Source organism: Cibotium barometz, chromosome 46 (assembly GCF_041138505.1).
Source record: "Cibotium barometz isolate CiBa-2024 chromosome 46, ASM4113850v1, whole genome shotgun sequence".
NCBI lineage: Eukaryota > Viridiplantae > Streptophyta > Polypodiopsida > Cyatheales > Cibotiaceae > Cibotium > Cibotium barometz.
Genome location: NC_141091.1, coordinates 14,041,588 through 14,113,676, shown reverse-complemented (window position 1 = coordinate 14,113,676; position 72,089 = coordinate 14,041,588).

Genomic DNA, 72,089 nt, shown 5'->3' with positions numbered 1-72,089 from the left:
GATATAAAAATCCTCCTAGTGTTTAAAATGATTTTTCTTGAAACAGAAATTCAAAATGTGCAATTGGAATTAATTGAAAATAGGTAAAAAGAACCTTATCCCTGTGAGGGTTCAGATTTTTAAAAATTTTGGATTAAGGTTCCTAAGATTAATCCAAATTTAGGGAGGAGATAAATTGAAGAATCAAAGAAAATCCCCCAAAAATGAGTAAAGACTCACATAAGATGAAGAGTTGACTAAAGACAAGGTTTATTAGTTAAAAAAGAAGAGATATTTAGAGGAAATGATGCATTTTTGACACCTCAGTGTGGGGAATTCCCCTCATGAAGGAGGTGCCTATTTCACATGTGTGGATGAGTTTTAAACTCACAAATAATGAGATATTTTTATCTCTCCTCTCTCTTGTTTCAACTAGATCCAAAAAGTAAGCTAAACTGACCTAAAAATGGTCAAAAAGTGACTAAACTCATCTAGAAAATTCTAGAATTAGTTTGCTTGGTTAGAGGCTCACTTTTTCCTATAAATAGAAGCCTCCCCCTTTGTAAAAACTTAATGGTGTTTATGCACTGTTACTCTGCTTCTGTCCTGAGCCATTTAACATTGAATTTCTTGATAATTCGATTGTTTTTTGGCCTAATACTCTCCAAGTGAATTTGGTGGCCACTCTTGCTGCAAACAAGCGTAGAACCCCCAATCCCTCAAGCCAAATGAAATCTTACAAGCTCCATGTAAGCTTATAGATGTGATGAGATAAGATGTGAATCAAATAGATGATGACTGGATGGATGGATGTGATGTGAATTAGATAGATGTGAATGAATAGATGGATGGGTGTGATGTGAATAGAGGTGATGAGATGAGAGGTAAATAGATGTGATGAGATGTGATGTGAATTAGATAGATGTGAATGGATGGATGGATGTGATGTGAATAGAGATGATGAGAATGTGAGGTGAATAGATGTGATGAGATGAATGTGAGGTGAATAGATGTGATGAGATGTGATGTGAATCAGATAGATGGGAATGAATGGATGGATGGATGTGATGTAAATCAGATAGATGGGAATGAATGGATGGATGGATGTGATGTGAATCAGATAGATGGGAGAATGAATGGATGGATGGATGTGATGTGAATAGAGGTGATGAGATGTGAGGTGAATAGATGTGATATGAATCAGATAAATGTGAATGAATGGATGAGATATCATGTCATGTGAATCAGAATGTAAATGAATGATATGAGATGTGAGTGAACGTGTATGTGAAGAATGGATGTGAATGAGTATGTGAAAGAATGGATAAGGATGTGTATGTGAAGAATGGATGTGAATGTGTATGAGAATAATGGATGTGAATGAGTATGTGAAAGAATGGATATGGATGTATGTGAAAGAATGGATATAGATGTGTATGTGAAAGAATGTGATGTGATGTAAAGAGATGAGATGTGACATGAATATATGTGGATGTGAAGTGATAGATATGAATGTATGGATAGATGTAAGTAGTCGTACATGTGAACGATTGGATGGATGTGGATGAATGAGATGAGATGTGTATGAATGAGATATGATGTGGATAGAAGTGATGTGATATAATGGTGATGAAAGTGAATGTGATGGATATGAATGAATGTGATGTGATGGGATGTGAATCGGGATAGATGTGAATGAATGAGATGTGAGATAAAATGAATGAGATGTGATGTGAGTGAGTGTGATGTGGCATGAATGGATGAGATGTGAGTGAATGTGATGTGATCTGATGAATGGATGAGATGTGAATGAATGTGATGTGATGAGATGTGGATATGGGTAGATGCGAGTGGATGAGATCTGATGAGGATAAATTGAGGAAAGATGTGATGAGATGAAAATGATGTGATTGGATGAGAATAGGAATACTTATAAAATGGTTGTGGAATTAATTAATGTGGTTTGATGTGGAGCAATGTGGAAAGACGAGAGTTCGTTATAGAAAGCCACCCAACCGTCCCCGAGCCCAAGGGATACACACATGAATTACAATGAAGTACCTCACCTTGATGTCCCATACCACCAAGAGGTATGACTCCAATCCCAACAGCGTGTAGCTGTAGTGTGAAATGGCATGAGAGTAGATACAGTCCTCTATACAAGAGAACATCATATCATCACCTAGTCTCAAGATAACCTCCCTTGAGTGTGCCCCATGTCCCTATTATATAGGAGGGCCCTCAAGTGACTCTTGACTCTGCATTTCCCATGTGTGATCTTGGATGCGTGACCCCAACCTCAACCCTTAAGGTTAGTCCTAATCCATGCTCCACTAGAGCTTGTTCCATGCTCACAAGCCTGATGTGGGTTAGCCTCCTAGTATATACACATATAATGTGCACATAACACATTCTTCCATGGGTATTACTGCTGCCTCAATTCTGTAAGCAAGCTAAAATGGAGTTTGTCCTGTGGCTACAAGAGGACCTATAGGCCCACATTGCAGCTATTAGCTTGTGTTCCCAGTCATTTTGGCTAGCTTCCATATTCTTAGTCAGGATACCACAAAGGACTTTATTTGTACTTTCTACCTGCCCGCTGGCTTGAGGGTAGTAGGGTTACTTACAATGTATCACCATAAATCTTGTCAATAGGTGCTCAATGCCCTCATTGATAAAGCCTTTATCACTAATGATAGCTAGGGGACACCCAAATCTTGATATGATGTGCTTATATAAAAATTTATCAGTTATATGAGAGTGTCTGCTTTTCGTGTCACTTTTGCTTCTGCCCATTTCATGAAATAGTATGTAGCCACAATTATGTATCTTGCTTACGTTTGTCACACAGCTAGGCTTATGGGTCCAACAAACTCTATTCCCCATTTTTCAAAGGGTTGTTTCACAATGATCGCAATGGAATTTTGTCTTTCCCATGGGGAATGTGGACGTGTTGACATTCATCATAGTGTTTGATGAATTCCATGGCATCAAGAAACATTTTTAGCCACTATAATCAAGCTTGTAAAATTTTCCTTGCTATTACTTTGCCTGCAAAGTGTCCTTGACGATTCCACTATGGGCTTCTTTCAACATCATCTCAACACATGATCTTTGCCTAATGTATACAATTGACTAGCAATTAATTGATAAGGTGCAACTAACTTAATAAATCATCGCATCCTATCCTTGTTTAATGATTTATCCTATGGGAATCCATAGGCAAGGTACTGAAAAATTTCTTCATTCCATTCCGGTACCCAAATCTAATTTGAATAGAACCACATCTGGTAACTCATCAATCAACACTAGTGGGCAACTTCGCCATTAGGTGTTCATGACATGTGGTCTTCTAGTACATGTTGTTGTCCTTTCCTTACTGTGACTATAAAGCTTAACTTCATCAAAAGTAACAACTAACGTGTAAATTTTGTCCCTTCATATACAAGGCTTGTTGACAACATACAATAAAGCTTCATGATCCACAAAGAAGATGAACTTATTAGCCAACCAGTAGTGTCGATACTTATTCATTGCATGCACCATGGCTAGCCCCTCTCTTTTAGCTCTAGTATAATTCATCTCACTTGTGAAGCAAATAGTGTAATCCACTTTATGTTCCCTTGGTTGTGCTAAAACACACCCAATAGCAACGTTTGATATATCGATATGCACATGAAACATAAGTTCCCAATTTGGTGGTCTCAATATGGGTGCATTGGCTAATGCCCTCTTTAGTTTATCATACGCTTGCTGACACTCTTAAGTCCTCTTAAGCACAATCAAAAGTGTAAACAATGGCCTGGCAATATCAATATATAGCATGATAAACCTCCAATAATAACCAACATGCCCCATGAACCATTGTAACCCCTTGTAATTCATGGGTGGTGGTAGCTATAAGATTCCCCACCATAAACCATTATTACCCCTTGTAATTTGTGGGGGTGGTGGTAGCTCTAAGAAGAGTTCTACTTTACTATCATGAGCAAAGATCCCATTTTTGGACACAATGTGCCCCAGTATCACTTGGTGCTTTACACAAAATTGTCACTTTAGAGGATTCAAGATTATGAGATAAATAGACACCTCTTAAACACTTTTTTTAGGCAAGCTAGATGGTCCAACCACTTTGAATGTACATAGAGATCATCAATAAATACCTCCAACCATTTTTTAGGTAATCCTTGAAAGTTGTACTCATTAGCTTGGCCTCATTGCTTTAAGGTGGGAATCTAAGGGTTCATTTAACCCTTGGCAGAAACGAGCCACTTGCTGGGAAGTAGTCATAGCTGGGGCATACATTCGGAGAGTGATAAATTTGGAATAGTAGTCCTCAAGAGTTAAGCTGCACTGCCTAAGACTAAAAAACTCATTCATCTTTATGGATTCATGGGATGGGGGAAGATATCTTTCCTTCACGGCCTGCTTGATGTCTTCTCATGTTTGAGAATGGTCGGTGACTCCCTTGTCACAGCACCACTGTTTCCACCAGAGTTTAGCATCTTCGATGAGGCAAAACCGTGCAAGCATAGACTGATTTGCTACTCCAGTACCGGCAGCAGAGAAATGATCATCCATCGCTTCAATCTAGACTTCAGCATACTTCTCAATCTTTGAACCTTAAAGGAGGGAGGTTGCATTTGTTGCTTGAGCAAGAGCTTCTTCTCCTGGATATTAGTGTAAAGCACATTAGAAAGTGGAGGGTGATCGTCTTGGCCATCATTGTAAAAACAATTTTAAGATTACAAGATTCATGTTTGCACAACGCTTATTTTGGAGAGTAAAACATTGAAATCATTTTATTTCCAAATATTTACAAGGACGAGTTTTATTACAAAGATCTGAGACTAATATAATTAGTCTTATTTGCCATCAAGGGAAATTCCTAGGCTTGACTATGACATAAGGGTAGAGCAGTGCACATAGGTGAAATATGGGGGTTCCGCTATAGTTTCTAAGACTCTAAAAACTGATGGTAAGGGTGGTAGACTATGGATTGGGGTAGGTCCCAACACAACTACTCTGTCAGCAGGTAAGACCTGCATCACTTGGTCATACACCCAGCGATCTTGAGGTATGCAAATCCCATCTATAGTCACAGAGGTGTCGGCCCTGGGGGTACCGGACGAACCAAAATAAATGGATCATCTAAAACTTTTCAGTCCAACAAATCCGCTTTAGATCGGTGGTAAGGTTCCCAATTCGATCTGCTCGGATGAAGAAATATCTCAGCCCACGACTCTAGAAATCTCTACCCCATCCTCTTTCAATATGAGAGAAATGAGGGAGGGACATCTTCTCTAGTATCTGCACCATGGTGTCACGGAACTTGAAATTTGAGGAGTGACTACTAGCAGTCTCGAAAATGCATTGGAAAACTAGAAACTTCGAGTAGGCATCTTCCTCTTCCTACAATCATTCAAACATCAATTCAACTTGTTTTTTTAGTAGGATGTTTTTATTAATTAGCATTATGTTAGGTAAAACATTCATTGCAAAACAGTCCTTAAATGGCAATTCCTAGGAGCTAAGATGAGCTCTGATACCAATTGTAAGGTTCCCCCCTTCTGAAATAGGGAAAACACTTAAGATAGTCCACTAAGTCTTAACTTGGAGAAAAATTTCCTATTCGACACCTTGACCACGTAGAGATTCAAGGATACAATTCATAGGTAAGACCTAGTCCTATCCCACAGGGGGAGGCTCGCCTGTCGCCCTCAGGCTCCATAGCTCGATCCTCCTGCCCCTCAGAGGGATGTCTACACACTAGGGTGGGCTTATTCACAGCACTAGCCTAGGCCCTCAGAACTAGGCAGCATCATAATCTCTCGCCTCAATCGACAAACCTTATTCTCCCAATGATATGAGGGATACCTTGGGCCATTCTTGGGCTTGCTAACGATGCCACATGGCTACACAAGCATGGAACGGAGTTAGCGTCGAAGCCAAGAAAAACTTGCACTCTTTAAAGATAACAATTTCAATGCAATTTATTGAATACAACATCACACAATTCGTAACTTTATACAATTTTATGTCATTATTTTAAAAGGAAAAGATACACATTTATTAACACTAATATATATAAAAAACTCTTCTTTAAAAGATAACCAAGCTAACTTGGCCACCATTTCCTTGAGGAGCTTGTAAAGGGAGGGTTGGAGCCGCATCGGGATCATCTTCTCTAATCTCATTATTGCGCGCTCCTCCCGAGGCAATATTCTAACGTTTTCGAGAAGGGGCCATCTTGGATGTCGTCTTGTAGGGCTCGTTGACAAGGCTGAAACGCTCTAGTCGGATCTTAATTCTGAGATCGTTTGAGAAAAAGACCACAGTGCATGAACCCTCTCTTAAGGCTAAAACCTCTTACTAAAGTCCACGCAAATGGGGGGGGGATCGCGAGATGTCCTTAACACAAACGTTTTGCTAAAGGGGAGAAGGGTTGAGGGCTGCTGTAAGTCTCTTCACACGGGGGGGTAAGAAGAGTTAAGGACACTGCCTCTCCTAGCAAGAGGGGGATAGAGGAAAATTGCCTTATCTAAAAAGTGGCAAATGAGGGAGTGTGAGAGGGATGGCTGCAAGGGTGGGCTGTACTACACAGCAAGTACAGGGTGGGCAAGTACTACACAGCAAGTACACTGCACAGGGATGGACGGCGGCACAACAGAGCATAAACTACGTAGAAAATGCGTGTTTCCCATGGAGAACCTTGGGAGTTTATATAACTGTGTGGTACGGGTGCGAGCGCTGCGCAAAGCAAGGACAAAAAGATGGTGTAGCAGCAAAGGGTGTAGATCAGTGGCCTGCATGGGTCTGGGGGGGAAGGGTACGGTTGGTGTCGATTAATAGGGAAAGGAATGGTATGCATGTACCTTATCTGGTTAGGGGTAGCATGGGTGTCCATGTAGCAGTACGTGTAGCAGCAAAGGGTGTAGATCAGTGGCCGCTGCATGGGTCTGGGGGGGAAGGGTACGGTTGGTGTCGGTTAATAGGGAAAGGAATGGTATGCATGTACCTTAGTATGGGCACCGTGGTAAGTGTGTACGGTCCAAATTTTGGGACGGGGTCCCCAAATTTAGGGCACCGACCTCGATTTGTGTGCCGAACCGCCCCGAGGGGTGAATTTTTTTTTTGTCCAAGAGGTTCTCCTAGTCATTGGGGTGCAGACCGTTCGTTAATTGGACGCCCGGTCGTGCATTTATTAAGGTTTAAAGGTCATCACTTTTTAACTAAAAATGAATGAAATTTGCGTATAAACTTGATCCGGTGTCTGTTTTGGATGCTGTAAAATCCTATATTAGGGTAAAATTGCATGCAGATTCCAAATTTGGGCCCAAAATTTGAAGATTCTAAGTATAAATGACTCATTTAATAAAATCATTGATTTTTATATCATAAAAACTCATAAATTTATCTATTACATGGACATTTCTTTATTAGTGAAGATGGGTATGTTACAATAATACACCTTGTGCTACATAGCATTCAAGATGTCTCACCAAGGGGAGACAACTGCTATATAGATGTAGTGAAGCCTCCACCTAAGGACCACTTTATGCTGTATAACACACCTTGTGCTACATAGCATTCAAGATGTCTCATAAAGGAGAGAGAACTGCTATATAGCTGTAGTGAAGCCTCCACCTAAGGATCACCTTGTGCTATATAGCACAAATTGTGCTACATAGCATTCAAGATGTCTCATAAAGAAGAGAGAACTACTATATAGCTGTAGTGAAGCCTCTACCTAAGGACCACCATATAGTTGTGCAGGATGTGGATCCCCCTTTGATGCAGTGGCCCTTGATGCCTTTTGCTTGCCTTGCTCTACCATGTTTATCACATGATGTGCTTTTTACACGTGTGCATATCCCAAGATGTATGTGCATACCTTGGCTGGCAGAGTTGTGTTTGAGAGGGCAAAGCACATGGTAGGTCAGGCTATTGCAAGTGTTAAGATAAAGCCCTATTTTGGTAAGTTGCTGACTTGGTATACAAAGCAAGTACTCCATGTTGATGGTTTTGGAGTAATAAATACGTTGAATTTGCATTTTCAGGTAGTGACAAGCAAACATCTGGTTGTTTTGTGGCAGAGGAGACCATGCAAGTACCCGAGAACATGTCAATGCATGCGACTGGTAAATTTATTTTATGTATTTGTAATAAAAACCTCTATCTTTCAAGTTTATTTGGGGATCTTCTAATGTCTCTACATGTATACATGTAGAACAATGCTCTCATGCTAGTTTGGACAAGGTGGGGGATTCTCAATTTGAAGAAAGCCCAACCCCAGAGGTGTGACGCAAGAGTGAGGCAAAGTCAACATTTGATGATCAATATGTCGAGTCACTTAGGGAGATAAGCTGAGTGGCAAAGAATCTTGGAGGAATCCCCTCCCCAAAACCTATGAAACCATCCCCAAAGTGCCTACGATCCACCCCAAAACAACTAGGTAATGAAGAATTTGATGTCCCCTTAATCCATGACAGGAAAAAGAAAAAGCTTGCTCTACAAAGCAAAAGTTGTATGCTTAATGATGGCATTGTGCATTGTCACATTCCATGCATTTATTAAAAGACTAAGGTTATGTAAAAGGGGAGGGGAAGGGTGTATGTGTGAATGGACTTAAGGTCCACTAGCTCACCTATTTAAAGGTGGAGCTAAAGGCATTTTATGAGCATGAAGCTTAGTTGTATTTTTTGAGCAACTTAATAAGCAAGAGTCATTCTTGTATTTTGGGTCTCTTTCCTCCACATCTTTTTGATCTAGTATAAGCACCACGAATTCTATCATGGTATCAGAGCTAGGCAACTTGCAAGGTGTAGAACAGGTCAAAAAAGTGGTTTTCAGAGTGCATCTCATCTACCCCCAACCAGTGGAGGATTTCCAGTAGCTTGAGGAGGATGAATCTCGGCGTGCTTTCAAATAGGAAGTTGAAGAAGACTCCTGGGTGCTCAGTTTCATACCATCAATTGCTAGGTTTACTCTTAGGAGGCCGCAGAATTGAGCTCTAAGTAGGCCGGCACCGTTTCTTCTGTGTTGCTTTGTCGTACACCAATACGCCATCTGTGGGCACCATAGGCCTGAGGTAAGTTAGGGATTTTGAAGCCCATGACCTAAGGGCTTAGGATCTCAAATCTCAGCCCTAATGGCGGGCTGAATCGATCGTGGGAGTCAGAAAACCAGGCGCCTACTATTTTTTTCTCCATGAAAGCTTACTCAAGTTTGTTAATAGTGTTCATAAACACTAATAGTGTTGAATAACACTAATGAGGCTACTAATCTAGCAAAGGGGAGCCATTCCAAAGTGTTTCTAAACACTAAGTGTGTTATTAGACACTAATGGTGAATCTAATCACCAATACAAGTGCAAATTGATATCAAAAATATGCTCTTAAGCACTAATCATGTTTCTAAACACTAATGGTGATCTTAATCACCAAACAAAGTGTTCTTTGATACTAATAAAGCTGATCTCTATCAAATATAGTGGTTGGGTACAAACCCTAAGTGCTAAACCATAAGCTTCACCATCTTAATCTCCTTTTTTTAAAATGCAACATCCTTTGCTTGATTAAGGGTTGTTGCACTCTCATTAGCCTTTCTCTTTCTACTTAAGCCAAAGCATCACAAACTTTCTAGTTTTTTTCTTCATAAATCAGCCCATTACTCTCTTGTAATCTCCCTTCAACACCTAATGTCAAAGGAAAATACCCAAATTAAGAAGTTCTCAGGAGAGGGCTTCCACACTTGGCAAGTTGTCAAGTACAAGATGATGTCCAAAGGTTTTTGGCCATTCATCTTCGGCACTAAGGTTATTGATCAAACTAAGGCTGAAGACATTGAAGATGATGAGAGGGCACAAGCCATCATCATGCTCCATCTTGAGATGAGGCTCTCATTCACCATGTGGACCAGCTTCCGGCACTGCAAAGGGGAAATGGGATGAGCTTGACAAGCTCTATGGAGCTCGTGATAAGAATTCCAAGATCTCACTTAAAATTAATTTTTTTAGCTTGGAGCTCAAAGAGGGAGATGGCATTGGAGCCTTTATCTCTCACTTGAAGGGCCTTATGGCTCAACTTGCATCAGTGAATGCGAGAATGGATGAAGATAATGCAGTGGCTATTTTGCTAAAGGCAGTCAAGAAGGTGTACCCCACCTTAGTCACCACCTTGAAGAACATACCTAATCCCACCCTTGAAGGAGTCATTCAATCTTGTCTTGATGAAGAAAAGAGGCCAAAGGGAGGAGTTGAATCTTCAAGTGCAACAACTTCATTGAATATTGAACAAGCTTTGTCACATCAAGTGATCAAAGTAAGGTGTGTCCATTGCAAAAAGGTGGGTCATTTGGCAAATAATTGTTGGATCAAATATCCCAACAAAATGAAATGTAACAAGTCTAAATAAACGGGACATATCACTTCTAAATGTCCTAACAAAGAGTCAGAGGCTAACTTTGTATCAGCCTCTAACTCCACTAAGAAATTGTTTTAAATCTCAATGTAACCACACCTATATTCCTAACCTTGTACGCCTAATGTTATAAAGGCAACCTATGTCCAATACCACCTAATCTAATTTTTTTCATAGTTGGTATTGAGGGGTGGTATTAAAAGACTAAGGTTATGTAAAAGGGGAGGAGAAGGGTGTGTGTGAATGGGACTTAAGGTCCACTAGCTCACCTATTCAAAGGTGGAGCTAGAAGGCATTTTATGAGCATGAAGCTTAGTTGTATTTTTTGAGCAACTTAATAAGCAAGAGTCATTCTTGTATTTTGGGTCTCTCTCATCCACATCTTTTTGATCTAGTATAAGCACCACGAATTCTATCAGCACTTCCCTTTTGTAGCCACCATCTTTAACAACTTTTTGTTATGGCTTTCCTATTCTTGCAAGTGTCTATATTAATTGTTGGATTTTTTTTAAAATGAATGCTCTTTTATTTCTCCAACTGCCACATGCCATGGATTTTCCTTTTGTAGCCATCATCAATGGAAATTAACAACTTCTTGTGATGGTTGTTCCTATTCTTGCAATATTTGACATGCATGTGCATAAACAGATAATATGTTGTAGGTACAAGAGGATCCGCACTGTTGACGATGGTACAAGGAGCCAACCACACAATGATGCTACTTTCGTGGATGTTTCTAGTGATGAAGGTAGTAAAGAAACATCACAGGTTCCAGAGAATGTCACTGCCGGCAGAGGCCAACGCTAGTGTTCAGGAGAATGTCAATGCTAGTGTGGGAGGAGGATGTTAAGATGGACACATCTGATTTCTGCCATAGTGGTGCCAATGCCAGTGTTGAGGACAATGCCACTATGTTTAGTGACAATGCCATTGTGGAGGAGGATGTTAAGATGGACACATCTGATTTTTGCCATAGTGGTGCCAATGCCAGTGTTGAGGACAATGCCATTGTGTCTAGTGCCAATACCAGTGTGGAGGAGGATGTTAAGATGGACACATATGATTTCTACCATAGTGGAGCCAATGCCAGTGTTGAGGACAATGCCATTGTGTCTAGTTCCAATGCTAGTGTGGAGGAGGATGTTAATATAGACACAGCTGTGGATGTCAGTGTGCAAAATGCTATTAGGATGACCAATGCTAGTGTTCAGGAGAATGTCAATGTCAATGTGGAGGAGGATAAAAGCCATTGTGGTGCCAATGCCAGTGTTGAGGACAATGCCACTGTGGAACAAGACAATGCTAGTGTGGAGGAGGCTGTTATGGACCCAGAATAGGACAATGTGAGTATGGAAAATGACACTGTGGAATAGGACAATGCCAGTGTGGAGGAGGATGTTAACATGGACATAGAACAGGAGAATGGTCTTGCAGCAATCCCATGTCAGGCTATATGTATGCCCTTGCATGTGAAGACTTGATGCATATTGCTCGATGTCAATGGTCTACTAGTGAAAAGGTATAGAATAACATATAATCAGGGAGTCCCTCAAACATGGATTGATGGTAAAGTATCCAGTCTATACCACATCATCACCCCCCCAAAGGAGGATAGAAAGCCTCAGTTTCAATATATTGTAAGGCTTGATGCTCTCAGATTCCTCTATGCAGTTGTTTGTGACACACTTTCATGTTGCCTTATGTACTAGTATGGTCAAGGACAACATATATGCAGTGTTGAAGGCATGTTTTCCTGAACTACAAAGATCCTTTTTTGTGGATATTTTGCCGCAAGAGAGATGCGAGGTTGCACCATTCACCTTGAGAGATGTGACAGGTATCCCCATCTCTGATTCCACAGACAAACCAATATTTTTGAAGGTGAATAAGGATGACTTCTTGTTATGGCACCCACAGTTTTCTGCCCAAGACACTTTGTTGATTGATGACACACGGTACAAAAGCATGAAGAACCCCTAGGAATGTTGTATATGTCCACCCTCATTTGAACCGGAGGATGAATCTCAAGAGCCAAAATTCTTGACGAGGACCTTGTTTCCATGGATGGTCAAGTGGAGGTGTGCTAAGGATCCCTGGCGTTATGCACGAGATAACATGATTTATAATCCTAAGGATAAGGTATTTGTTACTATCATTGAATACTATGTACACTCGCTCTAGTGACGAAGGCAATGAAATATGCAAGCGCTAAACCAAGCTCTATATTGGGAGGCTTTTTGTATACACCCCCATTATCCTTTTTATATACACCCTCATTATCCTTTTTGTATACACCCTCATTTTTGTAAATAGCCATTAACTTGAATATAACACAACTGGCAAAGTTATTATACAATTTATGGCTCAACTAGAATTGGATCTTGTTTTCTCTATGCTATTTTTTCTTGCTTAATCCTTGGTTGTGTGTCTTGTGCACTATGTTGTGCTGTATAGTACATGTGCTATATAGCACAACCAGATATGGTGAACTTAGAGTGAGAGGGGCATTGTGTTGCGCTGTATAGTATAGGAATTGTGCTATATAGCACAAGGAAAATGTGTTGTGCTATATAGTACAGGAATTGTGCTATATAGCATAACCAAACATGGTGAACTTAGAGCGAGAGGGGCACTATGTTGTTGTGTGCTATATATAGCACAAATAGACATGGTGCACAAAGACACTATGCTATTGTGTGCTATATAGTACAGGAATTGTGCTATATAGCATAACCAAACATGGTGAACTTCACTATGTTGTTGTGTGCTATATATAGCACAAATAGACATGGTGCACAAAGACACTATGCTTGCTAGATAGTACTATCTTGTGCTATATAATACAGGGACTATGCTATATAGTACATGTACTGTGCTATATAGCACAACGAGACATGGTAAGAGAATGAGAGGGGCACTGTGTCGTGCTATATAGAAGAGGTATCGTGCTATATAGAAGAGGTATTGTGCTGTATAGCACAACCAGACATGGTGCACAAAGACACTATGCTTGCTAGATTGTAATGTCTTGTGCTATATAGTATAGGTACTGTGCTATATAGCACAACCAAACATGGTAAAAGAATGAGAGGGGCACTGTGCTATATAGAAGAGGTATTGTGCTATATAGCACAACCAGACATGGTGCACAAAGACACTCTGCTTGTTGCTAGATTGTACCTGTCTTGTGCTATATAGTACAGATACTGTGCTATATAGCACAACTAGACATGGTAAAAGAATGACAGGGGCACTGTGTTATGCTTTATAGAACAAGTATTGTGCTATATAGCACAACCAGACATGGTGCACAAAGACACTCTACTTGCTAGATTGTACTTTCTTGTGCTTTATAGTATAGGTATTGTGATATATAGCACAACTAGACATGGTAAAAGAATGAGAGGGGTAGTGTCTTGTGCTATATAGAACATGTATTGTGCTATATAGCACAACTAGACATGGTGCACAAAGACACTCTGCTTGCTAGATATGTGTACATGTTGCACTCATATGTGTACATGTTGCAGTCATATGTGTGCAGGTATGCCAGCATATACCACATGCCTATCAGGCAATATAGCACATCTCTCTGCTATATTAGCTCTTTGCTTTGTTGAGATAATGCAAATGTTTAAGAAATGACAAATTGCACACATTTGATTGGAGAATTCGCTAATGACAACCTCCACAAATCAGATTTAAGAAATGACCTGCATACAAATCAGATTTAACAAATCAAGTTTAAGAAATGAGAACCTGCATACATATTTGATTGCACATGAGACTCTCTCGACAATGTTTGCAAGGTTTCAAAAAAGAAATGTTACTATTTAAAAAGAATACATAGAAAGCTTTCAAGCAGCCTCATATGGCATGGAATTGTAAATGGACTTGTGAAGTTGAGGGGATAAATAATACATCTTAGAGGTAGCATCCACAAGGGGCATGTTGTCAAACTTGATTGACCTAACTAGGTGAGAATATGTGTGGCTCACATCCTTGTCATCGAGCAGTTTGTAGTGATTGGGATTCTCCATGTGCTACTTATTATAAAGACATGTGTGACAACATATGTGCCTCTAGCACACTTGTTTTCCCAAGTGTCCTTAAGGACCTTCTCTATCTTCCACCTTGCTTTTACACATTTCAGCACATATAAATCTACTCCTTCTACGTTATTAGCCTCTGCGTTGGCTGTATAGTTGTCTCCCTCGACAAGAAGTTGGCCAAGCATATCCAATGTTGATCTGAGTGCCAATGCATGGACTGTATTTCATTTTACAGTTTGAATGAGTAGTTCTCAACAAAATCCATTACAGATACTATGACATCTGTAGGGAAATTCTTGAGACACTCCTTGTACTGATCAACTTACCATCTGTACCTGAAGTTGTGGCTTAATGAACTTTGATGTGTGGTGTTTCAGCATCACTAATAGTTCTTTGATAACAACCTGCTTGATGGACAACACTTTTCATTGTCTAGTTACATCATGTCTATTTTGAACTTGAATATCCTCAAAGACCTGAACAGTGACTATCTTTGTTGTCTCCTTTTCTTCATGTGGACACAAGTGTAGCTTTTTAACACTGCATTTATTGCATTGCCCCATGATACATTTGAACTGATGATATGTGGAATCCTCCTTCTTTTTGCATAGAGACAAGATTCCCACAGTTTTGTAATTCCATACATGACATGCTCGTGTGCAACACATTTTCCCTTTGGTTGCCACTAATTTGCAAACAATACAATAACATTTGCACAAGCTTCCATGAAAGCCAAAAGCATCTGAGCGCATTTGATTGAAGGCATCTGAGCGCATCTGATTGAAGGCATCTTTTAGGTATAACATTTGTATGTGGTACACATAGCAACATGTGTTCTAGTCCTTTAGCTTGCGCACAAAGAAAGGTTTGAGCTTCTCGAATGAGCGTTGGCCAATTAGCAGATGAGGATAAGCAGACTTGAACTTCAAAAAATACTCAGTTTGCAAGGAATATAGACCATGAAGAATTTGTAGATGAGGATAAGCAGTGCACAGTGCTATATAGCACATGCACAATGCTATGTATTCACAAAACAGGTTAGCTATATAGTACATGGTTATGCATTAGTACTCTGCTATATAGCTCAATATGAGTGCTATGTAGTACATGTGAGTGATATAGCACATGCACAGTGCTATTTGTGAATCTTAGACTTATGCATCATTGTACAAATGCTATATAATTGGTTCAGTGCTATATAACTGGTTGAGTGTGTTGTAGAGGGTGCTATAAGTACATGGTTATGCAATAGAACCCTAGGCTTTAATGATGTGTGCAATATTAGGGGTGGTCATTGAAGCATGTGCTATGTAACTTGTTAACTATGCTATATAGCTCATATTGACTGCTATGTACTACATGGTCATGCAAAATAGCCTTGGGGTTAGTAGTCAATGTGCTATACCAAGGAGTTGTGAGCTATATAGCACAAAGATGGTACAATGATAGTGCTGCATAAAACATTGATATGCATCATATCTCTAAGCTTGAGTAATCATGTGCTCTATGAGTGCTTCTTTCAGCTATATAGCACATGCATAGTGCTATTTGTGAATCTTAGACTTATACATCATTTTACAAATGCTATTTAATTGGTTCAATGCTATATGACTAGTACATGGCTATGTAATAGAACCCTAGGATTTAATGACGTGTGCTATATTAGGGATGGTCATTCAACATGTGCTATGTAATTGGTTAACTATGCTATATAGCTCGTAGAGAGTGCTATTTACTACATGATCATGCTATATTAGGGATGGTCAGTCAACATGTGCTATGTAATTGGTTAACTATGCTATATAGCTCATAGAGAGTGCTATTTACTACATGATCATGCTATATTAGGGATGGTCAGTCAACATGTGCTATGTAATTGGTTAACTATGCTATATAGCTCATAGAGACTGCTATTTACTAGAAAAATAGCCCTGTGCATTAGTCAATGTGCTATATGAGGGCGTTGTGAGCTATATAGCACAAGGATTGTGAAACAAGAATGCTATAGAGGACACTCATATGCACCACAATTACTTGCTTGAGATATCATGTGCTATATAACTAGTTACATGAGGTATAGAGAACATGCATTGTGCTATGAATGGAGAACACATGCGTTTTATTATCATGAAACTTCATTGAGCATGTGCTAGGTAGTAGTGCATAACTTGTAGAGAGTGCATGGTCATGCATCATAGCTTGAGACTTCAATGACATACTATATCACGGGTAGTAAGAGATATATAGCACAAGGTAGTGTTGCGTGACGAGTGAAGATCAATGCAAGGATGCAACAAAAAGATACTTAGGGCTCTTGTAAAGAGTTCCAAGTTGTAGATGAGTGTGGGAGTGGGCTTGACAATAATCCCACATGGGAACTTTTGGGAGTTTTAGAGTTTTTGTATAAAAAGTGGCTCATTTGAGAGCTTATGGACACATTGGGCAAACTCATGTTTGAGCTCTCTTGAGACCAGCTCTCCCTCTTTTCCCATAGAGGTGCAAGCTCTTCTCTCTCCCCATCTACATTGTTGTAAGTTCTATTTTTGTTAATTCAAAGCAATGAGTTGATATTTGTCTCTCTTCTCATGTCAATTCTCTAGTGTGCATGTTTCTTATTGATAGCTTCAAGGTTTGTGTGCATGCTAGGGAAATGAGTATTTGAGAATGAAGAATGCTTTGATCTTGTGTATGCAATAGCTAAGCTTTCTTCTTGTTTGGATGCATGGATGAGTGGGATGAGTGGGATGCATGGATGAGTGGGATGATGAGTGAGTGAGCAATAGCAAGATTGAGCTTGTGTGTGTGTTAAGTCTATGTCAATAGTAGTAGTATTCTTAGCATTCTCTCCATCAAATGGATAAGCTTTTGTGCACCGGTATGGGTTGAATCCCTAGCTCTGAAAGGGATGCAAATCCCATAAAACTTCGAGTATGTGTAAACCTCAAGAAGGTAAATGCAGCTACTATACGTGATCATTACCCACTTCCAATCACGGATCATGTTCTGGAACGAGTTGCAGGGAAAAAGGCATATAGTTTCTTGGATGGATTCTCCGGTTACAATCAAGTGTCAATTGATCCAAAGGATCAACACAAGACAGCCTTTGCTACTACTGAAGATGGCATCTTTGCCTATCGTGTTATGCCATTTGGTCTAACAAATGCACCAGCAACCTTTCAGTGGCGGTTAATGAGTCATGTATTCAAGGAGTGCCTTAGGCAATTTCTTGAGATCTTCATGGATGATTTATGTGTTCACTCACAAGAGCGTGATGATCATATAGAACACCTCAGACTTGTGTTTCAAAAGTATTAACTTTATCATATATGCTTGAATCCTGACAAGTGCAAATTCATGGTAAGACAAGGAAAAATCTTGGGCCATATTGTTTCTCGCAATGTGATTTCAACAGATATGGATAAAATTGATGTCATTGTCTCATTACCTTGGCCTATCAACCCTAAAGGGGTACAAACATTCATGGGACATTGTGGCTATTATCGTCCATTCATCTACATGTATGCTGTCCTATAGCCAGACCATTATATGCTCTTCTTGTAAAGTTTAATTGGACTGATGAGTGTTAGGAATCCTTTGAAAAGTTGAAGCAAGCATTAGTGACTGCACCCATCTTACGGGCACCAGATTGGAACCAAATCTTTCATGTCCTTATTGATGCTTCAAACTTTGCAATTGGATGTATTTTGGCTCAATCGAGAGAACATAATAAGGATTTCCCAATCTCATATGCTAGTCGACAGTTGAACAATGCTGAGAAGAATTATACCACAACAGAAAGAGAAGGTTTGTCCATGATGTATGCAGTGAAAAAGTTTCGCCATGGCAAACAAATTCATATTTTTTGTGGACCATCAAGCATTGCTATATTTGGTGAATAAGCCTTGTGCAACTGGAAGGATTGTGAGGTGGTTTATCATCCTTCTTGAGTTTGATTTTGAAGTGGCAGTTCGAAAAGGAACAACTCATCTTAGGGCAGATCATTTGTCTCGAATCACCTCTGGCGAAGCTCCTGTGGGTGTGGATGATGATATGTTAGATTCAACACTTTTCCTTATAGAGACAGCTCCTAAATGGTCTAAATCCATCTTAGAAATTTTGACAAGTGGGTAGATACAACTAGCGGGTCCTAATGTGGACCTATGGCGACCATTCAAGTTAATCTCAGGGAGATTATATCGTCAGGATAATGATGGAGTGTTGAGGCTTATACCTAACCCTGACCAATATGAGGAGATCTTGGAATGGGCACATGCAGGTATCGATGGAATCCATGCATCATCTACTATTTGTGTGCGACGTATATCTCAGGATGGACAATGGTGGCCTACCATGCATGTGGATGCTGAAAAATTTGTTCGTAACTGTGCTTCATGTCAAATTCAACAGCCAATTCATAATGTCACATTATTCCAAATTTCAACTACACCAAGTTGGAGTAAGTATATTGTGGACTATCTTCAGCATGGTCAGACTAATCAAAAAATTCCTAAACATCGAAAGCGTGCTATAAAGTTGAAGCGGCAAACTATATGCTGATAGAGGGCCAACTCTACAAGAGGGGCAAGGATGGCAACTTACGCATGTGTGTATGTGAAGCTGACTACTTGAAAATCTTGACTCATGCACATGCAGGTGTTAGGGGTGGACACTTTTCGGGCAATACCACAGCTAAGTTGATTAGGTGGTCTGGGCTTTGGTTGGCCAACCTTACAAATGGATGCCGAAGAATATGTAACATGTTGTGACGATTGTCAAAGGACCAAACCTCCCATCACAAAAGACAATATGCCATTGCGGCCTATGTTAAGCACACGTGCTTTTGTAAAATGGGGTATTGATTTTGTCGGTCCCATTAAACCTCCAGCTCGTCACATGCATGCAGAATATATTATAGTCGCAAACTGACTATTTGACCAAATGGGTAGAGGCAAGGGCTATAGTAAAAAATGATGCCAGAACCACAGTCAAGTTCTTGTATGAGTACGTGTTTACACGCTATGGCTTACCTATTGAAATCGTTAGTGATCAAGGTGTGCACTTTGTGAATGAGGTCATAGAGTTTTTGCTTCAAGAATTTATGGTAATTCACAAGCGTTCTGCACCCTATCATCCCCAGACCAATGGACAAGCTGAGAGTACTAACAAGATTCTCTACACAGCACTCACAAAGATTGTTGAGGGACATAGGACTGATTGGGAGCAAAAGTTACACTCAGTTCTTTGGGCATATAGGACAACCTATAAAACATCTGTGGGCACAACCCCATTTGAGCTTGCTTTTGGGCTAGATGCAATTCTTCCCATTGAATTTCTTGTACCTACTCTATGAGTTGCTAAACAATTGGATTGGACTGGTCATGAGCTTTCACAACGCATTGATGAATTGGAAAAGCTTGATGAGACCTGCTTATTGGCGATAATGGGGATGTATGCTGAGAAGAGGAGACAGAAGCAATGGTATGATAGAAATGTAACAACTGGCTAATTCAAAAAAGGGGACCTTGTGCTCTTGTACACACTTAAGAAGCATAAGAGAAAGCTCAAGAAACGTGGCCTAGGACCGTTTGTGATTAATGAGCTTACTCCAATTGGTGCAGTGCGTTTAGAGACACTAGAAGGTGAGCAAATGCCTAACTTCATTAATGGAAGTCATCTCAAGAAATACAATGAACCATTAACTGAAGCCATGCAATGCATGCTGCACAAACACGGAAAGAAGCACTTGACCTACTTAAACGTCAGGCTCAAGAAGAGGCTAAAGCTAGAGTTATAGAAGCCAAGGAGCGTCGCAAGGCTTCTATGTTGGCCTTACAGTTGGCTACTGATGAACCATATGTCGATCCATTCAATATTCAAGTGTGCCTTCATCTTCATGAGACTACCTACTTTGTCTCTGCCTTAATTGACTCTGGTGCAGATTAAAATGTTCTCTTGTTTGACACATGGATAGCCTTGGGACAACCAACACTTATGCACATTCCTATTGACTTACGAAGCTTCTCAGGTAAAGATAACCCTATAGAGGGAAAATGTGTCATTATGATGTCCATTCAGGATCACCAGATGTCAATGCCCTTTTATGTGGCAAGTAAATCCAAGGCAGGCTGTTCTCGGCCGATCATGGTTAAGTGCTACCAATTGCTCATTAGATTGGAAGAATAGACAATACAAATTGCAAATTGATTCTGATTGCATTCTGGGATCTGCTACTCCACGAGCTTTATCATGTCAAAAGGGTGGTGTTTCTACCTTACACAACCCACTTTCAAAATCTGCTCTTGAAGCTCCAACACAAATGATGTGGATAATCGATGAGTCCTCAAGTGAGGGCCATGGCTGGCATGTTCCAACTACTCTAGTCGCGGCTCAAAGAAGGCCGGGCAAGAAGGAATTATCAATTTGGCTACCCAAAGATGCGTACAAACTTGTACCATCTAGCCTAGTTGCTAAGCCTCCTAAAAAGCACATCTTTTCCAAGCCTCAGATTGTTACTCGTTGGGTCCCAAAGCATGTTCTTAAAGCACAAGGCTATTATGAGGGGGTAACAACAATTTGGCTTCCTAAATGCCATGGTTTGCTAGGGGTAAAAGAGTGTATCAATAAGATTCCAAAAGCTACCCTCGGTTTTCCATATCAGTGGGTGCAAAAGAAATCAACACAACCTCTTCAAGATAGGATAGGTGGCTATGATAGCACCTACAAATCTACCTGTGTTGACCTTCCCAGAACATGTATTGAATCACCAATTGTCCCAATTTCTCCTTGTTACACAATTCCACCATCAACTTGTGTACCTAAGACAAGTCCAAATGAGTCTCCTTTGAGCATAGATTCTAGCACTTCAATGCCTAAATCCTCTTATCTTACTCAAATTCCTCGACAATTGCTAACCTTCCCACCTCTTAAGAAGGACATACCCAAAACCAAAGATAAGGCATTAACACTACAATTGAAGCTCTTTGGTAGATCAATGTTTGATTAGTGTGGTTCCTTATGCCTTTAGAGGATTGTGTTCTTTTTGAGATGATCTTATCTAAAATGTTTTTGATTGGGATTGTAATGATGGATAAGAGTGTTTCTAAATTTCATTGTTCTACGTCTAGATAACTCCTGATGGATACTTGGCAAGATACATGTCCACGGACCACCATGCATTGACCCCGATAGTACTTGACCTGAACATCGCGGGGATTATAGTGCTCCTCCTTTTCAAACTCATTCTAGGTACTTTTATGCTCCCTTAGGTGAAAATTGTTGTGGACATCACTTTGTCACGTTATTCTATCAACAGCATCACCCATTTTCACATTGTCAAGAGTGTGCACGACTCGTATTAGGAGAAGCTTCACACATTTGTTGGATATGCCGCTCTTACTTTAGACGATATGGCACGGGCTTAATGAAACAAATTGTGGGAATTACACCCCAATGCCATAATCTTCTTAATGTGAGAATGCCAGAGAGAGGACCAAATCAACGTAGATTACCTGAGGAGGTTCAAGCACAACAATGGAGGGATACATGCTTAAATGACTTGCAACCACCTATCTTGCAAGTCCTCCTTCCCCAAGCCTCAACATATCAATTTTGGATCAATATGAGTACCTATATTGCGCAGTTCCAAAATCGAAATTGTCTGCTAAACCTTCCCATAGAACCAATGCCATATTTTAGCGAGGAAGCACTCCTTCCTCTACCACCTTCTCCAAAGGCTGGTTTTTGTGAAGGGTTGTCCCTGCATCTTGAAGTAATTGATACCATCTTTCCAGTAGAAGTGGACACGGATCCACCACCAGCACAAGGGTAAGCTCAGCGACTCCACAATAAGATCAACAAGCCAGGGCACTTTTCTCCCACTGGGTTTTTCCCCTCGGCTATATTCGGTGATTGGCACCAATAACAAATTTTATTCCTTTCTTTTCTTTTCTTGTTTGTTAATAAACATTTTGCAGAGATCTCAGCTAAACAAGAGCATACAACCATGCCCCAATAGTCCACCTACCGTGCAAACAAATTAGGAAGGGGGGAGACATGCAATGCCTACAAAGAGCAAAGGGAAGCAATCTGCACAACATCAGCAATGCATCAATGCAAACGAACAACATCAACGGGCACTACAACAGGTGTATTCAAATCATAATCTTTTATTCTTTATGTGCTTTTAACTTTTGGATATATGGTTTGCATGTTCACACACAGTTGGCTGGTTTAAGTTTTAGATTAGTTGTTAAAATGTGGTGAGTAATTTCTAGATTCTTAGAGGACTTAGTAGAAGATATTTCTATTTAAAGACAGTGTAGGATATATACCAACAACGGAGTATGCCAAGTTCTTATGCTTTCAAAGTATATTAGTTATCCCTAGTGGTAGCTATCTCTTAGGTATGGGCTAGGTGCTAGGATTAATAAAGAAATTTACGAAAAATATGCCCTAAAAAATATATACAAGTGAATCGAGACATGACGTGTCTACCGCCATGTGGAATGCTTGGTAGGACCTTGGGTTGTCTCGCACCTAGGGGCCGATGCCTTGGTTTCCATGGGGTGAACACTGATGTCTAAAAGATTTCGAAAAAGACCTTCAAGGACTCTATTGCCTTGATAGATGTTGGTAGGACTCTGGGGTACATTATAGGCCCTCGAGACCGATGCCCTCATCTTCATGGGGTACTCCTTATGAAAAAAAGAAAGAAAAGGGTCTGTCGCCTTTGAGATACTTAGCGGCCTTTAGATTCTCTTGGCGGAGGTCTCTTGGCCATTGCTTGGGTCTCATTGGGATGGAACCTTCATCTTTATCATCTTTTACACACACACCAAATTATTTTTTAAAAAAAGAAAAAAAGAAAAAAAAAGAAGAAGAGGTCCAATCACCATTGCTCATATTTAGGAGTAGATTTGCCACTTAGGAATAACTTAAATACTTGTAGGACATTGAGACTGCGGTCATAACCTGTGGTGTGCAAGCACACTTGCCTTTGCATAGCACTATCTACCACTTAGTCTCACTTTGACTAGTCTTTACTCACCTCTTTTAGCACTCTTTAAAACTCTAATCAGCCTTTCACTTGTATGCTCACGTGTGAAATTGTCATTGCTGGTTCTTTTTCAATAAAAGGCTTTACTTGTATCCATTGTTTTTTGCAGCTCTTGCTTCTACCGTGCTCGAGGACGTGCGTAACATAGGAAGGGGGGAGTGTTGCATGACGAGTGAAGATCAATGCAAGGATGCAACAAAAAGATACTTAGGGCTCTTGTAAAGAGTTCCAAGTTGTAGATGAGTGTGGGAGTGGGCTTGACAATAATCCCACATGGGAACTTTTGGGAGTTTTAGAGTTTTTGTATAAAAAGTGGCTCATTTGAGAGCTTATGGACACATTGGGCAAACTCATGTTTGAGCTCTCTTGAGACCAGCTCTCCCTCTTTTCCCATAGAGGTGCAAGCTCTTCTCTCTCCCCATCTACATTGTTGTAAGTTCTATTTTTGTTAATTCAAAGCAATGAGTTGATATTTGTCTCTCTTCTCATGTCAATTCTCTAGTGTGCATGTTTCTTATTGATAGCTTCAAGGTTTGTGTGCATGCTAGGGAAATGAGTATTTGAGAATGAAGAATGCTTTGATCTTGTGTATGCAATAGCTAAGCTTTCTTCTTGTTTGGATGCATGGATGAGTGGGATGAGTGGGATGAATGGATGAGTGGGATGATGAGTGAGTGAGCAATAGCAAGATTGAGCTTGTGTGTGTGTTAAGTCTATGTCAATAGTAGTAGTATTCTTAGCATTCTCTCCATCAAATGGATAAGCTTTTGTGCACCGGTACGGGTTGAATCCCTAGCTCCGAAAGGGATGCAAATCCCATTGGATTGAGCTACATGTGGATCATACTACTCTTGCTACAAGTGAGAGTTTTTCGTCTCTCCAGGTATTATATATCACAGGTAGTGTGAGCTATATAGCATTCTTCAATGAGTAATCCATGACTTCTACACCATGATATGCAAGACATGAATAACAAACTACACTCTTATCCACAGTGGAGGTATGTACCTAAGCTTCATCCAACAAGTGTACTGGATGTTTGATTGATTGGTTGTAGCCAGCTCGAAGCCGAGACAAACATCTTTCTTGTTTGGAAACACCCTTGTATACTCCATTCAAAATTTCACTACTATTTTATTGACCTCTTCAGTCAGCCTAGAATGGGAACTCTTTCTTTTACATGCTTCCAGTGGCAATGGAGAAGCCTGAGCATCACTACTAGCTCTACTTACCATAGCATAAAGGTTTCTTGGGTGAATGTTAAGAAGCTTTGCAGCTTGAAGAAGGCTGAGTTCTTTGTCACCATATCCGAAAACATGATTTAATCCATGAACAAGCATTGTTAGAGTGCTATGCTTTAAAAACAATTCATCCGAGGATTGTGGAGTCTTCAACACCTGTAATGAGCTACTGATTGTAGAGACCTAAAAGAGAGAGAATTTTTTATTTGTCCTCTGTATCAAAGCCATGCCTCTGAACAAGTGTGGGCCTCTGAGAACTAATCCAAGCCACACCTCTAAGCAAGAGGGGGCCTCTAAGCCAAGTCGTCGGACTCACTCCAATGCATCGGAGACTTCTATGCCAAGCCAGTGTGAGTTGCCATGGCCAAGCCATGCCTTTGAACAAGTGTGGGCATTTGAGCACTAAGACAAGCCACATTTCTAAGCAAGTGAGGGCCTCTGAGCCTAAGCCAAGTTTTGGCCTCTGAGCCAAGTCATCGGAGCTCCTATGCGTCTAAGATCTCTAACCCAAGCGAATGTGAGTTGCCATGGCCAAGCCACACCTCTAAACAAGTGTGGGCCTCTGAGCACTAATCCAAGCCACATCTCTGAGCAAGTGGAGTCTCGAAGACTAAGCCAGTAGGTTGTGGCCACTAAGCCAAGTCGTCGGAGTTCTTGTGTGCGTCTGACACCACTATAACTGCTATCATGTATGTGCATGGAGCTGGAGGTGAATCAAAGGTCCGTACTAAGTTTACTATCAACGGAAAATATGGATTGACTACAAAAAGGGTCCTATAAGGATTAGCTTAAGTTGCTAATTTTTTGGGTTTGTAATTCTAAACTTTGCTCCATAGTAGGGGACAAGCTAATGTGAATACTCTACTTTTGGGTCCCTTTTTAGACTAGTAGCCCCTAGATCCTCTCCTATTTTTACCCTACTAGGGTGCACTAACTTCTTGAAATAGTTAACACTATTCCTGGAGTCCACTCTCGTTTTTAAAAATTTTATGTGTGAGATTCCTTGGACCACTTGCCTTTTTTATTCTCTCTTCCCTAAATTTCAAAAGCATGGGTATAAGGACACCTAAAAAATTTCAAAAGCGTGGTTATAAGGATCCCTAAAATTAGGGTTTTTAAATATTTTTAAATTTTGACAAGTACCTTTTCAAGGTAATTTTTAGCCAATAACTACCTCTTTCAAGCCTCATATCTTTTCCATCATATCTCATGTAGATATATGTGGTCCCACACCTTTCTCTTCCCCAAATTTGAAAAACACGGATATAAGGGACCCTGAAATTAGGGTTTTTTAAATTTTCAAATTGAGGGACCCCTTTTTTTAATCAAAATGGGGTCCTTGAATTATATGTAACCCCCAAAAGTACCTTTTCAAGGTCATTTTTAGCCAATAACTACCTCTTTTAAGCCCCATATCTTTTCCATCATATCTCATGCATATATATGTGGTTCCACACCTCTCTCTTTTCCAAATTTGAATAACGCAGGTAAAAGGGACCCTAAAATTAGTTTTTTTTTTAGATTTCAAATTTGAACATTTTTAAAGCAAAAAAGGGTCCCTCAATCATATGTAACCCTCAAAAGTATCTTTTTAAGGTCATTTTCAACCATAACTACCTCATTTTTATCTCACATTTTTTTTTCATCATCTAATCCCTTTAAAAAATGTATGACTTTAGTGTCTTTTATAAAAAAATGACTCTCTAATCATAGCTAACCACAAAAACTAAATTTATTTCACTAGTTTTAGCCTGTAACTACCTTCTTTTATTTTCATCTATATCTCAACTTTCATCTTACTCTAATCCTTCTTTCATTTGGCTGACCTTAGCTAAACCATGCCTCCTTTAAAAGATATTACTAATGTAAGAAAACATATGATGGATCTTCATATTCATGTAGAAGATGAATATGCATCAATCAAATGTCCTTACGTAAGACAACCATTAGATAATCATCCACTTCTTTACTTAGGGCTCAGAGAAAGAAACATGTAGACTTATGGATTGATGATGCGCTTTATCCATTTGATCCGTTAACCTTAAATAACCCACCATTTAGTGATCTAACTAGTTTAGTATGTCACATTGGTGAACGGAAAAATGGACTTCTTGGATATTGTAAACATCTCATAGTCTGTGGGCGGTGAGGCTTACATGAAACATATATACACATCAAATTTGCAACTTAAAGAATTAACAAACCAAGTGCAAAATTTAGAGGATAAGAATGAATAAAAGGAGATACAAATCAAGGAACAAGAGAAAGAATTAAATAAGCTTAGATTCAAATTATATCATTTGAAAAAACCCCAGTTGATGCAAGGGAACACTAAAGAGAGCTCTCACAAATTGATAGGCTTGAATAGGCAGTAGTGCTAGGAAAAGGGGCATCATGGCATCAAAGTGAATAATTGAGTGTTGAATAATTTACACAAGAGTTCTACAGCTAACTCTTTTCTTCAACATTTACATTTCAGGAACTTTTTGATTGATGCATAGACAGGGAATACACAAACTTGCACCCAGAGTATTTTAAAATCTTGCATTAGGAAGTAGGACATGTTGGCTATTATTCATGACCCCAATTACAAGGAATTTTATGATGTTTTCATGAAATAAATCATGAAGGACATTGAGGGGATTTTGAGTGCAAATGACATTCAAAGTGTTTGTGATGAAGTAGGTATAAGTCACAAGGGCTATGAGTCCATCCATGCCATCATAAAGGAGGCTATTCATAAGCGAGGGATCAAAAGCCAATTTCTTCTACCTCTATACAAAGTTGCATTAACAAAGAAGACAAACAATGCACATGTAAGATCACTTGTCAGTGAGTATTTCCATGTAGAGGGAACGAAAGTATTGAAGGACAAATAAAAGGGTGATATCAAAGTAGATTACAATGCCTTCAACAATATTTTTGTGGGTTTAAAGAGGCTTCAAGAAGCAATGATCAAATTTTATAAAGTCTCTAATGAAGGTTAGTATGATCCAAACTTTCTTATTCATGGTTGAAGAATCAAATAACACGTATATCTAATCATGTGTTGCTTCATGATTGTAGAGTCTATGGGAGTGGTCTCTTTCGTATTGAATCTAGATGAGTGCCAAATTTTCAAAGGGTGCAGATTGGAAAGAATGGGACTTACACTCATGAATGAGATAATGGCGCATGCAAAGGACAAGGACAAGGTGCCTTCTTTCAATTTTCAATTTGAAAAAGACAATTGGTGGCTAGAAGCTTTTGAGGTACCAAAGGAGAACCATGAAATGCTAGATTGGATGCTACAAAGACGTCCTTGGATTGTTGAAGTCATCAAGCAACAAATAAATGGTGAACAACTTGAAGTTCCAAGTGTGGGTACCTTCGTAGTGGATTGTCTTTTAGGAGGAGATTTAAAAACAATTAAATGTACGCTTGGTTGTGACACAAGTGCTACCTCTTTACTTCCTTGCCCTATATGCATGAAGAAATCAAAGCAAAAAACTAAGAAGGAAGATGAATTGCAATGGATTGAATGATTCATGTCATGCAACTTGGAAGCACCGCTAGATAGGGATGCCAAGGATCCTACATGGAATCTCATTCTTTCATTCCTATGTGAAAAAATTCACTTCTGAATATTACGTGCCATGATGAGAATATTTGACAAGTGACTCGAATTGCACATTGACTTTGCATTCACTATGAAGCTGGCCGCTCGATCCATGGAAGCCATTTCCAAAGTGGAGGATCTACTCAACTCTCTCGGTTTGCATGGAGACACAGTCAAAATTTTGAATGATGCAAAGATATCTGGAGATAATCATGTTGTGACATAACAAGTATCAATGAGTGGAGCAAAGGCCAGGAAATGTTTGCAAAAAACACCATATTAGATAATTTGGGAAAAATCCCATTCCCATTTGAAAAATGGGATCATGGTGAGCTTATCCAAAATTATGTCAAAATCCCCTTATGTGACATATCATTGGAAAGATCTTGAAGAATAGAATCTAGATCTACAATCTTCGACAAATTTGGAGTTAGCATGTTTAAGATATATTCAAAATTAAACGAAGCAATTGATTCCCAAAATATGAGATTTTTCCCAAACTATCTAAATATTGACTTAAAACATGGGAAAAAACTCCAAAGGAAGATGGGAGTTGTGGAAAGAGTTATGCAAGTGTACTACTAATTGTGACAAGGATACAAGTTTACGTAATAAGCGTACAAAGGTTTGGGCTTGTTTTGACAAAATGGTATCAATCATGTTGTTAAGTACTACCAGCGCAAACAACAAAGCATATTCAAGACAACAGTCATCGAGTTTACTCAACTGGTCATTGACAGTTGGGGGAATCATCAATCACCCATTACAAAGTACATTTTTTTTGTTGTTAAAATGTATATGTATTTATAATCACTTACGCAATTGCTTATTTCTAGCATATTGTTTACGCTCATGGATAATATTACTTGGAAAAGTATGGTTCCCTCGACATGTGGAGCACCTAAGGGATTGAGAAGTTGTTACAAGAACACTCGTCATGGTAGATGGCTGACACAAACAAATTACCTTGTTGAAATGCTTAATTGGATTTTTTGATACACATTGAGTAGAAGATTATTGAAGGAGAAAGCAAAGGTATCTCAAATTTTAAAAGCAGTCCAACTCCGCATGAAGGATACCAATAAGGCTAGATGGAACCAAAGTAGTGGGCCAACACGCCATGCTGCATGGCATGCTACAATGGTTAGAAAGGGCAACAACAAATAGTAATGGATATTATTTATAGAATTACTCCATTTCATAGCCTACACTTTCACTGGTTTACCCCATTTCACGGAATTACCCTTCACAAAATTCACTTTCATGGCCTGCACTTTCACGGGATTCCCTTTCACGGCCTTAACACCTGTAGTTTCACAGTGTTTAACCAACTCACTAGAGTTTGGACCCTGTCATGTCACAGCACTTATACCCTCTCAATTTCTCACACCACTAACACACTTTCCATCAAAATTAACCTTGACACTTCTCCACCAAAAAAAAAGGAAGAAAAGAAAAGAAAAGAAAAGAAAAGAAAACAACAAGGTGTTGCACATGCCCTCACTAGCCTATGGAATGACCTTTTTCTCAATGCACAGATGTCAACCTCAGAAACTTCTGACACGGAAGCCCCACAGAGACCCTGAAGGTGACATAAGCCAATGCAATGAGATCCCCAGTGAGAAGAAAGATAAGACCCTCATGGTGCCCTAAGCTAAGATACCTAGGTCACTATGCCCAGGCATTCCATGGCGCGATCATCAGCGGCCCAGAGAACTCCACATTACGCATGGAAAGGTAGCCTTACAATACCATAGTCTTGAGTGCCTCCAAATTTTGGATGATGCCAAAGTCAAAGAAAAGCTGGAGAAGGTGGGCCTCGGGAGGATGGCACAGAGTTTCCCCCAAAACATTGATACAGAGCTATGTGTGGAGTACATCAAGACATATGACAAGGACAACAAGAGGGGAATAGTAACTAAAGCGGATGGCACCACAAAGCAAGTGTTGATCACAAAGGATCTGATACGTGAGGCTCTGCAGCTACCACCAGTGAAAATACACACACATAATTATGAAAAGATGCTCCTAGATGCAATGCTGAAGAAGAGTTTGTACAACTCTAATGGAGTCGAATACGACAATATCAGGGATGAAGTAACAAAAAAGGCATGCAAGGCAATGTCACTAATTATGCAAGTGTAGCCAGTGGTCAGGTACAATAGGGTTCCACTAAACAGAATAGCCAAGGTACATGAGGAAAAGGAGGATGACTGGGCCTACTACATCCATAGAGAGATGGAGAATTATCTAAAGGCCCATCAATCAAAGATTTACAACCTATACCTAATGGCACAGGTACTAAATCATGTGGCTCAAAGGCCTCTTCCAGATCTAGAACCAGAAGAGAGAATGCAGCTGGCACTCCTGACAAAACAACCAACATTGACTGCTAAAGAAATGCAAGAAGGACATGCCATGCTGATGGAGACTAAAAAGATCATGAAGGAGATCAAGAGCGGTAGAAAAAAGAAGATTGAGAAAAAGATGAGGGGCATAATACCAGATGTTGCTCTGAAGAAACACAAAGGATCAAGGGGCTGATCTTGCTCAAGAAATAAAGTCATACCAAGACGCACCAGGGCACCAGGAAGCGAGTATCAGCCTGAAAACACCTCAAGAGAGGATAGAAGTACAACATCTAACTCCTCCTCAAAGTCTGGCCAAATTAATATTCAAGAATCTTTCTCCCTAAAGAATTCCACAATGTCAAACACACCTGCTGGTGGGTTGTAGAAATAATTTGAACTAGAAACATTGCCAGCACAGCAGCAGATCCCTAAGGACCTGAAGAAGCTACATCGCTCCTAGTACAACTGATAGAAGAGCCACTCGATACAGGAAAATGACCACGGGCTGAACATACACCAAGTCCTAGCAAAAGGCGACATCTAGAGGAAGAGGAGGTGATACCAAAAACATCTTTCCTCCATAACTTGAATTATGAAAGATTCTTTCAAGAAACTGTGGAGGTATTGGACGAACTCTGGATTGAATCATAAATTTTCATGAAATAACTAACTTAAAAGCATAAAAAAGCCATTAATTTGGCCTCCAATTAAACAACAATAGAATTTATTCTTTGATTAGGGAAAAGCTTCATGATGAGAAGCTTCATTGGATTGAGAATAGGTCATGGGAATAACCATTCTTTGAGTGAGAGAGAGAAATTACATAAAACCATTAAGATTAAGCATAAATGGAAATTTATGTATTTCCTTACTACAATTCGTCAATTAACTTCAATAGCATTAAAAAGCCATTCCAATTAAGCTTCTCAAGCTTGAGAGGGGTTGAGAAGAGAGCAACATTGAGAATTTATAAAAAAAGATCAAAATTCACCTTTTACCTTACAAATTGCTTGATTCTTTGATAATGGTAGAAGCCCCTAACCAATCAATTGGTTTGGTATGTTGATGGAGCCACCAATGGAGATTGAAGAAAGAGGGACGCTCCAATTTCTTCAATTTGGAGAGAATTTTAGAGAATAGTAAAAATTATCATTATTTCAGCATAATATTGGCATAGTATAGTTCTCATATTTTTTTACAAAGGGCCAAGGATCTATTTATAGGAGAGGGAGGCCTCTAACCAAGTCCAACTAAGTCTCTATTTATAGGAGAGGGAGGCCTCTAACCAAGTCCAACTAATTTCTATTTATAGGAGAGGGAGACTTGGTTAGAGGGAGGCCTCTAACCAAGTCCAACTAATTTCTATTTATAGGAGAGGGAGGCCTCTAACCGAGTCCAACTAATTTCTATTTATAGGAGAGGGAGGCCTCTAACCAAGTCCAACTAATTTCTATTTATAAGAGAGGGAGGCCTCTAACCAAGTCTAACTAATTTCTATTTATAGTAGAGGGAGGCCTCTAACCAAGTCCAACTAATTTCTATTTATAGGAGAGGGAGGCCTCTAACCAAGTCCAACTAATTTCTATTTATAAGAGAGGGAGGCCTCTAACCAAGTCTAACTAATTTCTATTTATAGGAGAGGGAGGCCTCTAACCAAGTCCAACTAATTTCTAGAATTTTTCGGGTTCAGTTTGGCTGAATTTGGACAAGATTTGGACCTAGTTTGGTTCCCTTTTGATTTTGTTTGATCCAAGAGAGAGGTGAGATAAAAATATCACAATATTTTCGAGTTTAAAACTCCACAACACATATGAAATAGGAACCTCCTTGAAGGGACCCCTTTTCCTTATACATGTGTTAAAAATGAATCATTATTTCCAAAATATCTCATTTTTTTAGTAATACTCATAGTCTTTTACTAATAAACCTTGTACATAGTCAACTCTTCATCTTATGTGGGCATTTACTCATTTTTGGGTATCTTCTTTTACAAATTGGATTTATCTCCTCCCCACACATGGATTGATCCTATTGGCCCATAGGAACCTTAATTGGACCATAATCCAAATTTTTTTGAAAATCTAGACCCTTAGGCTAAGGTCCTTTATACCTATTTCCAATTAATTCCAATTGCACATTAGAAAGTTCTTTTTGAATTTCTATTTCAGGGGAACCCATTTTAGACACTAGGAGGATCTTTATATCCAAAAATATCTCAATTTTGGACTATCTCTCTCTAGACATTTTCTCTCTCTAGGTCAAAACAGGGTAAAATAGAATCTTTCTTTTATTTGTGAGGGGGGAATAATTATAAGATCAGAAAGGGAGGTTCTTACACTTGTATATCTCAAAAGCTAGGAGGGAGGAATCTTACATTCTACCCCACTTAAAAAAATGGGAGATGTCCTTATCTCGCAAAGTAGAGGACAACTCTTTCCCTTAAGATCCAACTTATTCTGGGGTTCCTTATACTCTAGTCAACCCAACAGAATCCTAGGATAAAGATCCCTTATATAGAACTCATCATCAGGTAACAATTAATCATCAGGTAACAATTCCTTATACTCTAGACAACCCAACAGAATCCTAGGATAAAGATCCCTTATATAGAACTCATCATCAGGTAACAATTCATTCAGAACATATCATTCATATCTTTAACACAATAATGGTCCTTTAGACTGAAAAATTTCTTTCTAAACATTTCTCCATGGGAATTTAAGTCAAGCAAGACCTCAATTTGTCATCCAATTAACTTGATCCACTGGGTCAAGTGTTAACAGTAGCAATCTGACGCAATCCACTAATCTCATAGTGATTTGCTGAAGTCATTATCATCATTCCAGTTACGAACATTATCACAGGGATTTGTCCTATTCATCCTCATTGTGGTTTTTGCTCAGCTTAATGCTTTTTAACCAAAATTCAGGAATCATCTTTTTCCAATCAGAATCCAAATTAACTCATCAATTCTCACACAGAATTTTAAAATCATATCAACCACATTGAAATTCATCATCCGGATAGCATTTTAGCTTATAATTTCAAGGTCTTAGATTTACTCATATATACTACTAGTAAAGAACTGCAATTATACCCTCGGTATATACGGGTAAGTCACGGTTCTTGGAACTATAAAGTAAATACCATCCAATCTAGGCCTCAAGCAAGTCAAGGATTCCCTGACTGCGATTGCAGTACTTCTATCTGAAGACCGAATTACTAACTTATGAATTTCAGCCTGAATACCAATTTGTATGAATTTCATCACACAATTCCAACCTTTTATAAATTTTTGACATTTTTGGCTTCTCACTTGATCCTCATTAAGCCAATTTGCTCTGATACTAGCTGAAAGATCCCTGCCCCCTCCGCGCAATGGATTTGGGGGTGCTAGCAGCAGAAGTAGCACTCCTTGCGCGGTGCAGGGTCCTCTCACTCGGGGCCTCGCCCATGGATATCCGGACAGGAGACTAATCCCTCGGTTCTTCCAAAACCGAACCTGGAAAAAACTTTCCTTGCTTGGAAAGCACGGACGATTCCTCTAGGATAATTTTACTCTAACGTAGTCAAGGTCATTACTAACGAAACTGATCCGATCGAACCTATAAAGACACTCGGTCAGATCAAGGAAGAAACTTGCACTTGGATCATAGAGATCAACCATCGAGAGGCACAGCCATTGATTCTTATCCATAGAACAATTACTATTCGGGATTTACTTTATCCATCGTATTATAACAGAATTGAGTCTCATTTTACGGATCCATCAGTCCAACCTAACCCCATCTAATCCCATGGGTTAGCCAACTGCCCAACCACTGTAGTGATGGGATCCAATTTAGAATTTGGTTAGGTTTTATCCCAGGTACTAGGGAAAAGAGTTCCCAGGTCCCCTAGCCGGATATTCATGCAAATTTAACACCAGTCATGCCACTCACACACCCAATATGAAATTGCCTTTTTTACAGATTCAACCATCTTTAAAACAATCATTTAATGAAACCATAGTATCCCTGATCACAATCCTCCAAAATATCCGGTTGAATCTTAATTTCCATTCATTCCTTCATTGGAGTATCTATAGCATCATTGGCAACCAGAACGCTCACCACCTGTCCATGCAGGGGCCTTTTCAATAGTTCCTAGCTCATAGTACCCGGCAATATATTCACTTATAAAAATCAAGATGGAATCTCTATTGAAGATCAGCAAGATCAGCTAACAGATCCATATGAAAAAAAGCCATGGACTCATCCATTGAGGACCAGCAAAGTCAGTCAACCAGATCCATGCCTAGTTTCAGAAAACAACTCTTACTCCTTGTTCCAATATCTTCCACGACGCACGTGTGGGTATCTTCGGCAACCCAAAGCCCGAGCACCGTATGGTCAGCACCCTCTAGGATCCTTCGCAAGTCACCTAGCGCTTCACTCATAGGCTGCTTCCTTGGTCCCTCATCCACCGTACCGGGGAAGCTCACCATTTAAATCGAAGCGAGGCTGGTCAAGACCTCGGCCGACTTTGCTACGCGAGACGTCCTCTGTTGACTCTCCGTCAGCTATTGCAACTTTATCAGTTAGGTCTCCACGACCTTATTCACAAAACGGTCAAAATGCTTCCCCAGCATTCTTGACATAAAACAGTCATTTACAAACATGTCACAATTATAGTTTCTATAATGAACTCTCGTCTTTCCACATTATCCCTCATCAGTCCACATTACTTATTCCACATTCAATTCATACGTGTACCCATTCTCATCCAATCAAATCATTTTCCATCTCATCACATCAGATTCATTCACATCACATATCATTCATTCACATCACATATCATTCACATCAGATTCATTCACATCACATCACATCAGATTCATTCTCATCCAATCAAATCATTTTCCATCTCATCACATCAGATTCATTCACATCACATATCATTCATTCACATCACATATCATTCACATCACATCAGATTCATTCACATCACATATCAATCAAATTATTTTCCATCTCATCACATCAGATTCATTCACATCACATATCATTCATTCACGTCCCATTTCATTCATTCACGTCCTGATTCGCATGTCATCACATCTCATCCATTCACTCATATCGACGTCACATCCTTTCACATACACATTCGCATTCATTATTCCACATACACATCCACATCCATATCCACATTCGTACATCCACATCCATATCCACATCCATACATCCATATCCACATCCATACATCCACATCCACATCCACATCCGCATTTATACATCCACATCCATATCCACATCCACATCCACATCCACATCCACATTCGTACATCCACATCCATACATCCACATCCACATCCACATCCGCATTCATACATCCACATCCACATCTACATCCATACATCCATATCCACATCCACATCCATACATCCAGTTCCACATCCACATTCATACATTCACATCCACATCCACATTCATACATCCACATCCACATCCACATCCATACATCCATTTTCACATCCACATTCATACATCCACATATACATCCATACATCCATATCCACATCCACATTCATACATCCACATCCATATCCACATCCATACATCCACATCCACATCCACATTCGTACATCCACATCCATACATCCACATCCACATCCACATCAGCATTCATACATCCACATCCACATCCACATCCACATCCACATTCGTACATCCACATCCATATATCCACATCCATACATCCACATCCACATCCGCATTCATACATCCACATCCACATCTACATCCATACATCCATATCCACATCCACATCCATACATCCATTTCCACATCCACATTCATATATTCACATCCACATCCACATTCATACATCCACATCCACATCCATACATCCATTTTCACATCCACATCCATACATCCACATCTACATCCATACATCCATATCCACATCCATATTCCATATCTACATCCATACATCCACATCCACATCTACATTCATACATTCACATCCACATTCCATATCATATCCACTTCCACATCCATACATCCACATCCACATCCACATACATACATCCATTTTTACATCCACATCTATATCCATACATCCATATCCACATCCACATCCACATTTCGTATCTACATCCATACATCCACATCCACATCTACATTCATACATCCACATCCAGATTCCATATCATATCCACTTCCACATCCATACATCCACATCCATACATCCACATCCACATCCACATTCATACATCCACATCCACATCCACATCCTCATTCATACATCCACATCCACACATCCATTTCCACATCCACATTCATACATCCACATCCACATTCACATTCATACATCCACATCCATACATCCATTTTTACATTCACATTCATACATCCACATCCACATTCTCATTCATACATCCACATCCGTATTCACATTCATACATCCACATCCACATCCATATCATATCCACTTCCACATCCATACATCCACATCCACATCCACATCTACATCCACATTCATACGTCCACATCCACACATCCATTTCCACATCCACATTCATACATCCATTTCCACATCCACATCCACATTCACATTCATACATCCACATCCATACATCCATTTTCATATCTACATTCATACATCCACATCCACATTCTCATTCATACATCCACATCCATATTCACATTCATAAATTCACATCCATATCCACATCCATACATCCATTTTCACATCCACATTCATACATCCACATCCACATTCTCATTCATACATCCACATCCATATCCACATCTATACATCCACATCCACATCCACATTCATACATCCATTTCCACATTTATATATCTATACGTCCACATACACCTTCATATCTATTCTTTTACAAACACATCCACATTTATACATCCACATACACATACATGTCCCATCTTTCACATATACATCCGCATTCACATTTGTGTACTTCCCATCTCACCCTTTCACATATCCTCTCAACCCTTTTCTCATCTCATTATTCACATTTACATTTATTTCCATTACATCACATCTTATCACATCCTATTTTCATCTTATCACATTCATTCACATCCTATCGCATCCCATACACACGTCCATAGTCATCCTATGATAGCCCATACACATTTTATCACATCCTATTTTCTTCTTATCACATCCAGTCACATGCTATTACCATTTAATAGCTTTTTCTAGATTGATACCGATAATAGGACTTTTTCTAAATTTTAGCCAATTCCTTGGCCTAATCAAAGATTCTTTTTCTGACAACTAGTTTCGTATTCCTTCTCAACTCCTCAATTGAATTATATTCAATCTTCTTCTTTTGAATAAAAGAATTCATGGGATTTGTAGAAATCAATTCTACCCATATTTTCTCTTATGGTAAAATAATCATAAATCGAATTTATACTAAAAATTCCTCTTCTTCTCATTTAAATTTCTTGGATCCCAATTACCATGGGAATTCCTCTTTTTGCATTTAATTATTTACATTCCAATGTCATGGGAATTCCTCTTTTCCCACCATCAATTATTTCTCATAAAATAAATTTACCTAAATTAAAATATCCATTACTTCAATATTCTCTTTGCCTTTCTAAATGATGGAATTCCAAATATAATAGGAGTTCCTCTTTTAAATTTTAATTATTTCTCATGGATAAATAAATTTATCTAAAAATTCATCTTTGAGTTTAAATGAATTACCCCATAATTCCAATATGATAGGAAATTCTCTTTTTCCCATACCGTGATGGAATTCTAAATGTAATGGGAATTCCTCTTTTAATATTTAATTATTTCTCATAGATAAATAAATTTATCTAAAATTTTATTTTTGAAATTAAATGAATTATCCCATAATTCCAATATGATAGGAAATTATCTTTTTTCCATACAATGATGGAATTCCAAATGTAATGGGAATTCCTCTTTTAACATTTAATTATTTCAATAAATTTATCTAAAAATTCATTTTTGAAATCAAATGAATTATCCCATAATTCCAATATGATAGGAAATTATCTTTTTCCCATCCAATAATGGAATTCCAAATGTAATGGGAATTCCTCTTTTAACATTTAATTATCAATATTTCTATGATTGCAATGAGAATCAATCAGTTTATCTAGGATGATAATTCCTAGAATATGGTAGGAAGTCCTCTTTTCATAGTTTGAATGAAAATGTTTTATGTGTAATTTTTACAAAAATTTCTCCATAGCTCCGCTGCTGCTATTACTGATAAATCTCAGTTTATTCTAAAAGAATGAACTTTAACATTATGGATATGATTAGAATGATCCCTAATTGGATTATTAACCCATTATGGATTTAATAATAAACTTTCATGAAATAACTAACTTAAAAGCATAAAAAAGCCATTAATTTGGCCTCCAATTAAACAAACATAGAATTTATTCTTGGATTAGGGAAAAGCTACATGAGAAGCTTCACTGGATTGAGAATCGGTCATGGGAATGACCATTCTTTTAGTGAGAGAGAGAAATTACATAAAAACCATTAAGATTAAGCATAAATGGAAATTTATGTATTTCCTTACTACCATTCGTCAATTAACTTCAATAGCATTAAAAAGCCATTCCAATTAAGCTTCTCAAGCTTGAGAGGGGTTGAGAAGAGAGAAACATTGAGAAATTATAGAAAAAGATCAAAATTCACCCTTTACCTTACAAATTGCTTGATTCTTTGATCACGGTAGAGACTCCCAACCAATCAATTGGTTTGGTATGTTGATGGAGCCACCAATGGAGATTGAAGAAAGAGGGAAGCTCCAATTTCTTCAATTTGGAGAGAATTTTAGAGAATAGTAAAAATTATCATTATTTCAGCATAATACTGGCATAGTATAGTTCTCATATTTTTTTACAAAGGGCCAAGGATCTATTTATAGGAGAGGGAAGCCTCTTACCAAGTCCAACTAATTTCTAGAATTTTCCAGGTTCAGTTTGGTTGAATTTGGATAAGATTTGGACCTAGTTTGGTTCCCTTTTGATTTGGTTTGATCCAAGAGAGAGGAGAGATAAAAATATCACAATATTTTTGAGTTTAAAACTCCACAACACATGTGAAATAGGCACCTCCTTGAAGGGACCCCTTTTCCTTATACATGATGAATCATTATTTCCAAAATATCTCATTTTTTTTAGTAATACTCATGGTCTTTTACTAATAAACCTTGTACATAGTCAACTCTTCATCTTATGTGGGCATTTACTCATTTTTGGGTATCTTCTTTTACAAATTGGATTTATCTCCTCCCCACACATGGATTGATCCTATTGGCCCATAGGAACCTTAATTGGACCATAATCCAAATTTTTTTGAAAATCTAGACCTTTAGGCTAAGGTCCTTTATACCTATTTTCAATTAATTCCAATTGCACATTGGAAAGTTCTTTTTGAATTTCTGTTTCAGGGGAACCCATTTTAGACATAGGAGGATTTCAAAAATATCTCAATTTTGGACTATCTCTCTCTAGACATTTTCTCTCTAGGTCAAAACAAGGTAAAACAAAATCTTTCTTTTATTTTTGAGAGGGGAATAATTATAAGATCAGAAAGGGAGGTTCTTACACCTGTATACCTCAAATGCTGGGGAAGGGAATCTTACACCCTTGTGAACTTGTCAAAAATTCTATTTTTCCAACCATAGGCTCATGCATAAGGCCCTTTCCATAGTCTGGTTGCACCTTATATTTTTCCATTTTTGCAAGCTTCAAAGGTTGCGAGTCATGACTCTCATCATGCAATGCATCATCAACCCCATGGTTGGTGAGAGATGCATCAAGTGCCCTCCTTCCCCTAGGCAATGGGGAGTGGAATGAGGCCACCATGTCCTCTTTTTGACCATGCATCAAAGATTTTTGGGAAGCCTCTCCACCCTCATTGAAATGGGGAAGATTATAGAAAACCAAATCTCCATCTTGGACTCTTATGATGTCCCCCCTCCTAAAGAGGTATGCTGATGCACGCTCTCTTGTTGGAGGGGCCTTCTTCTTGGGGAAAACTCACTGAATGTTTGAGCATCAATATTAGTTTGTGAAGAATTCACAATTTTCTTACCTTCAAGAGCCCTTTAAACATCCAAATTTTGGGTTGTGGTTGTGACAAAGGTAGAGGGGTGGCTGATGATGACGAGGCGATGGTGGTGAGGTTTGCAATAAGGAATGGGGGAGGCCTGGCCCATGTGTCGAGGGTAAACCTGTTATGGATTTGGGTAGGCCTAAGTTGAGAGTTAAAGTGGTAGGTGAGGGAGGAGTTGGTCCAGGAAGGTGGAATGGGGAGATGAGGGGGTGTAGAGGACTGTGAGGGGAAGAGAGGGAGTGTGGTGGCTCCAGGTGGGGGTGGGGGTGGTTGGGTTCTCGTGCTAGAGTGAGAGGAACTGGGACAAGGAGGTTGATGGGGGGGGATGAAGGTGGGGGTTGCTAAGGGGGGTGGGTGCTCAAGGCTCCTCTATCACCGCTATCATCGTTGTCATTGTTATCTTCATTCGAGTCAGTGTTGTTAGGGCTTTTGGAGTGCAAAAAATCTTTTGCATCAATGGCTTCTTGGGGGGTGTACTCCATGGGGAATGCCACATGCGAGTCATCAAACTGCATGATACCGATGGCCTGGATAACCTCCATCTATAAATGGCAACATTGGTATAGAATGAGGAGGCCTCTTCTAAGTACGATGGGAGGCCTCTTCTAAGTACGATGGGAGCTCATAGCGCTAGAGGGATTTGTAAGAAACATAAATGATTTCCCAACCGATTCGGTGTAGGAATTAGAGGCCTTCTGCATTTTTGGGGAGGAACAAGGGTAAGGGCGGCATAGCCCATCGAGAATGACGAGGTCTATGGGTTCAGTGTGTTCGATGTGCTGGTCGTAGCAAAGGAGATGGGCCCAGTTCAGAATGTTTTCTTGGAGAGGATGGAAAGGGAGATCAAAAATGATGGAGGGGTGGGCAAACGAGAGCTTTCCCTAAAAGAAGGGGGTGGCTAGGAGGGAGGTGCTATGGGGTGGGATTTCGAATAATATATAAGACAAGCTAGTTTGGGATAGGGGTTCATCAATAAATATATCATGTTGTAGTAGGTTAAGGTGTATGGTGTGGAAATTGAGCTCAAGGGTTTGTGAGGGGTTCTGGGAGGAATGGCCAGGAGGGGAAGCTCAGTGTGGCAGTGTCCATCACTGTGTTGACCTTTCTTTCGACTGCATTGGGGACAAGGACAGAGGGGGTGGGTGCATGTTGGGCTACCCATGCTTTAGTGGCTTCCAATTGGGAGGTTTTTTGATGGAGGGCCTCCTCTGTGACCTCCTGGTAGTGCTGAAATTCAAGGTTGGTTTTGGTGAGTGTTTCTTTGGCTTGGGCTGCCTTTTGGTGGCAGAGGTCTTGTGCTAAGGCCTGGATGAGGGAGAGTTTATGCAAGGCTTGCTACTTTGCTTTCTGTACCACCTAGAGCTGGATTTGAAGCTTTGAAAGGGAGGAGAGGGTGCTAGCCAATATCCATTCTCTATCCTCCAAGGCCTATTAGAGGTTGATATTGGCGATGGTGGTATAATAGATTCTCCCCCGAGGTTGGACATTTGTGTTGGGTGATGGTGGTATAATAGATTCTCCCCGAGGTTGGACATTTGTGTTGGGTGGCAGCCATATTCCTCAAAGCATCCTCCAGCTGGGCACTTCTTCTTCTAGGGAGTGTGGGGGAGGACCTCCAGGGAGGAGTCTGAGCATTCAGACATGGAGTGGAGGATAGGAGGAAGTGCAAGCTCAAAAAAAACTTTGTAAGAGTTTGGCTAGGGAGAGAGCAAAGAGTGAGGAAAAGAAAGTGGTGGGCCCCTATTTATAGGTTTGTAGGAAGGACAGCCGTGGCAAAGTTTGGTAAGGTTGGTATGAGCATGGCATCTCCGGGGTGGTACAGGTGTGGCAAAGTTTGGTAAGGGTGTACGCTTCTGAATTTGTACGGCCCTGGCACAGTGATTGGAATGAGTGTACACTTTCGTTGATGATGAGAATGGTACGATCGTGGCTTGAAGTTGGTATGGGCATGGCATCGGGTTGGTACAGTCATTGCACTTGAGATATAGAATGGTACGATCGTGGGACAATAAATGGAACGGGCATACGCTTCTATTTGGTACGATTATGGCAACTAGGATAGATAACGGTATGGCCGTGGCTTCTGGTTGGTTCGACCATGGCTTCTGATTGGTACGTTCGTGGCTTCTGATTGGCATGGCTAGCAGTTAGTTTTGTTTTTTTTTGGGCACCCTACAAACAGGTTTTGTGCCCTGGGCTATGTAGCTAGCACCCCATTGCAGGTTTCGTACCGACTCCATGCGCCCAGTTTGCCAAAGTGAGAAGATGGTTCCAATTAGGTGATGGTGGCAAGGTGGGTATATCCCTTGGGTGTTTAGTGGCTTCCAAGGAGGGAGCAGATGAGGGGGTGGAGAGGCCAAGGGCTAAGTGGGAGTACTCCGAGGTAGCTAGATAATGAGTGGTGGGGGAGTATTCAAAGTTGAGGGTATATCATAGCTAGGGCCCATGGGATTTGGTTAGAGGGGAAACGGTGCTTCGTGAAGTTTTTGTTTCCTTTTGTCTTGTATAGTATTAGTGGTAGAGGCCACTTTGGGCTTCCATTGTTTGAGTGGAGGATCACTTGATCGACATCGCCTTCCTAGAGTACCACAATGTTATCTTCTCACAAATTCTGCAATCCGCTAATTCGATAAGATCAACACTGCCTTCCATGAGTACTGCTATGTTGCCTTCTCGTAAAGAGTACCTCTATGTCGCCTTCTCGTAAAGAGTACCTCTATGTTGCCTTCTCATTGCAAACTGTACAATCTACTAATTGGATGAGATCAACACCGCCTTCCACGAGTACCAGTATGTCATCTTCCAAGATTATTGCTGTCGCCTTCTCACAAACCCTGCAATCTGTATACGAATGAGGATTCCATTGAATGATTTATAAAAAGCATTGAAGTGAGCACTTACTAGATGACAAAGATGATGTTCATTATCTTGGAGAGTTTATTAGGCAAAGAGCCCATTCCATTCGATCAATCGAAGTGCAATTAGTCCTAAACTATCACTGTTCGGAGAGTTTGATATGCTACTAGAGTAGATGGAGGAATGAGGCAACTTATGGCCACGATGAAGTTTGTTATCTTAGATGGCAACCATCGTCTCAGATATTGGCAAGAATGTGCAAGAACCACATGAGCTGACAGAGACAGATGTTTTCTTCAACAAAAATTTATTGCAGTCTAAATTTGATACCACATACCAAAAGGAGATTAGTGGCTTGCATGTGCGAGGCTCAAGGAGATGGAGTTGTTGTTTACAAAGAGAGGATATAAGCGGGCACAAATAGTCAACCTTGAGTGCGTCAAAGAATTCTTGAAGAAGGTGATCTTATACCATGGGTGAGCATGCAGCCACATGAGCAAAAGGATTTATCCCATATTGATGTACAAGCCCAAGGTTCTACCTCCTCATATAAAAAGGGGGCTATTTCAAGCAATGAAATTATATCACTTGCACACATCTCAAGCCTCTTTATTATGAGTACAAGTCTTAATCTCGTAACCTATTGCACTTACTGATTAACATGAGTAAACTTAGATTACATCCATCTTAGACAAAAATGAGACCATAGAGCCTTTTTATAGGCACTTGAACATTAGATCAAATTTTTAAAAATGACAATTTAGTGTGAAACCAAAAATAATAATGTCCATTACAATTTAATGTTGTTTCACCAAAAATAATAATGTCCATTACAATTTAATGTCCTTTCTAACCATTGTAGCATGCCATGCAACATGGTGTGTTGTCCCACTACTTTGGTTCCATCTAGCCTTATTGGTCTCCTTCATGCGGAGTTGGACTCCTTTTGCAATTTGAGATACTTTTGCTTTCTCTTCAATAAGCTTCTACTCAATGTGTATCAAAAAATCAAATCAAGCATTTCAATGAGGTAATTTTTTTGTGTCACCCCTCCACCATGAGGAGTGTTCTTGAAATAGATTCTCTTTGTTCCATAACGTGACTTCTCCAGTCCTTAGGTGCTCCACATGTCAAGGAAACCATACTTTTCCAAGTAATATGATCCATGAGCGAAAACAATATGCTGGAAATAAGCAATTGCATGAGTGATTATAAATACATATAGATTGTAACAACTTGATAACAACAAAAATGTACTATATAATGGGTGATTGATGATTCCCCCAACTGTCAATGACCAGTTGAGTAAACTCGATGAATATGACTGTTGTCTTGAATATGCTTTGTTGTTTGCACTGGTACTAATTAACAACATGATTGACACCATTTTGTCAAAACAATCCCAAACCTTTGCACGCTTATTACGTAGACTTGCATCCTTGTCCCAATTAATAAAACACTTGCATAACTCTTTTCACAATTCCCATAATTCTTTGGCGTTTTTTCCCAACATGTGCAAAAGTTTCCTCGCCTTTGCTCCACTTATTAATACTTGTTAAGCCACAACGTGATTATCTCTCGACATCTTTGCATCTTTCACTATTTTGACGTTGTCTCCATGCACCCCTAGAGAGTTGAGTAGATCCTCCACTTTGGAAATGGTTTCCATGGATTAAGCGGCCGACTTCATAGTGAATGAAACATCAGTGTGCAATTTGAGTGACTTATCAAATATTCTCATCATGACATGTAATATTTAGAAGTGAATTTTTTCACATGGGAATAAAATAATGGGATTCCATGTAGGATCCTTGGCAATCCTGTGTGGTGGTGCTTCCAAGTTGCATGACATGAATCATTCAATCCATCACAATTCATCTTCCTTCTTGCACTTTTGCTTTGATTTCTTCATGCATAATAGAGGGCAAGGAAGTAAAGAGGTAGCACTTGTGTCACAACCAAGCGTATATTTGATTGTTTTTAAATCTCCTACTAAATGCCAATCCACTACAAAGGTACCCACACCCGAAACTTCAAGTTGTTCATATTTATTTGTTGCTTGATGACTTCAACAATCCAAGGACATCTTTGAAGCATCCAATCTAGTGTTTCATGGTTCTCCTTTGGTACCTCAAAAGCTCCTAACCACCAATTTTCTTTTTCAAATTCAACATTAAAAGAAGGCACCTTGTCCTTGTCCTTTGCATGTGCCATTGTCTAATTTATGAGTGTAAGTCCCATTCTTTCCAATCTACACCCTTTGACAATTTGGCACTCATCTATATTCAATACGAAAGAGACCACTCCCATAGACTCTACAATCATGAAGCAACACTTGATTAGATATACATGTTGTTTGATTTTTCACCATGAATAAGAAAGTTTGGATCATACTAACCTTCATGAAAGACTTTATAAAATTTGATCATTTCTTGTTGAAGCCTCTTTAAATCCACAAATATGTTGTTGAAGTCATTGTAATCTACATTTATATCACCCTTTGATTTGTCCTTCAATACTTTTTTTCCTTCTACAAGGAAATACTTACCGATAAGTGATCTTACATGTGCATTCTTTGTCTTCTTTGCCAATGCAACTTTGTACAGAGGTGGAAGAAATTGGCTTTTGATCCCTTGCTTGTGAAGATCCTCCTTTGTGATGGAATGGATGGACTTATAGCCCTTGCGACTTATACCTACTTCATCACAAGCACTTTGAATATCATTTGCACTCAAAATCCCCCTCAATGTCCTTCATGATTTATTTCATGAAAACATCATGAAATCCCATGTAATTGGGGTCACGAATAATAAACAACATGTCTTGCTTCCTAATGTAAGCTTTGAAAAGACTTTGGGTGCAAGTTTGTGTATTCCCTGTGCAGATGCATTGCCGATGTATCAATCAAAAAGTTCATGAAATGTAAACGTTGAAGAAAAGTGTTAGTTGTAGAACTCTGATGTAAATTATTCAACACTCAGTTATTCACTTTGTTGCCATGATTCTCCTTTTCCTAGCACCAGTGCCTATTCAATATCAATTTTTGAGAGCTCTCTTTGGCGTTCCCTTGCACCAACTAGTGTTTTCTTCAAATGATGTAATTTGACTCTAAGCTTATTTAATTCTTTCTCTTATTCCTTGATTTATATCCTTTTATTCATTCTTATTATCTAAATTTTACAATTGGTTTGTTAATTCTTCAACATTTGATTGAAGATGCAAATTTGATGTGTATATATGTTGCATGTAAATCCCGCCACACAAACTGTTAGACATTTACAATATCCAAGAAGCCCATTTTTTTGATCACTAATTTGACATACTAAACTAGTCAGATCACTTAATTTTGGGTTATCTAAGGTTAATGGGTCAAATGGATAGAGCACATCATCATCCCCCATAAGTCTACATGTTTCTTTCTCTAATCCCTAAGTAAAGAAGTAGATGCATTATCTACTGGTTGTCTTACATAAGGACATTTAATTGATGCATATTCCTCTTCTACACGAATATGAAGATCTATCTTACGTTTTCTTACATTAGTAATATCTTCTAAAGGAGGCATGGTTTAGCTAAGGTTAGCAATGAAAGAAGGATTAGGGTAAGCTGAAAGTTAGGATATATTGATGGAAATAAAAAAAAGAAGGTAATTACAGGCTAAAACTAGTAATATAAATTTACTTTTTAAGATTAGCTATGATTTTATGGTCATTTTTTTATAAAAGACACTAAAGTCATACATTTTTTAAAAAGGATTAGATGATGAAAAAAGATGTGAGATAAAACTGAGATAATTATGGTTGAAAATGACCTTGAGAAAAGGTACAGTTGGGGGTTACATATGATTGAGGGACCCTTTTTTATTTAAAAAATATTAATATTTAAAATTTTAAAAAAAGACCCTAATTTTTAAGTCCCTTATACCTGGGTTATTCAAATTTGGGAAAGAGAGAGGTGTGGGACTACATATATATGCATGAGATATGATGGAAAAGATATGGAGCTTCAAAGAGGTAGTTATTGGCTGAAAATGACCTTGAAAAGATACTTTTGGGGGTTACGTATGATTGAGGGACCCCTTTTTTATTTAAAAATGATAAAATTTTAAATTAAAAAAACCCTAATTTTAGAATTTCTTATATCCATGTTTTTCAAATTTAGGGAAGAGAGAGTTGTGAGACCACATATATATGCATGAGATATGATGGAAAAGATATGGGGCTTGAAAGAAGTAGTTGTTGGCTAAAAATGACCTTGAAAATGTACTTGTTAAAATTTTAAAATTTTCAAAAACCCTAATTTTAGGAGTCCTTATACCCACACTTTTGAAATTTAGGAAAGAGAGAGGTATGGGACCACATAAAAAAGCCAAGTGGTTTAAGGAATCTCACACATAAAAATTTCAAAAATGAGAGTGGACTCTAGGAATAGTGGTAACTATTTCAAGAAGTCAGTGGACCCTAGGGTAAAAATAGGAGAGGACCTAGGGGTTACTAGTCTAAAAAGGGACCCAAAAGTAGGGTATTCATTAGCTTGTCCCCCCACTATAGAGCCAAGTTTAGCATTCTAAACTTAACAACTTAAGCTAATCCTTATAGGTCCCTTTTTGTAGTCCATATTTTCCCAAATGAATGTTGTTGATAGTAAACTTAGTAGGGATCTTTAATTCACCTTTGGCTCCATGCACAGACATGATAGCAATTATAGTAACACTAGCTTGGCTTAGAGGTCTCGGATGCATAGGAGCTCCGACAACTTGGCTAAAAGGCCACAATCTGACTTAGGCTCAGAGGCCCTGCTTGCTTAGAGGTGTGGCTTGGCTTAGTGCTTAGAGGCCCACACTTGTTTAGAAGCATGGATTGGCCATAGCAACTCACATTGTCTTGGCTCAAAGATCTCAAACCCACAGGAGCTCCGACGACTTGGCTCAAAGGCCAAAACTTGGCTTAGGCTCAGAGACCCCCTCTTGCTCAGAGATGTGGCTTGGCTTAGTGCTCGGATGCCCACACTTGTTTAGAGGCATGGCTTGGTTAGCCATTGCAGCTCACATTGGCTTGGCTCAGAGGTCTCGGATGCAACATCACCACCAACAGCAACAATACTAATAACAACAACAAAGTCCTCGATTTCGAGCAAACTTTACAAACCTCAACACTGAAGATTATAGCTTTTTACCACATCCCTTGGTGACTCAAAGTATTAAGATGGCAAATGGTACTTTGATACTAGAACCACACATCACATGACCTATAACAAATCATGGCTGCTAAAAGATTAGTCAATCCTCTTGAAGTTTGTCTTGGAGATGACAAGATCAATTTCCATGGAGTTTGGTAAGATCAATATAAACTTCCAAATGTCAAATCATTTCCATTAACAAGGTCTACTACATGCTAGGTCTTTCTAATATCCTACTCTTCGAACTAAGCCCATCTCAAATGGCACTACCTTTGAGTTTCATCATATTATTGTGTGATCAAGATGAACCTTGAATGTGCTCAACAAATCAACTTAGCCTGTAAACAAAAGGCAAATTATACCCTCTAGGTATAAGCATGGTACTTGCAACCACCTTCATAGTTGTAAGGCACTATCTATTAAGACCCTGCTAAAATAATCAGACACTTTAAGAAAGCCTTGTTCGTATCTATGTGTGTGTCTAAGCCTTGTTTGTATCTATGTGTGTGTCTACAAGGTTGTGGGAGCTCACGATAATGCAGGTCTTTCTAACCGCTACATTTTCCAACAAACATCCAAAAGCTCTCTGTTTTTGGTCCTTTGCTTGGTACAGTCTCAACCGTTCTCCCATCTAGAATGTGAGCGTCCTAGAAAACCCTATCTATAAATGTGACAAAACCAAAGCCTTCTACCTCTTCTTCTTCAAAAAGACACATCATGTGAGTAATTTGCCACAACATTCCTTGCATTCAAATCGAAGAACACCCTTTCCATGCCGCACTAAGATCACTTACATCAAATCATTCATGTGTAAGACAGAAAACATAACCATTATATGCGTAATCTATAATCAAGAAAATCAAGAAAGAATCGTGCATGCTACTAATCTCTCTTTCCATAAGAAATGCTTAAGGATTAGACATTTGACTTCTAATGAGAAGAGCTTGTGGTGCAAGGAGAAGATTGAAGCTTCTCATCCCGTCATGATGGCCAAGTGTTAGCATCACCTTGCTAGCATGAGAGAAACACATTCTCCTACACACATAGCCATGGAGTACACATGTACACATGAGCATGGAGTAGGAGGCATGGATCAACAACAAGGTAAAAGATACAACATAAACATACAAGCATAAGATTCTAGTGTATTCCATATCTATCATCTTGTGTGTCCAATAATCATGTACATACCATAGTCATGTCCAATTCACATACAAGAGGGGCTTTATATAGCCATCCAATCATGTGACTCTTGGGACACCCATGTGACTATTGGGCTACCCATGTGACTATTGGGCTCCCATAACCTCCACAAGATTCCAACTCCCCACTAGCTCTCTTGTAACCACTTCTTGATATGACATCTTGTAATAAAAAAAATCCGACAACTCATTAACCTAAGCTAATGTTACTAATGCTGGGGGTGTTCACACCCAAGCTAATGCCAAAATTCTAGCTGGTGTACACTCCTATCAATAGCTTCTTGGGCATATTCTCGTATTATTGATGCTTTATATTGGCTCATGTTACACTTGGGGGATTTGTTTTTCGAGCCTTTTTTGGAATTGGGAAAATAGATTCCATAAAGATACCCTCCAATAAATGTGTGTGTGTGTGTGTGTGTGAGGGGGAGAGAGAGAGAGAGAGAGAGAGAGAGAGAGAGAGAGAGAGAGAGAGAGAGAGAGTAGAATTAATACTAAATCAAAGACTGCTTATTCATGGTTTATGGTTATGGAAAATACATATTGTGAATTCAAGTAATGAAATCACTCGAAGATCCCTTATTCAAATGCAATGATTAATACAAAATGCAATTAATTGAGACCACTTAAAGACAAGACATATTTGAGCACTAAAAAACTATATAATTCATTCCTTTGAAAAAGAACAATATAGATATTTTGATGGGAGGCTATCACATTAGGATATAAAAGATTATCCTTAGAAACATGGTTCTTTATTTTTGCTTGGGGACTTTTGCGACCTCACTTGAGGAAATTTGCAACCTCCTGACAAAAGCCTGGCCTCCACTCCATATGTTCTCTAGAGGCACTTGCTACTTTTGACCAAAGTAGCTCTTTTCTTGCAACATCACTAGGCTTCATGAGACGAGGCCATTGAAAAGGTTCATCACTTCCAAAGTTGTGAAAAATGTTTCAAACACTGAGTTCACTTATCAATTTTCTTCAACTTTTGTAATGCGAGAAATGCACTATGGATAGAGGTCTTAAGGGAGTTACATCTAGATGATGCCATTGGTTTCACAAAGCTTGATGATAGCCTAAATGTTAATTGAAGATAGAAAAAGAGTAAGTGGTGCATAAACTTTAAAAAAATCAACATGCATTCTCTCCCTTTTATAGTGTTTCTTTGTGTGCGAATAAAATGCATGCTTTCCAAGTGGTGCTATGTGCTCCACTACTTTACAAAAGTGAATGAGCCAATAATAAATATTTTACTACTCTCTCAAATTCCACATATTCCCATGCACAATCCAACCCTCTACAATGAGGTTGCTATCAAGACAAAAATTGGAAAAAAATTTATTGCATTAATGAAAATTTTTATAAAAGTCCCAAAATACTATAGGACGTAAAATATCAAAATTTGGCATGTGAAATTCCATGCATTCATAGTTCTAAATAAGGGTAGGTTCTCTCACCCGCGACAAGGCTTTGTAGAGCTCTAAGTCAGAAAGGAAAGGTTGGTGGATGAACATATTCTTGTTCTTGCCCACAGCACGCGGGCTATACACCTAGCACTGCCACATGTGCTGCGTTCACGTGCCATGTGTATTGCCCATGCACGAGCAATACACGTGGTAGTGCTACATGACTACACACATGCATGGTGGTGCCACATTTTTAGGTGCCCATGTGCACACATGGTAGGTTGCAATGACTCTCTCTCTCTCTCTCTCTCTCTCTCTCTCTCTCTCTCAACCTCTCCCCAACCCCTCGCCATACTCTCTATCTCTCACTCTCTTTCTCTCTCTCTCTCTCTCTCTCTCTCTCTCTCTCTCTCTCTCTCTCTCTTTCTCTCCCCATCCTCTTGCATAATCTCTCTCTCTCTCTATCTCCCCCCACCCTCTTACTTTCTCTTTGTCTTGATCTCTCTCTCTCTCTCTCTCTCTCTCTCTCTCTCTCTCTCTCTCTCTCTCTCTCTCTCTCTCTCTCGCAATCTCACCCTCTCTCTCACACACACACACGCTCTCTCATACTCTCTCTCTCACACACATACTCTCTCTCTCTCTCTCTCTCTCTCTCTCTCTCTCTCTCTCTCTCGCCGCATACTCTCTCTCTCTCACACACACCCTCTCTCTCGATCTCTTGCACCCTCGTGATCTCTCTCTCTCTCTCTCTCTCTCTCTCTCTCTCTCTCTTTCTAGATCTCTCTCTCTCTCTCTCTCTCTCTCTCTCTCTCTCTCTCTCTCTCACACACACACACACACACACACACACACACACACACACACACACCCTGTTCCTCCTACTCATATCTCTACACCTCGCATATGTCTCTCATCTCTCCCATCCCTTTGACACACCTCTCCATCTACTGATATGCCTATTTGCACTTGGTTACAATCTAAGGGCATCACTGACATACATGAGGAGATATTTCTATCTCAATATGTGGTCATGTTGCAAGTTCCCACATCAAACGACACGACTAATGCATCGATATTGTTCATGTTGCAAGTTGCCACATGACCAATGCATCAAGCAACATGACCAATGCATCAGCATTACTTCCATGACGTGCTCCAAGAAAACTTGATAATAACTGTGTTGCTAGCCTTGTCATCATTATAGAAGAGTTGATACAGGAGAATTTCGATCAGGTGGTTATCATTGACACATCTCTAGTAATTGACTGGAGGATCACTTGATTGACATTGCCTTCCTAGAGTGCCGCTATGTTGCCTTCTCACAAACTCTACAATCCGCTAATTCGATGAGATCAACATCGCCTTCCATGAGTACTACTATATCACCTTCTCGTAAAGAGTACTGCTATGTTGCCTTCTTGCAAACTCTGTAATCTACTAATTTGATGATATCAACATCGCCTTCCACGAGTACCGCTATGTTGTCTTCCAAGAGTATCGCTATGTCGCCTTCTCGCAAACCTTGCAATCTGTATGAATGAGGATTCCATTGAAGGGTTGCTAAAAAGCATTGAAGAAAGCACTTACTAGATGACAATGAGATGACGTTCATTATCTCACAGAGTTTATTAGGCAAAGAGCCCATTCCATTTGATCATCAGAGTGCAATTAGTCATAAACTATCACTGTTTGGAGAGTTTTATATGCTACTAGAGAAGATGGAGTAATGACAACACATGGCGATGACGTTTGTTGTCTTAGATGGCAACCATCATCTCAGAGATTGGCAAGAATGGGTAAGAACCACAAGAGTTGACCAGAGACATGGTTCCGAAGGTGAATTATAGGGTGGTTTGATTCCCACATGAGGAGGAGGAGGAGTTTCTAATGGTTCTCCGCATGATAAACAAGTAAGTGGACTTTAATCTTATTATTCATGTGTCAAAAATGAATAAAGATAGATAGATGTGTCAAAAATGAATAAAGATAGATAGATGTGATCGTTGCACTAAAAATATTTTCTTCTACATGCAATCTTGCAAGGGTGACTAGCATGTATATGCCAAACACAATAGCACATTACATATTCATGATGCAGTGTGTGGGGCTAGCCGATCATATTCGTTGTTGTCAAAGTTTAGTGATGAGGATCATGCATGGAAAAAGAAACATCTAATGCTTTTAAGGGGACTAATAGATCTAAATGGCTAAAGCTTCCCGTGGGACTCCTCTCTCGCCTTGTTTTCAAGGTAATGCCCTCACCTCAAAAACACCCTATAACATAGTATTTTGATTTACATAGATGTTTTCTTTGATAGAAATTTATTGCAGTCTAAATTTGATACCACATACCAAAAGAAGATTAGTGGCTTGCATGTACGAGGTAGTAGAGAGTACAACCAAAATTGAGACATGTTCGAAAGAATCACAGAGATGCCCTCAAAGAACCAGAGGTATTATTTACGAAGAGAGGATATGAGCTAGCACAAATAGTCAACCTTGAGCACGTCAAAGAATTCTTCAAGAAGGTGATCTCATACCATGGGTGTTGAGAAATGTGGTGTCAAAGAGCACAAGGTCTAGAGGTAAGGAGTGAGAATGAGTAGCCAAGAAAGTGCAAAAGCATAGCGTGCAACCACATGAGCTAAGGGATTTATCCCACATTTATGTATAAGCCCAAGGGTGTACCTCCTCATATAAAAGGGAACCATTTCAAGCAATGAAATCATATCAGTTGCATACATCTCAAGCCTCTTTATGAGTACAAGTCTTAATCTCATAACCTAATGTTGCTTGAGTCTATTGCACTTACTCATCAACATGAGTAAACTTAGATTACATCTATCTTAGATTAATTCATTCTAATCACATTAGATTAGTGCAAGATTAGTACTAATAACCTTGCTCATACACATGATATCCATGACTTTCAACATAGTATTAAAATCATCCCTCTCTCCATAACTTCTCATTAGCTAATCTTTGCATAGTTAGTACTAATCTCATCATCAAAGTTCACCAATCATCATCTTATCCATTATTCCCCTTTGTGGTCCAAACTTCAAGTGCTAAGAATTGCTTGTTCTCTTAACCACCATTAGCCAAGCCTTCTCAGGGGATTTTTGCTCAACCCTAGGCTAACCTACAACCAAGACGAATCGACGCAATTCGACGTCCTACTGGCAAAAATCGGTGCATTTACGTTGACTGGTCTTTTTCTCTATTCTCCCACCACACACAAAATTGGGCCAATCCCTTTTAGGTGAGCTTGGAGCATGGTACAAGTTGTCCACAACAGCTTGAATTTTAAAGCATTTCATCAACTACACAAGATGCAATCGTCGAAAAACTAGTCGTATAATGCAATGTAAATCCACGTGTTTTGGCTTAGCTTAAACTAGAGATCTTTCTCATGTAAGTGCCCCTCATCAAGGGCAAAAAGCTAAAGAAAAAATCCTCATCAAAATTGACTTCCTCAAGCTCAATTGAAGCATCTAATAATTAGTCGTGTTAATCGTTGTGTTTAAACACTAATATTATCATTAGTGTAACATTAGCAAAAAATGGTCCAAATTAATGTTAAAATTGGATAATTGGAGTATCAATATCTTATGGGAAATCCATCTCACTCATTTGCATTGCTCAATTTGAGTACTTTTGTACCACATTTAGTGCATTTCTAACACGTAGTTTGCATTCTAATCATTTTTCATTAGCTCAAAATCATCATTACAAGGAAATTTAGAGCACGTTACCAATCTTGTATGAGATTAGGCCCTGCAAGTAAAGCAAAACACAAGCTCATTGGTAAGACCTTCTCAAATGAATGGCAAACATTTTGCATTTCAAAGCATTATTTAGGGAAGGGTTAAATCCTTGGGAAACTCATCATGGAAAAATACATGTGCATGAACATCAAAAGCAAAGAAAAGATGCATTTACATCAAATCTATACATGATCAAAGCACAAGTGCATGAGATGACCATAAAACTCATTATAGAAAAATACATGTGCATAAATATCAAAAGCAAAGAAAAGATTCATTTACATCAAATCTAAACATGATCAAAGCACGAGTGCATGAGATGACCACAAAACACAGCATGGCATCCACACTAAATGCACCAAAGGAAGCATCAAATCACCAAGCATTAAGTGGTAAGAAGAATGATGTTCACACCAAAGGAAGCTGTCAAATAGCCAAGAGTCAAGCCAAAGACCAAAGACCAAGATCCAACAAGCATTGAGTAATGCAAAGAAGAAAACGGACACAACATCGACATGAAGAGCGAAGGAATAAATAAGGGATCTTCATCAAGTAAAAGAAAGGAGATCTCAAGCCAGCAAGAATACTAAGAAACATCGAGCTACCAACCACTACCCTAACCTAAATGGTATATTGCAAAAGCCACCAAATGAGCAGGTTAATTTGTATGTTTTAAGAACACTTGACCACTATAAGTAACTAGAGAGCACCTAGGAAAAGTGATGCAAATGTAAAACACTTGACCACCAGAGAGTAGCCAAAGTAGCACCCTTGGGAAGTGAAAATTAACCCGACTACCTCTAAAAGTAGCCACTGAGCTAGAGAGTAACCAAGTCAAAGAGCTTCTGAGTCACCCAGCCAAGACCCGACCACCTCTAAAAGTAACCTCTAACTTAGAGAGCCAAAGAGATTCTAAGTTACCCAGCCAAGTTACAAATGAGGGGGGATGAAAGTATGTTGTAAAATCGACATCCAACCACCTTGAGTAGCCCAAGGGGAGGTGTTGAGAAATTTGGTGCCAAAGTGTACAAGGAAGCTGTAAGGAGTGAGAATGAGTAGCCAAGAAAGTGCAAAGCATAGGAACATGAGCAAAGGGATTTATTCCACATTGATAAGCCCAAGGGTTCACCTCCTCTTATAAAAGGGGGCCATTTCAAGCAATGAAATCATATCACTTGCACACATCTCAAGCCTCTTTATGAGTACAAGTCCTCATCTTACAACCTAATTGTGCTTGAGTCTATTACACTTACTCATCAACATGAGTAAACATCCACGTTAGATTAATTCACTCTAATCACATTAGATTAATTTAAGATTATCACTAATCACCTTGCTCATGCACATGATATCCATGACTTTCAACAACAGGTTATTGTGAGACAAGACTAGTCGATTCAATACTCCTGATAAGATCACTCGTGTACTTGAGTCTATTGCACTTACTCATCAACATACGTAAACTAAGATTAGATCCACCTTAGAACTCATTCTAATCACATTAGATTATTATAGGATTAGTACTAATAACCTTGCTCATACACATGATATCCATGACTTTCAACAGGTGGTTGTGAAGGCTAGTCGATTCAATACTCTGAAGCTGGCAGGATCGCTCATGTGTATGTTTCGAATGTTTGAGAGATACATTCCACCAATCCACCCCTTATTTCATTAGGAAAAATTTGGACTCAAATTGGAACCTCTAAGGAATGTTACGCATTCTCTCTCTATGAAAATAGACTCATGGTGAAATTTTTGCAAATCAACTCAAAAGTGAGCGGAGTTTGGACGTTTGGAATCTACTCTTCGAGACCTTTCCAATGATATATAGCATGATGGGTAATTTGCATATTCAAGAAGTCCCCAAATTTGGTGTGCCATGTCATCACCAAATTTAGGGACTTATTGAATATGCAAAATTTCCCATCATGCTATATATCATTGGAAATGTCTCGAAGAGTAGATTTCGAATGTCCACAATGTCATCACTCACCAAATTTGGGAACTTCTTGAATATGCAAATTTTCTCATCATGCTATATATCATTAGAAAGGTCTCGAAGAGTAGATTCCAAACGTCCGAACTCCATTCACTTCTGAGTTGAGTTGCAAAAAATTTACCTTTTTGCAAAGAGAAAATGTGTAGCAATCCTTAAAGGGCCCAATTTGAGTCCAAATTTCCCCTAACACTTTCTATTTTCAACCCCAAGTACTCATAGCTTCATCCACCAACCCCTCGAATAACATGGCGTTTGAAAACGTCTTAATCAAAGCTCTTACAACTTTCATGCGCCTCAGAGAAAAAGTATCAAGATCGGAGTCATGGACAACCACGTCATAAGTGCACGAGCTCTATAAGAAGCTCACAACAGAGAAAGTGGTAGACCTTGTAGACAAAACAGACTAGAGGTGAAAGCGACAACAGTCATTTGGGTGTGGAGATATTTGGCATTATTCGAGGAGAAGTTTCCACCTTCATCGTGAATTTAGAGTAGTCAAAGGAGTTAGAGGTGATAGCTCAGACCCAATAGTATTATAAGGTCTCAAATTCTTTCTTATATTGTTGCTTGTGTTCAATATCTCCTTGGTGGTTGTCATAATATGCAAAACTCTTGTAACTATATTTAATATAATGGAAGTTTCATCTTTGATTGATTAGAGAAAAAGACATGTATGCTATCTTTGTGTGCCCCTACATCTTTCTATGGTGTCTTTTAAGTGTGAGATAACTGAAGTTGCTATGAAGTTGTAGTTAATTGAGATTAAAGCAATTATCAAATTCATCATTGCTATGGTAGAGAGAGACAAAGAGAGTAAAAATAGAGTAGACTGAGAAACCGCTTTCCTTAAAACCAAAAAGTGCTCACTAAAAATTGTGTGCCAAAAAAATACGTCTGTTGCACTTCTATTACATGCTTTCACCAAGAAGAAAGTTGCGCATAACCAGGGCAAAGATGAAAATGATACTTTTTATTGTTTGAAGAGTGCTATTATTTTTGGGCTGTTACTTAGTATCTAACTTGATACCCTCCCAATTAAGAAATGGTGGGTTGTCCATGCTCCTAAATCTATCATTGGCTAGTTTCTATCTTTGCAAGCCCTTGCTTCACCTCAGCCCACTAATTCCTCATGCATATAGGACATTTTTTAGAAAGGGGCCTTACTTTGAAGGGTGCTCCTTTCTATCTCGCTGTGTAGCGTCAGAGAGGGGTATTTTTCCCATTTGATGTCATTTGGGTGGAGGTTATCCCTTGCAATGTCACCATGACAAAGGGATTTAATCACCTAACCACCTTCCATAGCTGCTTGGAAAACCAAGCCAATACTTGTTTTACATCACTCAATTGGAATACAACATTCCTTACGTGGGGGGGTCATTCCGGCCCCAATGTCGTCTCTTATGCATTTTCAACAAGTGCGAGACGAGTGAGTGTGTCATGGAACTGTCTTTTAAAAAAAATTCATGGTTTGATGTTTAAGTGTATTTAAGTGACAAAATTTAAGTAAACTCAATTCCACAAGTGTCTTTCTTAAGTGTCTTTTGATGAGCATACACAAGCAAAATAGAAATTTCATGGGGTGGCAACTTGGGTTTTCATGGATGATACATAATGTTATTTTTTTATGAACTAAGTTCTCTTCTTGTGTATGCTCAAGGAACTTGGTTTATGTGGAGGAGCTAGGTTTTGGGGATTCCATTAGCAAGAAAATCTAACGTTGGGTGAAAGGTTTGCAATTAATGAAAATAAAACAACGTAGTGCTCACGTAAGATGTCTTGAGCTATCCATTCTCTATGTAAATCAACAGAATGGATCAACCCTATATTAAGGTTTGTTGTACATCTTTGAATAGCATCACCTATTATTAGGCTAAGGAACTCTCTCATAGGAGATATGTTACCCATCATTTACGTGGATTATTGGAAGGGGGTTCTAGCGATAGAATGCTCCACATATCTCCTAAACAAAGGAAAAGCTTGATTTCCCTAACTAGACCATAGATCCCATACACACAAGATCTCCCTTGACTATAGGGGCTAAGATTTTGCCCATAAAGACTAACACTTAGTCGGCTTTGACATCCAGGTCTATCTCGAGGGCCCATGGGTAGATTGTCTTCGTCAAGGATGGTGTCACCATTTGGTCACCCAAGTGGTACCACATCCTTCGTGCCACCTTAGAAGGGCTAAGAATCCTTTGTGTGTTGCTCGAAACATGACCAAGATGTGGTGTGTGTTTCCATTGGGCAGTTTTGTGCTCAGGACAAAATTCACGTGCATGCATGTTTGCTTGCCTATGAATGCCTATTGTAATATGTCCCATCCATAGGTAGGGGATGTCTGCCCGTGGATTGTGCGATTGTATGTTTTTGGCTTTATTAGTGGCATGTGAACAAGTGGTAAGTATTATTTAAACCCTTGCGTTATTTTACAAAGGCTTTGTAGTCACTATAACCCATGCAGGTCCACATTTCATTTAAAACTGGAGTTGCTTACTATAACGTGCCTAGGACTCAAATATTGATAAAAAGGTTTATAACATTTGTAAGTTCACATTTCATTGAAAACTTGAGGTGCTCACTATAAAGTGTCCACGAGTAAAATACCAATACAAAGGTTATGGGTATCCTTTTGGTCAAATTGTGGAGAAACTAAAATCGACAAGCATGCAAAAGGCATTAAACATGTAAATGCTACCAATTATGAGGAAATAGACCTCTTTAACATTGTGCCATCTTTTTGCAGCCTCAAGTTTTTTCAGTACTCATAAACCTTAACAACACAAATAAAAACATAAAAACATCCATTTTTCACATTAAACACCTAACCTTATTCTCTTCTCAACCTACACACAACACTACTTAAGGCAATGACTAAGGGAAGAGATACTTGCATTTGGGAACAAAGGCTCTAAAAAGTGTGAAGGAAGTAAGGTTGCCTCGCTCATAACAGAGTCAAAAATGTTACGGTCCATTTAATCTCTCCCCAAAACTCCCATTCATAGGCAAAGAGCACAAAACAAGCAACAACAGTCGTGGTGTGGAACATACCTTGCTTCCAAGCACAACGGTGTCTAGAAGCCATCTAAGCATAACCAGTGGTTTCCAGCTCCTCTCCTTCAAGCTCGCTCTTCCTTACAAACACCAAGGAAATTGCTTCACCTCCTATAAGGGCTCACTCTCCTCTCAGTATTCACTCTCTCACACCATGTATAGATATGAATATTTACGAAGAAGCAAACTAACCTCTACTCTCAACTCTCTCTCTCTCTCTCTCACACACACACACAGAGACAAGAGCAAAGAACAAGTGAAAGCTTAGAAACTCATTTAGCACAAAGGGGGATTGTGTCCATTCTAATGCCTCATATACAATTGGCTCATATTCACACTTGGGCATGTAAAAAACTCTCAAGTTAACTATTTGAGTTTGGGTGTGGTCAGCTTTCTCATAAAGGTTACACCTCTTATAGTGCTTTTTCCATGACACTTATTCCTCAGTCTTGTGTATGGTGGAGAGTATAGTTAATTCCAAAAGGGCTTAACAAATTAAGAAGGAATCCTTACATTAGATATCAAAACTAATTAGATATCAAAACTAATTAGATATCAAAACTAATTAGAAAACATAATTAAGTGAAAATCTTATGACCATGAGCACCTTTGATTCTCGTAGGCATGAAAACCCAACAATTTGAGAAAATCAGGGAAATGTTGAGATCTAAATTCTCAAGCCGTGAAAAGATGCTTAGAAATTCAAGCCCCCAATAAAATTAAGAAAAAGAGTAAAAACATAGGCTTTGGAAACCCCAAACAAATCAAGAAATCTTCAAAAATCAAACAAATCAAAATATACAAAACCCAAAAAATAGTGTTGTACTTAGAATCGTGCACTAGCTCATCAAGGAGCATTCAACACAATCAAGCCATGGCTAACCTAGGGAGATTAAACAATCCGTTAAACAACAATTGAATTCAACAATCGCTTGAGGTGCATGCCTCAAGTACAAATCCCAATCACATCTACTGCACTAATGCATCAGACCCACCTTACGCCTCTAACCATGTCACCCAAGTTCATACCCTCGGTGACTTCGATTTTTCTAGTGAATCGTCTGCCAAACATCATGAGTTCCAATCTCCTACACTCAACAACCCTTGAGATGCCGAAACTTTAGCCATACGACGTAATTTAGGAAGGGGATTTGCATGAGACATAAACAATGCTCTAGACTTGAGAGGAGATGCACGTGACCCAAGGAAGTTATCTAGAACCATGGCCATAGAGATCTCCAAACTTATGGGAAAATATGATAAATCCACTAACCATGCTCACTGCACACAAGTGTTTGAACAGAGATGTGAAGATTTTGAAAATCCAGATTGCCGACCAAGGTACATCCATTGTGAATTTATACTTAGTGGTAGGCAAGGCTAGCAATTAGTTCATCACTTTGAAGCTAGAGATTGAGGTGAACTTTACAACCTTGAAGACAACCTTCTTTTATAGATTCTCGAGGTAATGCCCTAGGTGGAGTGCAATGAGAGAACTCTACACCATAGAGCAAAAATCCAAAAAAACTATTAGGGTTTACATGGGATACATGAAAACCTTGAACTCACGATGTGAGGACTAGGAGAAACTCAATAGCACACAAAGGAAACGATGTTCCCCCTGGGGATTAAAGAAAAACACATTGCATAATTTGATCATAGTCTCAAATCCTGATTTTATTGATCAATGTTGCAAATAAATAATTCGTTTAGATGACAACATATTGAAGGATAATATTGAAATGAAATCTTCCTTATCTAAACCAATATAAGTAAGGTGTATAATATTCAAATGAAATCTTCCTCATCTAAACCAATCGAAACAAGGTGTAAAAATAGATTATTCTATGAAATGTCAATCATAGAATTCTATATACCCTTGCTTCATGGCTTTGGAAGCAAATTCCAAGAAAGAAATAAACTCAATCATCAACAATTCCTAGAATCGACCAAATGTGTAATGTACATTTCTAACACTACCACCGCAATTCATACTATCCACACTCTTAAGTCAATGTATTTGTATTGCAATCATTGCAAAATTGTGGATCACAACACCTCACATCTCCATTCATGTGCAACAAGTGCATAAATGTCACCTTGAATCCATGGGACCCCATGTACCAATCAAGTTCTCTTGACCCAAAAAGAAACCAAGCAAGGATTAGAAGTTCTCTTGACCCAAAAAGAAACCAAGCAAGGATTAGAAGTTACTAAAGAAACAACTAGACCTTTATTGCAATGCTTCTACTATCATGGACCACACAAGGTGACAGACTATCCAAATTAGAATTCTTCAATACTAGCACTTCTTGATACCTTAGAACCCCTATGTGAGCGATGTGCAAGTGATCAAATGTTCATAGACTGTCTAAGGAGAGCCACATTAATGCAAGCTACCTTGCAATACTCAATGCTCAATACATTAAGTGTGTAGAATGGATGGTTGTGTCCACATTGTATCTTTAAATGTGCTCACACGCTTGCAAGTCAAAAAGCCGACAATAGGTGACTCTTCACAATAGTGGAGGAGAATTTATTAAAGCAAAAATCTAAAGATGACATATAAAGATCCTAAACCCAAGGGAACCAAAAGCAAACAAACTAAAGAAGTCAAAGCTAAGCCTAAGGACAAGGAAAAAAAGCTTGAAGAAGGATCACCAAAAGAGGTAAAGACTATGAATGGTGTGGAAGCATCAACCACTAAAATTAGCAGACACCACAAAGCCCACATGTGGAGACAATTATTACAAGTGTTCAAAAGAAAGTTTGGAGAACCGCACGTGGGCGAGAACAATGGAAGCCTAGTGATAAAAAAGAATCAAATGATGAAACAATGTCCAATTCCTCAAATAGTGAATTTGAAAATCAACTGCAGGAACCAAAATCCAATACACTATCTCAGACTGATGACACAATTCTTGTCAAGACCCATGTGGAACACACTAAGTAACCTCCTTACGATTGTCAATTTGCTAATTGGGTCACCTTTTGAAATTGACCACATCATGACGAATCCTAAGGGCTATCCAAACCCCCCAAAAAAAGAGTACCACTTTTTCCCTTTCAAGAGGGAGAGGTATTGCTTATTGAAACACATCCTGTGAACCATAAGAAAAACCTAAGGAAGAATCCACTCACGATGCTGTAAATCAATCATCAATTGAGGGCGAAACTAAAAATTTCTATGGAGCCAAGATGGTGTCTTTGCCATATAATATTGCAGTACCTAAAATATTTGTGACTAAAGGTGTTCCTACACCTCATTACAAGTCCACATTTGGAAGATGAATTCTTATCTTGTGAGGTTGATGATGTTGTTTCCATTGGTGCACTCTTGCTTTCTAGCCATGTCCAATGTAGACGCTTAATCGACTATATGGAAGAGCACTGACATGCCAACTGTGAACCCCCAAAGGATTCACACACCTTCAACAAAGCCTTAGTAAAAGATGGTCAATACCGTAGGCACCTTTAACAATGTTGAGTGTCAGAATGGTAGGCCTAAAAATGAACAAGAGAATGCACATTCAATGTCTCCTCTTGGAGATACCTCTCAAGGTATGGCTAGACCTTCTACCTAGAAGAAATATTGAACGAAAAATAGCATTAGTTAACCCTCATGCTAGCTATAATATCATGCCCACGAAAACTCGGATATATTTGGGCCAACCGACAACCACCCCTAGTCAGATTGATGTGATTGGCTATTTCAAGCAAACTATTCTCACAATAGGTGGAACTGTGAAAGGAATTCTACATAAACAGCTTGCACTCATGGAATTCATCAAAAAGCATGGCTTTCAAAAAAACACACAAAAATAATCATTTTTATCTCTCCCTCAAAGGCATGGGTAAAGGGGCTTTCTTGTTTTGACAAGGTTTTACTTCTTTTTTTAATGCAGATCCGCATCCCAACAAGCAGGTGCTTGCTGGATGGCCGAGATTGGGTTGTTAGCACACCAAACATAAGCCTGGGCGACTCGGCTTTGCACACCACTCCTATGCAGCGTCCACCCAGAAGGCAAGCTACTAGAGGCTATGTAGTATTGCATAGGACCTCACGTGGCCAGCCAGCTATCACACGCATCACCTGAAGACCTACGTGCAAAGACTGGCTGCTGCATCCCATAGCCCAATGTCATATGCCTAGTTGACTTTGGATAGCTCTTGACCAGTCCAGATCATACATAAAACATTGTAGTGCATACTCGCAGCTACACGTGCAGCCCGCCGCCCCAAATTCAATCATGTATAAAAAAAACCAGTTGATACATGTTTGGTCCTTCGTGTTGGCCTGACAAGGTTGGACTCTCTTCAATACTACAATGCCACAGTTTGGCTTGCGACCCGAAAATGCCCACAACCTTAACCACAATATAGCTTTCCATTCAACCCTCATTTATCCAGCTTTCCTTTCCTAAAGTGTCCTGAGACATTCATGTGTAAACCAGCTTTAAATTCCTGATATGCCTGCTAACAGAGTATACAACATTTCCACCGGAGAAACCTTGCTACCTTTGGCCTTCAATGTCACGTGCATCCCACACTTGGATGCCACGTAGACATTTCTGTACAGAAGGTGCAGGACCTGGGATGGTGAACTGGTCCCATGTGAGCCTAGTCTAGGACGCCAGTCTAGGACGAGTCAGCTAGGGATCCATCTCAGTTGTCGAGGTCAGGTGTGCATTGTCCTACACAGGAGTCCAAGGTCAGGTGTGCACTATCCTGCACATGAAACAGTGCCAGTCCACGCTGTGAGTCTCCCTCTAGAATGATGTCAGTGATTCTGTGTATCTGGTATGGTACCGGATGCTAGATCACTGAGTATTTAGTGTTTTTAGGACAAGGGGCCAGCCCATAGGGCTACCCCGGATCTTAGGGTGGGCATGGGAATGGTGTAGAACCACCCCCATGAGGGCCAAGAAGGCCCAGGCTGAACCCACCAGCCATGGAGGGGCTGTAGGACAACCCTAGGGCAAGAATAAGGCAGATTCCAGGAGATTACAGCCTTTACATGGCTGTAGGGCAAGTATGGGGCAGCCCATACAGACTGCCCAGCCCTTGGATTGTGGGCAAAAGCTGTGCCCAGCCCTCTAGAAAGGCACATCACCTTTCAGCTTGATAGGGAAAAACACAGCATTTTATGGGATTTTATTCAGCATTTATTTGCTGAATATTCACAGTCGTGGGACATTAAATGCTGGCCGCATGGCTTTGTGTTGGCCGACTGCTGTAGTAGGAGTACTATATAAGGGAGAGCCCACAATCCCATTCATTCATCTGATTCTCCACCAAGAGCTCAAGCATAAGAGGCTAGACAAAGCCAAGAGGGTGCTAAGCAAAGGGGTGAAGGATTCAGGTCAAGGGCAGGGTATTCCTAGCCAAGAAAAGGTCCAAGATTGCTGTATTTTCTTTCAGATTTTCTCATCATTCTAATAAAGCAAATACACCATCCGTGGTGGGGGCCCTACAGAGGGTAATTGGGACCCAATACTGTGTCCTCTCCATCTCTCCCTCTCTCTCTCTCTCTCTATTTTCTGCACATCTCCTTTCAGTTTGTGCGTTAATGTCCGTTGCGAAAAGAGTGCTGAATTCTGAGTATTGAAGTCACCGATTCTTCTCCAAATCATCCGCACATTACAGTGGTATCATAGCCTACTTCAAGTACAAAGATTTAGCAAAGAAACCAGAATTTTTTCTGGCTCGTGTGGTTGGTTTTTAGACGCCGGTGGACTACCCCTTTCGGAGTGACTCCTGTCCCTCGAAGGACGGTTGGTTTTTAGCCTCCGGAAGCCTCCGGAAGTCTCCCACACAAATAGTGGATGGTCAGATTGCGTTCCGGAAAGGAATTGCATTTTCCTGCTATGGCGAGCATCGATGACGAGAGAGACCAAGAACCATGGAACCAGAGTGCACCAGGCAGCCCAGCTAGGACACCACGCTTGAGTGTCACAGACATGTTCCGACAGATGATGCAAGCAACACAAAACAGACAGCCAAGTTGGATGAGCAGAAGGCGCATATCTTGGCTCTGGAGGAGCGTACCCGCTCTCCAACGTCGCGTTTTCCATCTCCTCCCTCTCCTTCCATATCCCAGATACCAGATCCTCGACACAGGGACCCTCTCGCGGGGTCACAGCCGCAGCCAAGCTTTTTGCTTGAGTTGCAGATGCGTGCATTGGAGATCTGACAACGAGAAGATGAAGCCATGCGACGCATGGAACACGAGCGTTACCTCAAAGCCTTGGATGCCAGATTGACATCGGCGGCGCCCTCGAATCATTTTCCCGAGAAAATGAACTTTAGTAATTATAATGGTAAACTCGATCCCACAACTCTTTATTCATGGTTATATTAATTTGAAGCTTACTTTGCCGCAGTTAGGAAAACAGAGACTGACAGAGTGATCTTAGCCAGTTGGTACTTGGAAGGTGAGGCCATTCCTTGGTGGACTCAGTGGGCTCATGCCCACTGAGTCAGTTGGTACTTGGAAGGTGAGGCCATTCCTTGTGGACTCAGTGGGCTCATGCCCACACCAGAGCAGGCATGGTAGCTTATGTGTGGGACGAGTTTGTCCGCGACCTTAAGCAGCGGTTTCTACCGCCCTACTACCTTGAGCGACTCGAAGACGAGTTCAGGGAGCACGTCAGAACGCGCAACCAATCCTCCTTCAGTTTGCCAATAGAATTTCAACTTTAAGTCTGCAATTAGGCTTATCTGATATACGGATAAGAAAGGGTATTTTTTGTATGGCCTGGACACGCAAATCCAATGGGAGGTGCGTATGTTTAGGCTAGCCACCTTTGAGGACGCACTCGCGCTTGCGCAGAGTGCAGAAATGAAACATAATGGTGGCAAGCCCAAGACTTCCCAGTCGGCTTCTCCCAGGGCTACTACCTCGGGGGGGGGGGGGGGGGGGGGGGGGGCAAAAGCCAGAACCAGACGGGTCTTCCCTAGGACAGAGCCCTGGAGCCTCTGGCTCCAAGAACGCGAACAATACGTCTAAGCTTACTCCATACCAAAAAGCGGAGGCAGGCAAGACAGGTGACAAGTTAAGTGCTGAGGAGCTTTCTCAGTACAAGAAGGAGGGTAGATGTTTCTTTTGTCATACAAAAGGACACACTTCTCGGGATTGTCCGAAGAAGCCTCCAAAGCCCGCCGTCGCCGCCTCCACAGCTTTCGTGGTGAGCTCAGCTCCCACACTGTCAAATCCCCACCAGATCTCCTCGTGATCGTTCCTGGTACAAGACTCGAATCCTGCAAACAAACAAACAACAAGGGGATGCAGGCCTGACTCACCTCCCAACCATCAGCCGTGGGCAAGCCCACAATCTTGGCTGTCCCTACCGAGCCACGAAGAGCTGAGCTAACTAGGTTGACGTACCGACCAATCTCCACCTCGCGACGTCTCATACCGCCACGAAGCTACCCTTACGGACCTTGAGATTGCTGCCGGCCTCGGCTGCGTAAAGCAAGTGCACGTCTGCACTAGATCCAGGCTCCAAGACCATAGAGCTCTCACAAATCTCGCGAGACTCTATATGACTAATGACTAACCTTGGCCACCCTTTTATAGGCGGCTGGTCATCGGGCGTCCACACTTGGACACCCGCCCATCCATACTTGGGTGCCCGCCCGTTAGTCTATCCCTAACTCAGCTCGCCAATCAGCCTGCCTAGCTCCAAGCTTCCCCAAACCTCGAAGCTAGTCTTGTGTGCGTGTAGCACACGGTGGTAGATACACACTGTACACATGACATACTCCCCTTTCTCTAAGAGCTCAGTCCTGAGCTCACTAAAAAGCCAGGGTAATCTCTCTGAAGAGTAGTCAATGTCTCCCATGTAGCGTCCTCCTTAACACGATCCTTCCACTTGATCTTGTATTCCATGATAAGCGTATTACGCAATCTTCTTTCACGAAATCCAAGAATCTTTTGAGATTCGTGCGGAACAAATGTCGTCCTCGACATCTATAATTTCTTGAGAAGTAACTAATTGGTCTGTTCCACCCAGTACTTCCTTAAGTTTACTGACATGAAATACAGAATGAACTTTCACATGAGAAGGCAATCCAATTCATATGCAACTGAACCAATTCTTTGTGTAATACAAAATGGTCCACAGTATCTAGGGGATAATTTCGGAGATCGATCTGTCTGTAAAGTCTCGAAATCTTTCGGAACTCACAAATACACTATCGTTCCTTCAGAGAACTCTCTGGGTGAATGATGTCTATTAGAATAAAATCTGTCTCGGTCTTGAGCACTTCTAATAGATTCCTTCGCAACTTGTAACATGTCTTGCATATCTTGCAAAAAATTACGTGCTACATCATGCTGAAGTCTTGAGAATTCTACTATAACAGGTGATCTAGGTTGAAAACCATACATAAGCATGAAAGGACTAAAACCTGTACTCGTATGCTTAGTACTATTATATGCAAATTCTAACATAGGAAGATAATCCTCCCATGAACTCTATCTTTTGGATACATATGCTCAAAGCATATCCTCCAAAATCTGATACATATGCTCGAAGCATATTCTCCAAAATCTGATTCACTATTTCAGTCTGGCCATCAGATTGAGGATGATCAGAGAAACTCAAATTCAAAGTTGTTTTCAACTTCTCAAAAATAAGTTTCTAAAAATCACTCGTAAACTTAGAATCCCTATCACTGACTATGTCCTGCGGTAACCCGTACAATCTAAACAATTGCTCGATAAACTGTCGTGCTAATTACGTAGCTGTAATAGTCTTCCGGGTCGGTAAAAATCTAGCCATTTTTATCAAGCGATCTACCACAACCCAAATAGAATCGTGACCATGATGTGTTCTTGGCAATCTGGTAATAAAATCCATGGAAATACTATCCCATTTATTACCTGGGATTTGCAAAGGATGCAACAACCCAGCCTGTCTAAAGCATTCAGCTTTATTTGCCTGATAAATTTGACACTTGAGAACATAATCTTCTACATACCCTTTCATCTTTGGCCAATAAAAAGTGTGTTTCACTAACGATAGCGTCCTGTATACCCCAGGGTGTCCAGCAGAAGGGATGTCGTGACACTCCTTAAGAATCTTGGACCTAATGTCCGGGATTTGTTGTACACAAATTTTGTCATTACGGAATAGTAAACCATTCCGAATCATCCATTGGCCTCCTGCAGCCTGAATGGTAGACTGCTCAGTCATTGAGTCTTGGTCAATCAATGAGCTCCCGTCGTGGATCTTCTGCCAAAATGGACCAAAATAACTATCAATCTTGCAAAGCCCTCTCAATGACTGAAATAAGTCAGTAGAAATCTCGGTGAACGACAAAGTATTCACCTCTCTAATTTAACTAAGCGCATCTGCAACACTATTCATGGACCCTTTTCTATAATGAATCTCAAAATCAAAATCTTGCATTAATTCAGCCCATCGAGCTTTCCTTCCTCTCACATACTTGATTGACTGATCATTGACTGATGATCAGTCATCAATACCATAAACTTGGAGCCATATAAATAATGTCTCCAAACCTTGAGAGCATGAATCACAGCATAAAGCTCCTTCTCAAGGGTTGGCTAACGAGATTGAGTGTCATCTAGATTTTTACTTTCAAAAGCAACCGGTCTACCATCTTGAAATAGAGCAGCCGCGATGGCATAGTCACTGGCATCAGTTTCAAGAACATAAGGCCAACTAGAATCGGGTAATACTAAGATAGGTGCTTCCTTGACTTTATCTTTCAAAAGTCTGAAGGCCATATCCAAATCGTTATTCCAAGTGATAGGCTGATTTGACTTACGTCCACGACCTTGTTGAAAGAACGGTAGAGGAGGAGGAGACACACACACAGGAGCAAACCCTAATGTATATTCCAAATCCTAACCATAGAGGGAAGCCATGTCCACTCTCACACAAAGCATAATGCACTAATCCATAATCCACACAACCCACAATGAGTTGTGTCCACACTCTACTAACCCTAGCTAATGTCCACACACTATGACCAGCTGGACACGCGGTCATTTATGTCTCACACATGTTCCTACCTAATCTGCCAGCACATAGCATAGCTGGCTCACACTGACATCGAGCTTGAATCTCAACAGCCCCTCTCAAGCTCATGATGTACTGCCGATGAAGATGTAGATGAGCTTGGGATATCAAGACTCTCAACACTCCCCCTCAAGCTCATCCCATGTACTCCCAACATAGTCCGGAAGTACTCAAACTTCTCCCTGCTAAGTGGCTTCGTGAAGATATCAGCCACCTGCTCATCAGTCTTCACATAGTGAAGATCAACTGTACCATCCAGCACCTTTTCTCTGACAAAGTGATAATGGACCTCTATGTGTTTGGTCCTCGCATGAAATACTGGATTCTTTGCCAACTGCATACTGCTCATGTTGTCACAATGTATGACAACTTTGCCATCAAGAGGCTCACATAAATCTGCCAAGAGACTCTTTAACCATATAGCCTCACAAGTAGCAATGGCTGCACCTCTGTACTCAGCCTCTGTACTGGATAAAGCAACTGTAGGTTGCTTTTTGCTACTCCAACTCACCACAGCACTGCCAAGTGTAAAAGCATATCCACTAGTAGACCTCCTGTCATATGCGCTACCTGCCCAATCAGCATCTGTGTAGCCATGTATGTCCAAGCTTTTACCACTCTCATAGAATAAACCATAATGTGCTGTGGTTTTCACATATCTCATGATGCGTCTCACTGCATCCAAATGTGGTTTCCTGGGACTTTGCATAAACTGGCTGACTAGCCCCACGGCATAACTCAAATCCGGGCGTGTGATAGTCATATATATGAGACTACCAACCATCTTCCTGTACATGGAAGGATCATCCAATTCCTCGCCATAATCAGCCCGCAACTTCACATTTTGCTCCAATGGTGTACTCATAGGCTTACACCCTGTCATGCCATACTTTGCCAACATATCCAATGCATATTGGCGCTGTACTAACCAAGTACCTGCATGATCTTTCACCACTTCAATGCCAACGAAATATCTCAACTCACCAAGATCTTTCATGTCAAATTGCCCACTCAAAGCTTTCTTGACATGTATCACATCTGCACTATGATCACCTGTAATAATCAAGTCATCCACATAGATGACTAGTAAAACAATCCCATGCTGTGTCTTCTTCACATAGAGTGAAGAATCTGCTGTAGAAGTCTGAAAACCAAGTGAGATAAGATATCTGCTCATCTTATCACTCCAAGCACGTGGTGCTTGCTTCAGACCATACAATGCCTTTTTCAACCTGCATACGTGAGTGGGATATCTAGGGTGTACATACCCTTCTGGCTGTGCCATGTATACTTCCTCTTGTAGATCTCCATTCAGAAATGCATTCTTAACATCCATCTGATGCATTTCCCAGCCATTAGCTGCAGCCATTAGCAATGACTGCTCTCACTGTGCCCATCTTAGCCACTGGGCTAAACGTCTCATCATAATCCAATCCATGGGTCTGTGCATAACCCTTTGCTACCAATCTTGCCTTATGTCTTTCAATAGAACCATCAGATTTGCACTTCACTTTGTAAACCCATTTACATCCAATAACATTCTTGTCCTTTGGTAGTGCAACTAAATCCCATGTATCATTATGGACCAATGCGTCCATCTCTACATCCATTGCTTTTTCCCATACATGCTCTCCAATAGCCTCTGTATAGCATGTAGGTTCCACATGCTTCACCATAGATGTCATGTATGCATAGTGCATAGCAAAATCTCTGTATGTCAACCTGTCAACAGGATATCTGACCCTCTG